This window comes from Typopeltis vanoorti, chromosome 3 (assembly GCF_054136105.1).
Source record: "Typopeltis vanoorti isolate ZY-2024b chromosome 3, IOZ_Tvanoo_1.0, whole genome shotgun sequence".
Classification (NCBI taxonomy): domain Eukaryota; kingdom Metazoa; phylum Arthropoda; class Arachnida; order Uropygi; family Thelyphonidae; genus Typopeltis; species Typopeltis vanoorti.
This window is the reverse complement of record NC_143551.1, coordinates 88,202,303-88,274,391: the sequence shown is the minus strand read 5'-3', so window position 1 is coordinate 88,274,391 and position 72,089 is coordinate 88,202,303. Positions and strand designations below refer to the sequence as shown.

At 35.3% G+C, this 72,089-nt stretch overlaps 1 protein-coding gene across 1 annotated transcript; it reads left to right on the top strand.

Annotated features, from left to right (window-relative positions):
* Nucleotides 1–65,970: 65,970 nt before the first annotated feature.
* Nucleotides 65,971–68,132, top strand: LOC150108360 (uncharacterized). The gene has a single exon (XM_090415761.1). The coding sequence runs from the start codon at nt 66,303–66,305 to the stop codon at nt 67,419–67,421; it is 1,119 nt and encodes a 372-aa protein (XP_090271887.1). The 5' UTR covers nt 65,971–66,302; the 3' UTR covers nt 67,422–68,132.
* The last annotated feature ends 3,957 nt before the right edge of the window (nt 68,133–72,089 follow it).

Sequence of the window (72,089 nt, the reverse complement as noted above, 5' to 3'; positions counted from 1 at the left end):
TTCACTGAAATTCTCTTGAGAATATCACCCAAAGGATTTTAAGAGATTTCTTTTAGTCAGACATGAAATAGCCGTAATTGTGAACATAGCTGACCAAGAAGCCAGACCACCTGAGTCCCACCTTAACATCGTACTATTCGGTTAAGCTTTGTTTTCAGTAAAGGATATATCATCAATATTGTCGCTGCACAATAAGGTAATTTTCTTATTTATTTATTAAATATTATTGAATCTTTTATTAATTATAAAAATTTCCAATATAATAATTTTTTTACTAAATTTCTTAGTAATATTTATTTTTTTATTAAAAGCACCCAGTCAAAAAAAATATGCTTAATCTATATTTATAAAGTAAGATAAAATAAATGAAGATGGGGAAGAATCAATCGACCGTGAGATGCGGTGATTGATTCATTCAATCCAATACCCTTGGAGAGTAATGGATGGCAATGCTGTAGCCAATGAAGTTTTAACTGAGGCTCGGCTATTGCTGTTACCCTCCTGCCATGATCAGAGCTTTAATTGCTCAATAACACCTTATCCCTACACTGTCCTCTACAGATAACGAGGAAGATGAAAAGCATTCTTGCTTCGCCCCTTTAAGCCAGTCCTTATAAGGACTATAAATAAATGAAGAACTGAAACAGTCAGCACAGTCACGATGCTGATGTAGATGCATAATTTTTGAATTTAAATTTCATAATCTTCAACTTAAGTAACTTCCAAAGTTTCTTTTATGGTTTATTCTCATTTAACCAATCAAAGTTATCACATATATATATTTTTTTATTTAGTTGGGATATATTTTGACTCAAGTATTTGGTTTTCATCTTCCATATTGTCTCCTAATCTCATCATTTTTCGGCTCACTTTTAAATTTTGATGTGCATATCACCGACATCTTGATCTTAAACCCATCCAGGTATGTGCGATTTATTATTCGTTCTCACTAAAAATATTCAGTAATCATTTACTCTTACGCCTACAGTTTGTAAAAACGGGTAGCTGTATTAACATAAAGATTGTCATTTTCTGTTTATTATTACGTGTCCACTTATTTTAATACTCTACAAATCAGTTTGATGTTAAAGGTACTTATAAACTGTTATTCGTTATAATATCATAATAAAATTAAATCGATTTCATATTATTACAATAAAAGTATTGTCAACGAAGCTAATAATTCCAATTTTTACTGTTATAATAAAATGGGTATTGTTGTACTTTACTGAGCCATGCGATGGCTCGAGTTGTACACGTTTCTAGACTCGCTCTCAGATACATAAGTCAAAATTGGTTTGAACAGTGTTGTTATACAGCTATTTTGGATATCTTCAAAATATCCAAATTACACTGTTTATTTATCAATCAAAGGTGATTATTTCTAGCTATTAACTAAGTAGTACATCTATGCTTTTTTCTTCTCAAATTTATGACGCTAAAGTAAGTTCAAAGAAAGATGCTACAAGTATAACGATTCCCTGAAGGCCAGATAAGATAAAGTAGTTCTGAATGATGTCCTTGAATGGTGTCTATAACGGTTGCGAATAGACCTCTAACGACGGACGTAAACAAGATGGTGGGCAAGAGTGTCGCTGATAACAAAATACGGAATGGCCGTTTTAGAGAGAAAGCAGAAATAATGCTAACACTTGCTAGTGTCAGAGCCTCCGGAATACTGGAGTTAGCAGCGAGTGACATGCGTACACTACTTAAGAAAATATGTTAGCACGTAAAACCGATATCCTATCGTAGATACATATGAAGAATTTGTGCGTGTGAATAACTTTTTTTTACAACTCTAAAAATGTATTTAAAACGACTTGCTGATCTACACATGCTTTATCAAGTGATTTTTGCAGAAGCATGACTGTTGGTTAATGAACATACAGCACGTAACAATTGACTTGAGTAACGGACTAAGTCCATTGTTGGTAACTGTGTTTAGTCTATGAATTAATAACGATGAGCTTGGTGAAAATTATAAATAACAAGAGAAGCGAAATTGACAATGGACTCACGTGACCTAATCATTTGCGATTATTAATAAAGCTCTAATTTTTTTAGGACTTTATTAATTAAATTGTGTCCCAGTTGTCATGAAAATCAAGTGATATTATGAGATAAGTGGGTTAATAGTTGGATTAATAGTCACAATAAAAAATATTATGACTGAAAAATATAAAATCATCTTTCGCTTATTTAATATTCTTGCACAAAGCTATTTGAACGTAACTAAGTTATGAATTCCAGTGATTGAATTCTCACTGCCACTACAACCCGTAACTGTAAACATCACGCGTTGGGCAATTGTAGATTCGATTTGCGCCGTATCTCGCATCAAAGAAGAATCAAAGCACGCATTAGTGGTGAAGTGCTGGCTTTAGCATACGTGTGGTGTCTGGCGTATCCTTTTCGCCGAGTAGACCTGATTTAGGTGAACAGATGACGACCCTCGCTTGTCAAAGTATAATCGATTCGTCTGTCAGCCACATGATTTATTGGGTCGTGTAAGGACAGCGAATGTATGGTGAGAGATATTTTTGGAGCTCTATCAGCCACAAACATGAATAACTAGCGGCACTCTTGAGTTAAATCGGTGACAACATCGTTGAGGTAATTAATGAAGCGTAACATTGTTGTTCTCACTGTCCCTTTCGCCCATTTACGACACGCTAACTCGCTTTTATTAGTCTTGGGGTGAGCATCGGGTGTAAGTTTAGGAGATTTTTATTCAGTGACTCAATTGGTGGTATATACTTGCATTTCTTATTTTCTACTCCGTTGAAAGAGTCGTAATGGACATTTTACTTATTTCTTACGACCCGAAAGATCTATCAAACCTTAGGGTAAATTCAGAAGTGTTTACTAAGCATCTATCTAATGGTAGTCATGAATCTATTTCGCAAATACCAATACCAGAAGACCTTGTTGATAATGGTTGGAGTAAAACTGTCTCGATAATTTTACCAACCGTTTTAAATGATCAGAAGAGAAAATGACTACGATACTCATAGCAAATAAAACCGAATTTTATTTGCCAAAGATGACTGATAATGGTCGGAGTTATTATTGATGAATAATTTATCTATGTTGTTTGTGGTAAGTGGTTAATAATCAAAGAGTGGATTGTCAGTTGAAAAGGAAAGCAGCAGGTGCGACTTTTATTAAGTGTCTTCCAAGTAGACAGAACGATTTGATAGGAATTAAGACCCATAAGCAACTTAAAGCCAGAAAGCCAGTGTATTATATTTTATGTGTATTCTCATTATTTTGTCTGTTTTTCAGTATATGAAAAAGCCAGAGTGAGTTTACAAAAAAAAAAAAAAAAAAAAATCGCTGTTTAAAAAAAAAAAAAAAAAATTGCTGTTTCTTTCTTGAATGTAATTTTCTGTTCTTTTAATGTAATAGTTTAATGTAATTTTCTCTAATAATGTAATTCTCATTACTATAGTATGATAATACTACGGGTGGACTAGGGTTTTTGTTATCTTGTTTATTTTATTATTTTTATTTATTTTTTATTAAGAGGAAATGGATGACAGTGGAAATACTTCCCCATTGAGAAGAAGGTATAATTATATCGATACCAAAAAAAAAAAAAAAAGGAAACTTAAATAAACCGAAAACTACCTTGGAATAAGTCTATTAACTAAACCTTGAAATTTACAATAAAATGATTCTTAATCGTATAGAGCCTTATATTTCTCCGTTATTAAGGAAAAACCAAGCAGGATTTCTAAAGAACATAAGTACATTAGAACCCATTCACAGTGTAAGAAGATTATTGGAAGATTCTAAAGACAAGACTATTCCTCTCATCCTCAATTTCACAGACTTCACAAAGGTATTTGATGCCATTAGTAGAATTAACATGTTTAGTATGCTTTATTATTATTATCGTATTCCCAACAAAATTATTGAAGCAATTGCAGCACCTTATCGAGATTTTCACACCTGTGTTCTTTTCAATAGAGAATTAACAGAAAAAGTTTCTATAACAACAGGAGTTCTACAAGGAGAACCCCTGGCTCCCTTCCTCTTTATAATAACCCTAGACTAGAATTTCAGGATGGTTGAGGACGGTTTCTGCCCAAAGCTAATGACCAACGATAAACAACTCTTTTCTCAGTGACCTCAGACGATACATTATTAATAGTCTCATCTTTATCCAAAGTATTTAAAGATGTTAACGCAGAGCTTGTAAGCAACTCTTACATACAAAACTAGTAAACAACTTTTCCTACGCTCGTACACATAGCTATATACAAAGTTCCCTGATAGGAAAGCATTGCCTTTGTTTTTGACGTTAAAACAGTAAATACATTCACTTCCCACATGGTTAACTACATCAATATTTTGCAAAATATACATAGAAACAAATAAGGTTATTTACAGTTCTCATGGGACTTGACCTATGTAAAAAATCGATGAAAAGCGCTTTGATATGTTTAGGCTACATTGAGGTTTTACATAACTACAACCTATTGACAAGAAAAACGGAAAAGAAAAAAAAGCAGTAAAACTGAGATTCCAGTAATTAATTATTTTAGAAAATGTGAATATGAAAGAAAAAAAAATTTGTGTGTGTGTGTGTGTGTGTGTGTGTGTGTGTGTGTGTGTGTGTGTGTGTGTGTGTGTGTGTGTGTGTGTGTGTGTGTGTGTGTGTGTGTGTGTTTGATGGGAGGGGTGAGGAGGACACCAATGAGTAATTATTTTAGAAAATGCATATTGGTATATTGTCAAATATTTTCCCATAGTTCCACGAGCCAAAGACCCCAACACTTGACCAAATATCTTCCTTGAATTCCAATCTCTAGTCATTATCCATAATGCCACACATGAACAAAAAGCTCATCTCATGTCAATGACAAACACAACCACGTCCCAGAATTCCACAACCTGACCATTACCCAAAACCTCGGCAAAGAGATTGTGTATTTTAACAACTCACTTTTCGGAAGTCGAGATATGGAATTAACAAATTCTGATGATTCTTTAACTGGATGCACCAAAAGGCCATCGAAGCTCAAACTCCTGATTTTATTATATTCATGTAAACTGCTCTGTAGCTTTTGAGCCTGCTTTCACATATTTCTTACTAAGAGATACATTTCAAATAAAAATTCAAAATCTACTTTTCAAAATCTACTTTTTTATGTCTTTTTCATAGACATACAGAAACTGCTTTTTGCACTCGTAATTTTTTTTGGCATTCCTAACTAAACAAAAATTAAGACTTTAAACTAACAAGTGTCTGAAAGTAGCGTTACCATATTTCTTGAAAATAATATGCGACATCAATTGTTGACAACAAAAAAAATTGTGAAGAAAATTAAAATGTTTAACTTCAAATAAATATTTATGATCATGGCAAACAAGAAATTCATCAGCTTTTCAAAGTTTTGACATTCACACCCATATTGTTTTCATCATTTGGAATAACGCAACCCAAAAATTCACATAACTCAATAAGGGCTTTTGATATCCTTCTATATATATATATATATATATATATATATATTTTTTTTTTTTTTTTCGATTTGATTTGTTGTTTTTCTCTATTTTAATTTAAAAATTCAAAATACCCTTTTCAAAATCTACTTTTTGTCTCCTTTAATTTTACCTTCGATCTTTGTGCTTCAAAGCTACTTCTGCAGCTGAAATTTTATTTATTTTTTCTCTCAAAATGTCATACATTTCTTTAGCATTAATAAGTTTAAAGGAAATTAGACAAACAAGATCTGAACTCTGCATCAGCGTTTTCTTATTAGAAACTTCTTTCGCCAGCACAAATAGTTATTTCTTATTATTTCAAATGAATATTAGTTCTGTAGTATACTTTGTTAATTTCTATGTTACAAAGTTCCAAACATTTAAAACTTTTGACTATAGTGTTATATTTATGTGAGAGTAAAGTTAACGGTGTCTAATCATGACTCATATCCTCCTTTTCCAGCCCTTCTGTGATGCTAATGACAACAACATTCCAATTGATGTTATCAGTTCTGGTTTTCGAGTATAGGGACGAAATGTTTACAGATTTCTCAATGTCAATAGGTAGCATTAGACAATTTTCTAAAATAATTAATTACAGGATATCAGTTTTCCCCACCTTTTTTCCCGTTCTTGGCATTAAATTCACAGCAGTGATATATATATATATATATATATATATATTTTTTTTTTTTTTTTCATTTACGTTTTCTTGTATTATGATGTATTATGACCTGTGTCAATGATTCTGTTTAAAGATTTATTTGTCACCGATTTTTACACATATGGTCTTCGTATAGTTGTAATTTTCTAGATCTTAAAAGTTCGTTACTTTTTCCAGAAGAAATGTTAACTTTTGTTTTACAATAATTAAACAGAATTGCACTAAGGTATAAAGTTATGGGTTTATATATCAACTTCTAAACAGAATAACTGAGTAAGAATTTCACTGTGTAAATATTTACTCTGTTACATTACGTCATTTTGAAAAAAAGTAATAAAATAAAATAAAATTTCAGCTACAGAATTAGCTTTGAAGCACAAGGAGTCGAAGGTAAAATTAATAGCCAGACGGTACAACAACTTCATCCCCACAATTTTGCAAGCAAAAGCATTTTCTGTATGTCAATGAAGTAGATATAAAATTATCCACAAGTCATTATTACTGATCATTACCCACAAGTAAACACTGAAACTAAAGACAACGTGATGTCACTTATCTAATTCTTATCTTATCTACATCTCAATCTTATCAGAATTCCATACTCTAACCATTCCCCGGAATTCCATACTCTGAACATTGCCCAGAATTCCATACACGAACCAAATCACACAACATGATGTCACTGACACATGCGTCCCCTAGGGAGATTCCAAGGATTCCATACTCGATCTTATCTCTATCCGTCACCTACAATTCCATACGCGAACAATTACACAGAATGCCATATGCAAACCAAAAGACACAACATAATGTCACAGACAGATGTGTCTCCTAGCGAAATTCTAAGCATTCGATACTCATGACGTGACTTATCTAATCACACAATAACATCACTGATCATATCAGCACCCAGCATTCCATACTCAAATAATTACCCACAATTCCATACTTGAAAAATTACTCACAATTCCATACGCGAACCAAAAGACACAGCGTGACGTCACACACAGATATGTCTTCATGGATAAATTCCAAACATTCCATATTCATGACGTCACGATTCCTTATTTTATCTTGATCTTGATCTTGTTCAAAGTGCCCCTACTACTACTAGTGGTGTCACACAGGGCGATAAAATTCATTCCCACCTAAAGACAATCTCAAACATCCATGCCATTCCACGTGATAAGATTTGAACCAGTAGCCGGCTGTTTGGAAAGCGGATACACTAAGCACTCGACCAATCATTTCGGTAAAATGGTTATATTAGTTATAATTAGTTATACTAAAACCTCTTCTTACCTTTGGACATAAGTAACATGTTTTTTTTTTCATAAATTTTAGTGCATAACAAATAGTTCAGTGAATAGCTAATTACATTTAGATTTAATTCAAAGCGCGTTCAGCAAGTGATGTCACGTGATAAATGCTTGCCGACTTCCCGGTGATATGACGCCCACGTCAATTTTCGAAAACACGACTTAATACTTTACTAATGTCACTGTGTTGTTACACAGTGATATTATAACATAACATTGCTTTTGGTAATGTCTCGTGCTTCTTTGCTTAGTGTTCGAATATAAGCATGCCGTGTGTCTTTTGATCCATGTACAGTAATCATTCGGGAGTTGAATTCTTGAGAATTTTATGCAGAAAAGTTTATATGAACATTCTTGAATTAAAGTTATGGAAACAGAATAATTGTAAGAAAAATACAGTCTTCATTCACTCAAAATTCTCGGATGCGTTGCACCCAATTGTTAACCTGCTGTGTATACACTGACGATTTCAATGTAGTCTTAGACGCAATGGGATATTTAATTAGTCATGGATAATAACCTTATCGACCAACCTATTCCTCGGATGACACCTTATTTTTTGTTTTTATAAAAGCACAATTAAATTGTTCAACCCAATGAGAAGCTTCAAATATGCTTTAACGAGAACTAGATTGTATAACTAGACCACGATTACATTACTTGCGCAGCGAAAAAGAGTGTCTAGCTAATAAAGAGTGAAATAATTGTGTCTTTTTTGCCTATCTTGAACTGGACTTATGCTTATGTGAATCTTTTTTTTTTTTTGATTCAAAAATCACCCATCGATTTAATCCCTGAAGGGTCCCAGTGTCTTTTTGGTTCATTTTGCACAATTGAGTCATGTTTGTCACACTATAGCAGACCCGTATTCCACAATCGGCTTACTTTATTCGTAATTAATGTTCGCATCTGAATCAACTGACTAAAGATGGAAAACTTGTTTAATTTTTTGCTGAATATGCGGAAAAATGATAAAAACAGAGTTATTAATCAAAACGAAATAGCTCTAATATCCTCCATGCTCCAGTAACATACACATTAAGTGTCTTAACGTAACTTAAAGTTACATTCTGACAGGTTCTCAATCTTTGACTAATTCTGAATGTCTATAGAGAGTAAGTTGTAATTGCACACGTGCAATATATACGCTCTTCTTTTTCGAATGAAATTATCTTTCTTCCTCAAGATCCCAGAACTTCGGTATGCCGAGATTTAGAGTTCGAAGTGACTATCGTGGCTTTACTCCGGATAATTAAACCCCCGAGTACGTTAGCGTTCACAGCGACGTAAGCGGCGTTTTTATTTCAACGGTTTCATGGATAGGATATTCCCAGGAATATTGCTGAATGAAAAAAATAATAATAATAAATAAAAAAATAACGCAACAGTTATTCACTTTATTGCTACATACATTCAGCGATGTACATTGTGGGTATTACACTCGTGTCGATGAAGGTAAACAAAAAATCTCAGAAAATTAATGATAAAGCGAATAGATTCGCTTTTTTTGGCAAGTACTCGGGTAAATCTTTTAGTAGTTTCCCGATGGGACTCCAATTCTTGAGTATAGTTATCAGGTTGCTTACGAATTCAGATGAAATTGGGCATATTCTGAATCCACATCGACTTCTATCTAACCATGGTCTGTTTTTATTTATTTATTTATTATTTGAGTGTATACTACTCAACTCTTCAGCATACATACGATTCCTCCTTTATACTTCAGTAATCTTAGGAATGTATTTAGGCAAGTGTAGTTTTTTTTTTTTTTTTTTGGGAAGGGAATATACAATTCTTTATTTTATGCTAATGACGTCTCTGTGTGTGATTAAGGAAAATAAAATAGAACAATGGGCCAGGTAGTTTACGAGAAATAAAGAATAATAAAAATATAAAGAAAATGGCCTAAAAAATCAATAAAGAAATGCGGGGTTTCTATTAGTGGGTATAACAATGAGATTGTTATACCCACTATTTATTATTAATAATATTATAAAATTATTATTAATGAGATAATATATTCAAATATATTCTAAATTATATATTCAACTATCTATTATAAAGACAATAAAAAACGCGCACTCATCTAGCAGAAAAGGAAAAAAAAACTTGCCAAGACATTAATTCGCTAAGTGTAAACTAGGTCGCGCCACTGAACACATCGATGTATAAAAACGTCATTTGTTTGCTATATTTAGTATGAAGTGGCATTATTGTACGTACTAACAAACTCGGCCAGTTGTTTGCAGGAATGCATCCCACAATGTCACTTCACGGCCTGTTGGGTCAGACCAGGACACGGTTATAGGCCAGCAGCTTCATCGATACAGAACGAGCACGGAAGCGCGCGAAATTAAGACTCATTAGTGATTCGCGCAACTGGCCCTTTTGACATCGCAGATAGAGTTGCACGCGCAGCCCTCTAGCTTGTGTCGCTAGGCAGGAAAGGGGGGGGGGAAAGCCTAGAACGAACCCCGTGATTAGGTAACATGTTGGAGACATTATTAGTCTTACGCATTAAAGCTTTAATCCTATACAAAGTTGAGTCAGCAGTCAGAACGAACCGATAGATGAATTGCTGGATCCGATGGGAATCAACGGATTAAGTTTGATACGCGTCGAAACAGTAGTCGCATATCCTTGACGGTTTTGTCGTGTGGAAAGGTTTAGCGGAACAAACTGCATCTGATGATGATTTTAAAAACTTGATTAAACACGTCGTCTTGACGAAGTTAGAGATCCATTCTGTGCCTCTGTCCTTAAACAGATCTTGTGTGCAAATGTTTCACACACATTCAGTGGAATTAGTTTGCAACAAATGACATGCCTTTTTATACTTTTATTTATCGATCTATATATAAGTTCATGATCTAGGTATAAGTACATCATTACGTAAGAGTTAGATTTACATATAATAATCCCTGATCTAGGTATAAGGTCGTTTAATCTGCATATAACGATATTCTGCATGTGTATGCTTTTAGTTGTAATACTGTTGAAGTTTATATTGTTTAAATTAAAATATAACAGTTTCTTTTAGGAATGTATTCTTCCTTTTACAGTTGTGCTAGTCTCTCAACTGAACAAATAAAAGTCATGCCTCGAATCGCAGTGAAATTTTCGAAATGCTGTGTAGAATTTCTTCTACAAAATAACGTCTGTACATTACTGAAAGTCTTCTCTCTTGGGTGCAAATTTGTGTTCTTCTTTGAACTATCCCCACGTCATCTATGTGGTCATTACCTCTCACGTCTACAGTCAGTTAATCTTCCCGCTTGTATCTGACATTCTCAGACCTCGCTTTCCGGAGAACGCTAGGTGACCGAAAATTTGCTTCGTAACTTGTACGACAGTTTCCTCACGTGCACGGATAGCTGTGGGCAACGAAAATGAAGGTTTACAACACACCAACTGCCAACATGCTTGCATCGATGTGTGAACTTTTCTTTTATCGAAGGATTTATACAGAAAGGAACGGAAAAGAGAAAGAGAAAAACAGGGAAGTCATCTATAAGAAAGAAAGATAGTTTGAAGTGAAAAAAAAATTTTTTTTATTTCATTCATCATGCCTGACAAATATTTTTTCCAACGAATACATATTTCTTTCTTAGATAATGAGTATAAAGTTAACCCTACAGACTCTAAGAGTTCATGGGCTAGACACGTTCCTCGGGTCCTCATAGAGTGTCTGAAAAACGAACCCCAGAATTAGAAACTCAAATTATGAAAGTTTCAGAATATTGGGGATAAAAATAAAAATATCAAAATATTTATTAAAATATAAAAGTAAATATACAATAGTTCCCCCTTATTGTTCCAATAAGGGAGAACTATTTTTAGTTCCAATAGTTCCCTCCGAATTGCCAGCTTCACTACTCATGCACTTCGGAGCCATTATTAAGTAAAATAAGGGTTACTTGAACACAAGCACTGCGATACCGCGACGATCGATCTGACAACAGAGAACTACTTAGAACGGTGCGCTATTCCAGATATTCCTGATTTCCGAAATGCTGCAAGGTGCGTGTAGCTTTCTTCACATTTGCAACGAGTTGCCTTAGTGTTGGAGTACTTCTGGGATCAGTCGAATTGTCTATTACTAAACGAAAGAGCCATCGCCTAATATCCACTTTAAATAATTAAAGTGAATATTAGATCCAACATTATTTCAAAGCCGAATCTTTCTTTGTACGTAGAAACCATGAAAGTTTCTTAAGTTGATCTGAGAGCTTACGAGAATACAATCCTCGGCATCCCTGAGTCGCCTTAGCTACTTAAGTTCAGTAGGTAGTGCAACTCGGGGATGCTCTATAAAACGATGACTGATTACAGATAAGCACCATCGAGCTGCTTAATCTGATTTTTCTGTGGCTATAAAATTTAAAATACAACAAATAAAATTAGTTATAATGATGTTTCCTTGGTGGAGGAGAGTGTCCGTAGTTCGATATAGACGATGCTCTTTGATTGGAAAGAGCTGGGGGGTTAAAATCCTGTCTAGGACGCAAAGAATCCTTATCAGGAATGAGAATTAGAAATAAAATAAAGACGTGAGGATGAAACGGATCTATAAATATCATTTATCTGCCTGAATATGTATTTAGCATTGAATAGTTATTTATCAATATTTCTCTAAGCTCCAGAAAATCGATATATTCGATTGAAGAACAAATCCGAACACCAATAACCAGCAAAATGCGGGTGGATTCTTTGCGTAAACATTCCAGCGTCTATTCGTTGTTTCATGCTTATTATAGTGCTCAGCTGGTTGAACTCCGCAAAGTTGTTTATAATGCTCGCCATCTACGTTCGATGAAATAACTCAGTGTGCAGCGTAGTACCAAGCGATGCAAAACTTCCCTAATCCCGGCAATTAGCTTCATATTTATTGTCCTCTCTTACTGTTCGAAATTTGCCTCGTTTGCTGTGAGAAACTATAGTGTAATGTTTTAATTAAAAGAGGATTACAGATAAGCATCCTTAAGTCTTTTAATAGGAAACAAAATTAAGTCGGGAACTATGACCAAGTAATTACGTTTGACTTAAGGAAAGAATATTTTGAAAAATATTGCACATTTGGTGCTCATCTTGGGATAAGAGAAGTAGGATCGACCAATACGTTCTCTCTCTAAATATGAACTAGGAAAGAATCCGCAGATAAAAATGAAAATAAAGAATAGCTCGCCTAGAGATGAATCTTTTTTTTTGTTCCACTTCAAAGAACAGTTGGCGAAGTATTTATATATTTTAACAGCTGGGATCAGGTAAGGATTAAAAACAAATTAAAATAATTGAAATAAAATAAATAATATTATTAAGTTTAACTAATGTCCTCTTTTTTATCATTTTTATAATATCATGTTCACTCACTTCCGCTTCTGTGAATCTTCTTGACGTCTTTTTGGTCTTCAGGAGGGCAAGCGAATGTCGCCGTGGTGTTTTCTTGATCAGCGCACTTATCAAGTTATCTGAGATAGCGGAGAAGAGCGTGATAACTTCATCTTATTCCTGAAGGACCTTTGATTAGAGGTTCAATGCTACTATCGTATCATTCTTCCGTGTCTCTAGAGCATCGTACTATGCGGTTGTGAGCAAAACTTTGTAACTGACCCTGCTAAGAGGGGGGGGGCGGAATGTAATGAGTTCCGACAACACACACACACACACACACACACACACACACACACACACACACACACACACACACACACACACACACACACACACACACACACACACACCATGATCCATTTTCCTGTTCTCTAACAGATATTTATTCTAAAGTTTCAGGAAGTTGTTGATCTTATTCCTAATATTACCGACATTAACACAAATGAAAGAAGAAAGCATTCTTCTTTCATTCAGGAATTTTATGATATATGAGAATCTTTGTTCTGTTTCCTAAACTAAATATACAAAAAACCTTACCATTTATTGTAGTTTATTCGTAAAAATGTTAACGTGCGCATTAAGTACGAGACAGTAAATACCTCTGAACAATTATGAAATTTGAAATCACACAAGTGTTGCATTTGTAAACATAAAACTACATTCAACCAATCTTTCGTCAAACGTATATTTTCTTTCATTTCTCTGTCACCTTCTTCTTCATGAGTAGCACTTAATTTCATTTGTAAAATTCACAGAGATTTGAAGCATCTGTCACCTTTAAAATTCACAAAGATTTGAAGCAAAGAATATAAAGGGGTTAGTTACGACTGTCTCGAAATTTTAAAGATAGTTCTTGTCCTTTCCATCGAAACCTTGTTTAAATCTTTTACGCAGTTTAATGCACCCAGACTAATGATTATAAGTGAGTTTTGGGGTTATTTTTCCCCCCAACCATATTCCTCAATTCGATTTTAACACGTGAACTGAGCAGTATGATGCTGTCTTATTCAAGTGTAAAACAGCGAAACAGAACAGAATTAATAAAAAAATTAAAAAAAAAACAGAATAATAGAATACAGTTTCTTAGAGAATACAATAGAATTAGAATGTTAAATGTTAATAGTATGAATGTTCTTTTAACCCCTAAAACTTTGCCACAGAACCTTCGCTTGCCAATTAGTTTTCTTCGAATAAGTCAAATGCGATAGAAATGTACTGAACTGCAAGTGTCTGTGTAATCTTTAAGACGATGCACAAAATCCACTTCTCGAATTGTCACACTCTTTCCTCTGTTATCGGTGGCAAAAAACGGGAGATCGCTTTAGACGGATTCTTTGAGGCAAGTTTTTTTAGCTCACAACACAGTTCTCTACAGATGCTGCTCAAGTCATAATTGGACGAACAGGTTCGCCTAAACTCGATTCATTGGTTAAGCCCGATCTAGATATAAGTCCTGTTTAACTGAAGGTTAATTCGCTGGTTTCTTCAGGGATTCACAGGTCTTTTTCCTTCCAGATACTCGTTTTTCATCCCGTAAAACACATTAAAATGGACAAAAGAAAAAAAAAATGTAATTATCAGACATTATACGATGGCATCATAGAATCACTTGCTTCCGCCTTATTCTACGAGTAAAACAACAACGACAGAAGAACCTGAATTTTCCGATGCATGTAGGAATTTTTTATATTTCCGCATCATAAACATTTTGATTTTTTTTTAATTTCTGTATTATTTTATTTCTCGGAGTCGTAAAACCTTTTCTGCCTAATGCCTTCTTCTGAACACGTCCTCATTTTCTTGAAAAGTCTTACAAAAAGCAGGGCATATTTAAGTCTACACACATGACTAGCAATCTTCCATTTAGTGTCTAGAAATACACAAGACGCAAATATTATGACACTACAAAATTTGCGCATGCCTTATTGAATGAACTCGTTAAGTTTTCAACCACTTGTTAAGCATGGAGGCCTTTGGTTCTTCTTATATCATAGCAGAGTCAAAAAAAAAAAAAAAAAAAAATTATTTCAAAACGAGAAGTACGGTTTTCTAAAACTACAATATTTAAGTCAATGCAGATATATCAATACCTTTCGGCACTGCCTGTGCAAAGGGTTTGACATTTTCAGATGGGATTTTGTATGTGGACATGTGAGCCAGGGAACACTACTACAAGTAAACTCTGTAGCAGAGAAACTCCAGGATAAACTATGGCGAAAAGAGAAATACGATGCGACAACAAACTACTTGTCAGAATGTTTTGGTTTCTTAGTGCATATTTATTCTCTGGATTTAAATACGCATTTTGAATTTTACCTATTAACTAAACTTAGTAAAAGTAGATAAATAAAAAAAACCACTGAGAAAAATAACTGGAATCAGTGATTTCTTGATTAACAACCAGCAAAAATCAATACACATACTCGAGTTCTAAATGCCTGAGAACTGTGTCCATAGTTATGTTCGCCACTGATCATTTTTGCGGTTGTTTTGGAATTATTACGGTTGAATCAACTAAGACAATGTTTTGTTTGTTATAGGAGAGTGTGCGCTTCCGACGGTTGGCTTGTTTTGCAAGCTTGATTATTCAAGAAGAAAAACTGTTATTCCCATTCGACACTTTATAGTTTTTCAATATATTTGGATGAAAAAATAATAGGTGTATTCAATATAAAGTATTTTCTTTAAATAATCCTTTAAAGGCTCTTCTTCCCCTATACAGGATTCAAACCCAGATTGTTCCAACCAAAAATACATCTCGTGCACACCGACTGAGGTTGTTGACTAACAGCGGCCAAATTAGGAAAGAGATAATCGAAATTGAAAGGAAAGTGGTTCCTTAATGGCAGTTTACATTCCCATTCTGTAAATTCATGTTGCATGTCTTCTCACAAGATCCTTGTAATTATCATTTTACGAGATCTAAAAACTGGCAGTAACAGCTAAGAAAGTCTTCCATACTGATGCTGCAGTGCTGTTTAAGATGCCTTCCCTGAATCGTGGACGAATTTGGGAGCCAATGAGAATGACGTTTTTCATTTTTGAATACTTGAAACTACTGTTGTTCTTATTTAAAACCATTAATTTTTTTTTTTTCATGAAAATATCAATAGGAAACAAAAACATTCTGTCTTCCCAAAGAAAGGATATGAAGCGCTTTTCTCAATGCCCTAAATTCGTTCGGACTGTCCATTTTTTAATCTATCATGGCTATCCATTATAGTGTGCACTCCTACTCACATAAAGGTAACAGTCTATCGTAAAGCCTAGTATTGGCCTTAAGAAGCATTGTCGCTTTGACGTCCCCATCACCACAATTGTCCCACTTGTATTCATCGTGATCATCGTTTCTAAATCTCTATAATTTCTTTACCATTCCATTAATATTTAACATACGGCGTCCCCACTTGTAGAAAAAAAATCTAAATTTTGCTAATGCTTTCGAAAATAAGGGATCTTTGTGTCCTTTTCGAGAAAGTGTCATCCTTGGACCCACATTACAGACACTATGATTTCATAAGTGATAAGTGTTTTTTCTCAAAAAAGCATTCAATTATGCCCTGTTTGTCAAAACAGGTATTCGCATACCTGGTGGCTGAAGATGACCCATTTCCCCCAAACATGCTGTTACCGATTAAGATCCATCGGGAGGGTTGTCTTCTTCCTAGTCCATAACTCAGGTGGCTTTGGAAGTGTCATACTTCTCGTGAGATGCTGAAAGCTTTGGATATTTTATTACAACAGTTTGACTTTATCAGAAAATCTGAAGATATTTGACGTATAGGATAGTATCGATCATATGCATGCTTTCTAGCCTCCAGGCATTTAACGAGAATAAGTGACACTGACAAACATGCACCCTTTAACTATTCTCTTAAATGCTGTCGACACGTGCTGTAACACACGTGGGAAGCCAAGATTCGATCCTAATATTCAATTTTACGTATAACTTATACGCTTTCAAAGGAAAGAAGACTTTTTATTTGTAAATTTTACTCTCCCTCCCAAACATATAAAAATAAATTTTCACTGTTCGTACACCTTCAATATACATCGTGTAACTAGACCTTCAGAGTGCAGTAAATATTACTGTGAGCTCTGTGCAGCAACAAATATCTCATTGGACAGTGACAATGGCATACCCACGTCAAATGACATAGTATTAATCCTTGCACACCTACATTTCTTGAAGAGCGTTGGTCTTAAACTCCTTAACTCAATGTCAGTGATGTTTGCCAAACCAAATTTTTTCCTTAAGTAAATTGTGGGTGATAGAACAATATGGAGTATTCGATACATGCATTATATAAAAATATTTTGCTTAAAGGAAGATTTCAGTATTTTGCAGTGTACAGTTTACAATACGTCATCAATGAGCTATATAAAAATTCTACTTTCTATTAATCTTTCTACTCATCAACAGTACTATACGCTGAACAACCTCTTGTGGTTAGGATTAACATAAACACAACCCTACGTTGTGTACATTAATGCCTAACAGTCGATCTCAAATACTACTGTAGCCCAAAAGACATCTTTTTTTTTTCAAGTTTGCTCCTATTAAGAGGACTGTGCAAACTCTGGAGCTTATGACTGTTGCAATGTGCTTCCGATGATAAGCACAATTCTATTATTTACACCCTAAAGTTGCTTGTTTATGTCTAACACGTATACCACACATTTGAAGTAAATCTTGTTAAGGCATAAGTTTCTGGTGTGGCCCAAAAATTGTATACTTCGCACATAGGACTTCTGCTTGGATAACAATAATTAAAAAAAAAACAAGAAGATAATGAAGCGGAAAGTCCTTTACACAATTTGGTGATATATTTACTAAAATGTTAATTCGATGGCCTAGTGCAGTGGTGTTCAACCTTTTTTACTACGCGAGCTACTTTTCTGTAAAAAGTTATTTTTATTTGTGTATTTAAAAATTTATTTATCACTTTTAATTATTTTAATACAACAAATATTTTAATACAACAAACAAAAACAAATAAATTGGAATAAAATATTTATTTCTCTATTTTGAAAAAACCAAAGTTAGAAAAAACAGCAGATTGATTACAAACTCACAAGTTACAGGAAATTCTGGTTGATTAAAAAAAAAGTTAATGTGAAATTTGGCACTGTTTGGACCTCGCAATATTTTCATAGTCAAGTTGATATGAAGAAGTGGCCAATCGCAGACAATCATCCAAATGATCATTTGTAAATTGGTTTCTTAATTGATTTTTTATGACGGTCATATTTGAAAAAGCGGATTCTGACAAGTATGTCGATCCGAAACACGACAGAATTTTTCGCGCAATATCAGTTAATATTGGGAATTTTTCATGTGCATACTTCCAAATGACTTCATTGTTTATTGATTTTAAATGTAAACTATTCTGAATGTTTATTATCTCCAGTTCTACTTCAGCTTGGTTTATATCAAACAGCCCACTAATTTTATTTGAAATTTCCGTGATCAAGTTTTCTTGAAATGGATTATTGATAAAACATACAATCATTTCAGTTTTATTAAAATCTTTAAATCTTGAATTGATTTCTTCCTCAACTAATTCTATTTCACGAATAAATTCTTTTAAATCATCATTTCTTGATTTTGTTCAAAAAAATTTAATAAACATGGGAGATGTCTAAATTCGCGGTCATTTATATTTTTCTTTAATAAAAGTAAGTATTGTTGGAACGTTTTTATTGAACTTAACGTGTCAATTAAATTTTTATCTCTACCTTGTAACTCTAAATTTAAACTGCTTAATTTCGTACAGAAATCTACTAAAAATGATAAGTGTAACAACCATCTTTTATCATTCAATTGTGATTAACATTTCTTTTTCATCAAGAAAAAATTTATATCGTTAATTAATACAAGAAATCTTTCTAAAAATTGACTTCTGCTGAGCCAGCGAACATTATTGTACAACAGAAGTTCCCTAATCTGCCTGTAATTTAAATAACCGCCGTTGCAGGGCTTTTCCTCGAACGGAATTTACAATTTTAAATGTAATATCCAAAATAACTTATGTTTTTAATCTTTTACTACACAGTACTTGTTGGTGAATAATACAGTGGTACATTAAAAAATCTGGATATTTGTCATCGTTTTTACATAATGAAATGAAGACTGATTTATTACCTATCATTGCAGGAGCAGCATCAGTAGCATCATAACAGACATAAGTTTAAAAAGCGGAAGTTCGTGTTGTTTCACAAATTCATCAAATGCCGAAAAAATGTCTTCTCCCGTAGTCCTTCAGAATAATGGTATAATTTTCAAAAGTTCTTCTTTACTTGAATAATTTTGAAATACCATGCGAATAAATACCATTAACTGAACAATATCAGTGAAGTCGTTTGATTCATCAAATTATAATGAAAACGCAACACACTGGTGAATGTCTGACATTAACCTGGCCTGGAAACTTTTCTCCGGCAATTGGAACTCTTGCTTTCGGCAATTTGAAAGCAAGGGGCCTACTTCTAGGCCCCTTGCCTGCGGCCTAGAAATAGTCTCTCTAGTGACGTTTCGAACCTAGAAACTCTTTCTGGAAGCGGGAAACTCCTCTCTCTCAAGCAACGTGGATCCGGGCAGTCTCTCTGACGGCGACTCTGGACCGGGCGGCCTCCTCTCTGACAGCAATTCTGTAACCGGGACCCCTTCTGCTGCTTCAGTCCCTTTTTATTAGGCCTCCTCTGAGACCTCGCATGAAGTTTGGCAACCCCCAAAAAATCGGTATGAGTCTTTCATCTTAAGTTTCAAGTTCGGCACGCCTTTTGTTCTCCTCCGCTTTCTTTTGATTGTAGGTTGGCGGCCATCGGAAAGTTGTTTGAACTCTTTCTGACTGACTTCGGAAATGTTTACACTTAGAGCCTGCAAGCCTTTCTCATACATACAAGTTTCAATAACAATCTTTCTAATGCGGCCATGTACAGCTTCGGCGATAAAAACATTGCCTTTGTTTTTAACACTCTAACATATTCTTATTAAAGCAGTCTATACAGTTAGCTTCAAAAGTTATTTACAAAAACATCTAATACAAACTATACTGAGACAAACAAAGTTTATTTTTTTACAATATTCACAGGGGACTTAACCTAAGTAAAAAATCGACGTAATTGCTTTGGAATATTTAATATTTAAGCTACAATCGAGTGTTTACACTTTGCTTATAATCGAATTCACTCGGCTCGCTGTTTGACTTCCACTGATCCAAATTAATTCATTTATAAGAAAATTACTGATTTGATAATTTTAACGAAAAATAAATAAACAATAGCACTAGACTTAAAGCGAATTAAAAATAATACAAAATAATGATAAATAAAATATTATGTTTTGAGTTTTAATTAAATTTGTAAGGAGGAATACACAAGAGATCGACCAAAAATTGCTCCGCGATCGACGGGTTGGACACCCCTGGCCTAGGGGTTAGTGTTTCGGCGCAACAAGCTGTGGATTCAAATCTCACTTTGGCATGAATGACTAACAGGCAGATATGAAATGTCTTGAAAATGTCCATTTTCGGTCTTTAGAGTAGAGTTTCTGGATTATCTTACACTTAATCTATCCACGGTGCTAATATTACAAAACAATTACACAGCGTTTTCTGAGAATGTACATAACATGGAATATTCAAGCACACGTTACATTTTAAAACATTTATGCTGGGAGAGCACTGTTTCTCTTTTGTAATGCCAAAATATATATATATATAATTATATATAATTACAACATATAATTACAATAATACTAAATAAAAACACTAATGATGATGGTGTTGTTACACATCTATACTTTAATTTCATAAAGCATTTTATATAATAATATATTTAAAAATAATAAAGGTTTCTAAAAAAATTACATTTTAATTAATAATATCAAATATATTTAATCATTCTTTAAAAGTATATTAAAAATGAAAATCACTTCACGTTTTTATATATTAATAATTTTCATTTTAATTTAAATAAGAATATAATTTGCAGTGTATAACATAGAAATGCATGAACCAGCGATTGGACAAACATAGTAACTTTTGGTCTAGGGCTAAATTCTTTTGCTTGTTTGCGAAATCATGCAAATAAAATGAATTTCATTATATTTTTGGATTAAAGTGGACTAATACAAACTTTTATAGGGGCACATTTATTGATAAGCTTGCCTCATATCTATCACTTCCAAATGTAGTTGATCTAAAATGCCTTATAGCCAACTATTATACATCAGTTCCTTTCCCTGCATTACTTCACCAACAGACCGATAGTCAATTGTTGGAATTTCCACTTGTTCGCAACATTGGATTTCCAAATACTATTGAAATGGAAAATAAGGACTTTACATTAACATGTGAGTCATCTCTCGCTGGCATACAATAAGCCTTCGAGGCATTCTTTACACAACACCTTTATGTGGCTTGTCCTTTACCCAATTCGTTCGTTTTAGTTTGCGACCAATTAATCAAACAGACAACTAATCCACCGAAGATCGATCTTATTAAATGATTAATGAAATCCATTCAGATATCGATGGTAATTTGAATATTAAGTTACCCATTCGTCTGGTTAATGTGTTGAATACATCATCGGTTAGTTAGGCTATTATAGTCTTGGAGAGACTGGAGATGTCATGTATATGGATGGACATTTGGGAGAAAATAGACCAGCCGATAACAATGCCGACTTCCTTTGTGCCCGTACTTGAATATATCGTATTGTGATGGACACCAGTGTAAAATTAACATAATATATTGAACCCTGTTGAACTGACTTTGCTATTGCACAATCCCTAGATATAGCTTTGTCTTAAAATAGCATCCGCTAAAGAATTCCGATCTTGAATTGCTCTTTGGTTTAGGGACTGTGCTGCATAAACTAGTACTACATTAATCAACCTGGTTGCAGATAAACTATATCACTCTAGAGGGAACAGTTACTCGTGGGACTTCTGTCTGGGTTTATTTAAACCAATCCTTACAGAAATACTGTAAACACAACGAAATTAAGAGTTTTTTTAAGTAAAAAAAAGCTCTATAAAATCTATGATGTTTATAAAAAATATATTAATTTTAATTTAGCCTTTGAAGATGTTTACACATCGTCGATGGTCTACACCAATTATTTAAGTCTATACTTCTAACTTTTCTCTCTCTTTGTGGCAGTTTGACTGTTTTGGATATATCTTATTTGTCCTCAGAGTTTTCATGGGCTTTAATAGCAAAGAAAAACAAAGCCTAATTATTCCTCGTAGTTGGCAGATCAGGTTGAAATTTCTGCAATTGTTTCAAGCGCCCTCTCGTAGCGACTCTCTAAACTAAATAATAAACAAATCTCTGCGACTTCTGCCTCTTTGAGAGTTCTTGTTTTCATTGATATTATTGCATATTATTTTAAATAAAAACAAATATTAATAAAAAAAAAATAAACCTTTCTTATATTAAATGAAAATGGCGACTTTATTGCTCATTTAAAATGTGAAGTCAAATGTTTCAACCTTTTCTTTATCAATGTATGAAAAGTAGCGATATTCAGTTAGTGAAGGTTATAAGAAGATGGAATACCAATAGGTGAGAGACCAAATCCCTGCTAACAGACCAATTTTATATGTTATTGACTTACCAACCGCTATACGCCTTACTGTAACAATGTATGGCTCTAAGGTAAATGAAGATACAGAGGTGGTCGAGTCTTTGAGATTCCTAGCTGCAACTATGTGGTATATCAACTTTGAACGGGTTTTTTCCCTTTAGATGCCATTATATCGATATTATCACAGGAGAACTTCAATTCCCTTCGGTACAAGAACTGTTATTATCCCCTTTGTCATATCGTGGACCTTCAATGCACTTCCAGCAAACTGCTAAGATGGCATATTGAGTCACGTTGGCTGTTCGAATCGCTGTTGGCTGTTATTCGGAGCATAGCAGATGATGAAACCGATGGCCCTTCTCTCAAACTTCCAGTGTATAAAGACTATCGTCCTGAAACCTATTTTTGTACATTGAAAAGTCAGCTTAGAATAGGGAGATGAATAACGATTTCCCTCCCCCCCTCAAGAAACTTTCTATAGGAAATGTTTTAAATTCTTATATACCAAGTGACGTTAATCTTACATTAAACGTAAGTGATATTTAGAGTGGCAAAACGGAAATCAAGTAAAGACCCCATTTGGCTATTTCTGTTCGAGTGTTGTGTAAAGAGTTCATTTACTCGTAAAACCAATTTAGAGGCTAAGAATCTGTTTCTGATATTTTTAAAGAATAGTTAGATGTATTTATTTATGGGATGACTGGTATTCCATAAATGGCAGTGGTCTCTGAAAGGGGTGCTTTTAATAATGATTAGAACGAGAGGATTGTCAGTGTTTCTCGCTTTCAAAGAGGGGGTAGACGAGTTCTGAAAATTCCCGTAATTTTTTGTAGTCGATGAGTTTTTTTTCATTATTCTTTATACAGTTGACCCTTGAACAACGCGGGAGTTAGGGGCGCCGACCCCCCCCGAGTTGTTCGAAAATCTGGGTATAACTTTTGCCTTCCCATAAATTTACTGGTAATTACTAATAGCCTATTGCTGATAACATAAACAGTCGATTAACACATATTCTGCATATGTATGTATTATATACTATATTCTTACAATAAAATAAGCTAGAGTAAAGAAAATCGTAAGGGAAGTGAAAATACATTTACAATACTGTACTGTATTTATCGATACCGTAAGTTTACGTCGTCTGTTTACAAGATGAATCGTATGTCTGCCAGTACCCTCATCAGTATTCTTATATGATACAAAACACTGTAGATGCTTTATGTATTGCTAACACTAGACGTCAAAAATGAAAAGATAACGTGAAAAAGAAATTCATATTTATTTACTCGTATAGCGATTTATGCATTGATAACGAAGCAGCAGCAATATGATTGCTTTATGGTGGCCTATTGCAATCGATACCATTGCTTCGCGGTAGCCTAGCCTATACACTAAGGAATGAATCGTTCTAAAATTTTTCTTTTATTCCAGTTAAATAAATTTAACTAATTAATAACAGTTAATTTTACGCAGTGGTGATTTAATACTGCATCTTTACGTTTGTTTACATTTCTCTCGCCTATATACGGTTTGTTAGTGTTTGTGTGTGTAAGCTTTGATAAATTTTAACTTTTTATAATAGATTCGTGTATATATTATGGTAGTAAATGATTAAATAGACTAGTATCTACATATATTTTACGCATTCATAACATAACCTTTTCTTAATGTTTTCAAATTGTCGGAAATCTCCAAACTATTTTCCGATATATTTGCAATTCAAACCTGTGTTGTTCAAGTCTCAACTGTAATTGGATGTCGTATCGTCTAGTAGAAAGCGTTTCGATATTTTTCCTCTTCGTTCGTAGGATCACTTGGATGTTTTGATTCGTAACTTTCATTTCTTCAACCATTTCTTTTTCTTCTGTGGATTCAAGAAGCGAGCATTGTCTCCGAAGACACAATCGCAAAGAAGAATCTCGATCGGTCTTGTGACTTTATTTCTTCTTTTTGATTATTCCCGGTGAGGCTTTTGTGAAAGAACTCAGCCCGTTTCACTTCCTTAGAAGCAGATGTTATTTTCATGGACGGAAAATCTTGAGCCCAGTTTGTGATGGCAGTCATGTACGTCTTGAGTTGCGTTGAGCAAAAGAGAAAGCAAACTTTTTTTTTTTTTTTTGGATAAGTGATCGATATTTCGTATGTTGACGGCAAGAGAGTTTTGAATAATTCCAAGAAGATATATCGCTAAAAATATAACCATTTTTTTCCAGTAATAATAAAAGACATGGGTTCTTTTGGTGTGGAATAAGACGGAGTTGTCTTTTCCTGGCGTTGAAACTGATATGGGGCGTTCTTCAATGAGAACTTCAATGAGGCGTTCAAACCTGATTGAAGCATTGTTTGAAAATCAAAATGTAATAAAGGTTGATTTCTGGAAGTTGTGATTTGTGCATCGCAAAGGTTGTCAAATGAAAAGAAGTGCAATCTGCTGTCATCAGCAAAACTAGATTAACTGCCAAAGACTACAGTACAGATAATCAGAGTTTGAGGACCTCGACATTTCAATAACGAAGTAAATGATATAATATACTAAGATAACAAAAAACACTTTAAGTTTCATAGCTTATTTTTGATGATATTATATCCATCTTAGGCAAAAAACAATTAAGAAAAACATTAATTTAAACATGGTGCTCGAAATTTTGCGTCTTCTCAACAAATCACTCTGGGTAATTAAATCTTTAATTATTCCTCCTAAATACTCTGATGGATTTTCATTTACCCAATAATATATATCGACCACGTGATTCCACACATCTGTACAAATTTTAAAGGTACTTTCTTCACCTCTTTGTTGTTGGTACTACGAACTCCGCCAACGAACAAAGCAAGCAGACAGACTCAAAGGGATGCATCACGTGATTTTAAGCAACCGAATCACATCATAGAGTGGGAGCTCATCATGGCAGGTTAGCTTGCAAGTTGGCTCACGGTTACACGGATATCTCGACAAACTGTTAGCAAGACGTCTACGACAAGTAGTTCTAAAGGCCCGAAAGTCTGTAGCCCGCATCTCTTTATTCACGGCTCATCGTAGAGCACATTTTCATTGGTGTTGCATCCACAAAAATTGGACAACCCACCAAAACACTTGATATGGGGTGAAAGTGGTACTGCTAACCATCGCGAAAATATCCTTGAAAGGGATAGATACGGCGGTGCTGGGTCATGGTGTGGGGAGGCATTATGCTTGATGGACGTACCGAGCTACAAGTGCTAGAAAGGAACTATGAGTGGTGAACGATATCGTTCGTTCGTCATGTTCGATTGTTCCGAGGTGAAGAATTCATTTTTATGCACGACGAAGCTACAACACATCGTACACGAACAGTGGAGATACTTCTAGAGACTGAGGATATTAATCGAATCGAGTGGCCACCACACTCCAAAGATCTCAATCTCCATAGAACACGTTTAGGAAGCAATGGGGAGACGCATTGCTGCTGGCTCGAAATTCCCCTCCAGAAAACAAACAAGGCTCTGAAGGAGGAGTGGGTCTCAAGAATTCCTGAATCACTTGGTGCTAAGCAGTGGCGAATTCTCCATGCTTGCTATGCTTGCTGCGCAAGCTCATTAATTGAGAAAGAAGTAATATTTATTTGTTAATAAATGCATGCATTTATAAGCATTCCATTTAGCCTTTTATTTTTTGTAGACAGAAGACGCCTTAAGCTTGCGTGGCAATAATTGAGCTTTGCGTTGTGTATATCGAAGGTCGACGCTAGTCAAGCTCCCTTGGCTTGCTCGGTTGTGGGAGCATCCAGGTCCTCGCTTCAGCACTGTGATTTCATGCGCGAGCGCGCACATTTCCGCTCCGTCCACGTCATCTCACCCTGTTGCTTAAACACGGGTCATACGCAGTCAAAGTAGCTCTAGCCAGTGAGCTTCGGTCAGCCTTTACAAGTGTGCGTGTTGCTTGGGAAAATTAAGTTACAACCAACTTTTTATAACGATGTTGTTGATCAGTTCATAAAGAAGAACCGTAGGGTAGAATTTGTATTCCAGTAGCTAAATTGAAAAAGATAGAATATCATTTGAATAAATGTTGTATTTGTATGATTAAATGTACATAAAGTTCTAAATATATAGTTTTAAATGGTCAGTAATTCATTATTCCGCTAATCAGACTTCAATCACACCTCTCACTCCCTGAATGATAACAAGAGCAAGCGTGAATTTCAAGACCAGCATTCGCCCCTGGTGCTAAGCAAGATACAACACTGGGAGAGCTACATTGTAGTTCGGGGTCGAAATGTCTCTCCACATAGTTTTCTGTACATTAATTCCTTAACTACGTCCTTAGGGAATTTGTAGCTTTTGCCAAAAACGTTTTGCAGTTTAAGTTGCACAAAATTTATAACACATTTTGTGTAACATACTTTATTAGTATGCTGGCAATAAATTTATGTCCACATTTGGCTGCAGTCATAAATTGTTTTTCATATACAGGTAAAAATGTAGTTCTTCTTTAGCTTTTGGACACCAGTGTATATTTATTAAAAATGATCTATAAATTATTATAGTTATATATATATAAATAGGAAACATGCAGAGAAAAATAAACATATAATTAACAAATATTTGAAGGTGACATTGTACATAATTTCCATTTATTGTATTGGATTTCAGTGATGCTTGCTTTCCCTGATCGGCTTTTCTTTTCAGTAATGAAACTAAACTTTCGAAACGTTTCCAGTGCAAGGAAAATTTATAAACATCACGAGTCTTGATGAACAGAAGATGCCCTTTTTAATTAATGATATCATGATATGCGAACTTCAAACGTAGAGTTGCAATTTTTGCAATGTTTTATGGTGATTGGCATCCATAAAGGTGTCATGGGAGTCAATTATTCGTAAATAACAGCAGAAAAATAAAAATGAAAGAGATTGAGAGTTGAAATTAATGGTTATATTGTAGACTGCTTATTACAGAATATATCACCAGCCGGTCAAGCTTTCCATCATTAGTTTGTCATTAAATTGCGTTCAATCATTGGACTGATGGATGCTTTTCTCTACTCATAAAACCGAAAATTTCATCTCAATGATCTGTGAGAAGATTCCATTTATTAAATGAATCCCTTTATATGGAAACAAATCCACAAAGTCTGCTATTAGGGAAATTATCAAGCACTAGAAAACTTTGCACTCGGTTACATGAATGACTCGTGGAGTAACGTATAATAACGTGCAAATCGAGAACGTATTTGCATGTTTAACAGAGAAGCACTGATGAATTGTTGACATACCACTCTATGACGCCAAAAAGATAATATACGCGAATACTAACGACCCTCTCTAACAACCCGTCGCTAATAGCACATTTTCAAAATCAATGGCTTTCCAAATACCTGGAAATAAAGTGCGAATGGATTTAGAGGGTCCAATTAAAGTTCAAATGACAGTGGTACACCAAGATAACCGAAAGATTCGTTGAAAGAATATTTTAAAGGAACGTTCATCTTAATGCAAACATTTTGTTTGAATAGTTAAAATCAGGAGACGGGAATGCGAACAAATAGATCATTTATTGGTGTTATCTTCCGTTAGGCATGAAAATGGAAATTGAGTTCACCAGAGATCCGTTTAGTCGATGATGCGCTTCTGAGAAATTTTGTAAACACACCTGGGATGTGTTGGAAGCTAGAAAACACTTTACTTTGTCATGTTTAAAGACAGGCTCTATTTCGGCGTTGTCGGACTTAAATGAATGTCTGTCTGTCTGTCTGTCTCTAGATGTTTTGTCGGATTTATTCCGTCAGCGGTGTGTGTGTGTGTGTGTGTATGCTTGTGTTGCAACATTTCTCCTTCGCTAAGGTGTTTTCTGGTAATGAGATGGTTTTCCGATTTTATTTTTTCACAGAAAAAAAACGAAGAAACAGAGCAGGAGTAGCAATAAAATCTAAGAAAAGACAAGAAAATATACGAAGGGGAAAAAGCGTGGAAGGAATCCAAAGGCATTCATAATTTCATGTGATTAAAAAAACGAATTCTTCAAATGGTTAGATTTTAACAAAGTTTGAAATCGTTCAACAGAGATTTCGTCCGGGTTCGAGCCCGACATATGGCTGGGATGTATTTATGACTAATCCATGTGTGTTCGGGGGGGGCTGTTCTGGGGAACGAAAAATCCAAATTTCCGGGTGAAAAAAACCCCTCTATCTCTGTATGAGAGCGACTAACTCACCTTTAGTCGAAAGAGGTTACTCACGTCACTGAGGAGAATCGAACCCAGGTCTTTCCGACCAAAGAGCTTCGTCTACACTGAGCTAATGAGGCTCTTATAAGTGCAAACGTACTTAAAATGTAAGAACTATGTTGTAATAAACAGACTCATAATGAGAAAATGAAAAAATAAAAAAAGAAGGAATAAAAAAGTAGAGGAAAAAAATCACGTCCGTGTTCATCGCATGTGTATGTTGGCGAGATAATAAATATAAATATCCGCGAAACATTGCCAACTTATAATACATTAGTACCATGGATATGACAGGATGTTTTCTATTTTTATTCATCTTTTGCCTTCTCTGGAAAAAACTCTATTTTAGAGATCAACTAAAGATAATCACAAACATCCATACCCACAGCGGGATTCGAACTTGCAGCCTATTGGTTGGAAAGTGAATACACTCGGCCAATCAGGCCTATTGCTAAATTAGTACAATCTATGCTGAAAATCACTGAAGCAACATATACCTTATGGTAAAATCTTATTCCTTGTATTAAAATATTGAGTACAGTATTAGGAAGAGAATATAGTAGAGAATTGCTAACCGGAATATTGTGTTTTAGAGATAATTTGCACATTTCAATACTAGATGGCAGCACAAGTCAAAATTGAAAGAAGTTTTTGACAGTCCAGCGTTTCTCAACCTTTCTAAGCCCAAGGACCAGTCAAATACCTAAAACAATTCTACGGACCACTAAGTTACAGAGGCGTAACTGGGAGGGGGGGGGACTGCCTCTGGCGGCACTTTTTTGACGTTTAAGAAATCTTGCCATACTGTCCATGGCAATAAAACTATATTACTAATTATAATGATGAAGAGCCAAAGGCTTAAATTCGGCGACATGAACTTATTTAAGTTAAGGGATATTACATCCCATATTGTTTCTTAGCCGAATAAGAAACTCAAAGAGTTTCATGCCGAATATAGAAACTATATAAAGTTTGGCGATTCAAAGGGTAAGCAAATACCCGGATAGAGCAGCAACTGACCCTTGAAGGTAGTGCAAGCTGAAGCAACTCATACAAAGGGTGGAGCAAGCTCCGATCACTATTCTTGATATTTACTCATAATGTGAACTTAGCTCCTAGGAGCTGTATTACTGTTCAGCATTATGAGAGAAGGTCACTACCCAGACCGGTTTCGACCTTTTTTGAGGTCTCATCAGTGAGTAGGTAGACCAGTAGACCAAGTTAATACCAAGTTTGTAGCGAACAGAACTTCTCATAGAAGGGATGTAACTTACATTAGCGGACCACCTGTCCCATCGTCGCGGACCACATGTTGAGAAACACTGTGATAGTCGAATGCCAAACTGGGTAAATAAACCGACATTTTATCGTAGTGTCCATTAAAAATACAATCTAAGTTAAGTTTGGTATATCCACGGTAGGATGATTAATAAATTTTGAACTAAATCAATAGAAGGTCAAATTGATCTGAATGCTTAATTTCATTTGTATACAACAGTTGAACAAAACACATTTTATTATTATTATTTTATTTTTTGCTCAAAGATTTATTAATTTTCAGAGAAAAAGAAAGTTAGGAATATCTGGTATCCCTGAACTCAGAGACATTCGATGATTAAAAAGCACAGATTGATGTGCAATTTTTAATTATATCTACATACATCGTGTATATCGTGAAAGTTTTGCTTCTGTAATCAAAGATCCGTTATAACCGATGCAGATACAGCCCATTACAAAACATTACAAAACATTTAATTACAAAACAATGGGGACATTGTTTTGTAATAAAAAAAATAACACACACACACACACACACACACACACACTTCTCTGTGCTATAATATTACTGCAGTTTGTGCACTATGAAATGAGATTCAAAATATCAGCTACATTTCTCAGTCATTTGAATCCAATGTACGCCAAATACGGTATAATTCGATTTGATTTATTTATTTTGGACATCTCTATTTAAATTCTTGTATTTGAAATAATTTTTCTGAAATTTTTAGAGATAAGACATTTCTTTCAGATTTCTACTCTTATTCTGCTATTTATGAAATATTTTATTATTTAAAAATAGTGGACAAGAAGTCGAAAAAAATTATGCTTAATTCGACTATTTTCGTGAGAAACTTTGTTTTAATTCATCAGGAAATAGCACTAATAAATTAAAAAAAAAAGCAAAATAATAACATTTCTAGTGAAAAATATTTTAAACGTTTAAACAATGGAAATCGTGCACTCGCTGGTTCGTGGGTTGCTGTAACATACTGCTGGAATATATAAGTGTGTCGAGATGGATTAAGGAAAACCAGACTTGATTCAAAATCATCCCTTGTTTTTTTTTTTTTGTTTTGTTACATTGTAGAGGATGTTTTTATCATTTCAAATGATTCTTTGAATCTCTTGAATAAAAGTGGTAACCAGTGTGGAGCATTTCAGTTTGTTACCATTCTACTAAATATTTTGTATCCGTTGTATGTGCTGCCAGCCCTGATTTGTGCTTTCTTTCATTCTCAATTTCTTCGAAGTGTTTATTTATATTCTGATCTGTCTATTTCTCCAGATCCTCCAGTTTGTCCTATATAGTGTAGCTCACAGCTGTAACTGATCATGTATACACCTGATTTTCTAAGTGACTGTTTTGGAGGTTTTCAGGTATTCAGAGATTTTGTTGATTGGGTAAAAGGCTTTGTTTGCGAAGCAATCCTGCTGTTTTATCTGTGATTGATTGTATATATAAGGGAGAATCACTTGCTCCTTTTTATTCTTAGTTGTTTTTGGTTTGTTCTGATTATTTTGGAGGTTGAAATAGAATTATTTTAGTAATGTTCTGATGTAGCCATTTTTAGAATGACAGAATTAATATCCTGTAGCTGTTGGTTTCTTTATCCATGTTGGTGGAAATCCTGTAGGCTCTATCACGTAAGGAACTAATGATTTCATTTTTTGCACTGAGGGGGGGGGGTGATGAGTAGTTGCTTGTAGATAACGTCCTGTGTTAGTTGGTTTCCTGTAGACTGAGAAGTTGAGTGTGTTTTGTTCTGATATCTCAACTAGTGTATCCAAAAATGGTAAATACGCATTTTTTTATAATTCAATCGTCAATTTAATTCCGAGAATGAATATTTTTAGGATGGTAAGTAAATCTTCTCATTGGGTAGCAAACCTGGCCAGATGATAAAAATATCATTGACGTATCTTTGCTGTAGGCTTCACGGTATCTAAATAGGTCCACTGTGTCCAGTGGGAAAATTTCTTGAGTTATTTTTGGAACATTTGTAAAAAAATTACTATGTCGAAGCTTGCAATCACTAGAAGCCACTGCGAAGGCATCATAGTGGCTCCTAGTGATATAATTGCAAGCTTAGACATAGTAATTTTTTTACAAATGTTCCAAGAATAAAAACCCATACAAATGATGTTTTTTTTTTTTTTTTTTTTTTCTGGGATAGGATTACCAGATAGATAATGAAGTTGGAAAGAATCCTACATCAGCAATTGGTCTCAACGACAGGTTTTATTTATGCAGTTGAGGGACTCCATATAGTTAACATTTCACTAGAAATGTTAACTGTCATTACTTGCTTTCTAGTTTTAAGTTTATTCACCTTATTTCCTGATGCAGTGAAACCAAGTTTTTTTCACGAAACTAGTTAAATTAAAACATAGTTTCTTTTTGACTTTTTTGTGAGTTTAATACCAGAAAATAGTGATTCTAATGTTTTTCTCCACAGAAGCTTACACAATGAGATTCTCTATTTGATATCAAAAAAAGTGAAGAAATGAAAAATCAAACTAGAAGCCACTTAAGATAAAAAAAAAATAAAGTACTCGATTACAAAACAAACTTTAGGGGAAAAAAAAGAAAAATAAATAAATAAATGTTTTTTTATTGTTATTATTTTGTTTTCTCTCGTATTTTATTGATTTCCAAATAATATGCGATTTGTAAATTCATTATAGAATAATACAGATTTACAACTTTCAATTATTCGCCTTCTTTATTCTTGTTCAAAGCACCCATCAAACTCATGATATCACTTATCGCATCATGAGCCAAGTGACAATGAGAATTTGATAATGTAATTTAAAATTCTGAGGTCAGATGGCAGCACTTGCTTATTCAAGTAAGTCTTTTTCCATAACCTGCCAAGGGTTGATCATTAAATAGCCGACTTCAATTTGACTAACCTTTGTGTATTTTATTTATAATGCTTTAAATCTAAACTATTTGTAATATCGATCACAAGCACTTTTGCAATTATCAAAACAGGTTTATTTACTTCTTAATCTTAGATTTTTTAAATTAGAAAATAAGAACTGTACAATATTGCTAATAGTCAACAACAGTTTGGATACTGGCATACATACATTATTATTATTATTATTATTATTATTATTATTATTATTATTATTATTATTATTAGTTACCTCCGGTTTTAAAAATTGCACTTTGTACTATTTGTAGCATATCTTGAATATGCGTAATAATATTCGATTTTTATGACCATCGAAGACCGATGCGCCACGCACCTACAGCGGGCAAACCACGAACTACTACATCAAGAATAAAATACTCTATTTTCAAAAATAGTTTGAATGCCGGATTTTAGATCTTAACAATGCAAACGATAATTGCATTGTTAAGGGGAATGATATAGATATGAATTAAAATAAAATCATTAATCAGATGCATTTCACTATGAATATTTGCCTTATTAAACAAGGCAAATACCACGTTGAATTTCGATACATCATATAAATTAAAAACAACGTAATATAAAGCAAAAAATAAAAATAAAATAAAATAAGTTCGAGAACCATTTTTCTAAGATAACTTTATTAATCAGACAAAGAAAAATGCAAACAAAGAAACAGGATCTTCTAACTTCCTGCATTAGCCACTAATACGGTATACATGCAGGGAAATTCGATTATGACATCATTTCTAACAACTTGGAATACTAGACTTTATCATGATCTTCTGTTCCTGTGGCGCTGACTGCTTCAGTTTCCGTTTCCCGTCTAATTACTATGATTTCCTTTTCCTTTACGACTTGAGGTAAACTCCATTTCCATTCACGACTCTCCTCACAGTTAATGTACAAAGAATTTATTTGTCGCGCAGATTTGAAAATTACCTGCACTATTTGTGGGGAAAATGTAAAATGAAATATTTGACAATTTTTTGCTTCGCCAATTATCAGTGTTGAACTTCTAATAGGAAACAGGAATTTTGTAGTAAAGAATTAACAGCATACGAAAATGCTAAACAATGGTAACAATCCAAAAGTAGCGCCCTCTAGTGATGATGGTAGCAATTATCCCAACAATCTTCAAAGAATAAATACTGCAGTTCTCAATGTTACGAATTGTCTGTTATATGCATATTCTGCATTTATCTCTTGTTGCTTTCTCTGCACATTTTATAATCGTATCGTTTTTCTTTCTGTATGTATTATCTTTTGCATTCTCTCTGTTCTATTGTACTTCTTATCTCTTGATTTTGCTTTCTTTTTTTTTTTTTTTTTGAAGATCTACGATGTTTACTAGTTAGAAATGTCCTTCAGTATGCTGTAAGGGATGCATTCTATAGCTGATTGTAGTAGATCAATTGTTCCTGAAACGTAAACCAAAAAAACTTATTTAAAAATGTTATTGTTTCTGATCACGATTAGGATAGACATCAATTGCAAAATGAAAAGAAATAAAAATTACTTAAGTATAAAGAGCTGATAAGCTTCATTTCGGCAATGAAAACATTACTTAAATTAAGGGGATATTAAATCCCACATAGTTTTAAAACCGAATAAGAAACTCAAAGATTGGAATCAGAGAGTTTCTTGCCGAATATAGTAAACTATAAAGTATCGGCGACACTAGCGTTAGCAAATGCAAGTGATCCTAGTACGTAGTACAATACCGGACGACTCGTTGCAAAGGTGGGGGAAGGTCAAATCGCTATTCTTAGGTATTTTCCATAATGTAAAAACACATTTCCTAGGAAATGTATGCTGTTATTACATTATGGAGGGAGGTCACTACCCAGACCGGTTTCAGCCTTTTTTGAGGCTTCATCAGTGAGTAGCTAGACCTAATTTAAGTAATGTTTTCATTGCCGAAATGAAGCTTATCAGCTCTTTATACTTAAGTAACTTAATGGTTGCACCTGTTTGGAAAACTCGTTCGCAGAGTACATAAGTTCTTTTCGCTATACACTTTGGTATATTAGGTCTAGCTACTCACTGATGAAGCCTCAAAAAAGACTGAAACCGGTCTGGATAGTGACCTCCCTCCATAATGTAATAGCAGCATACATTTCCTAGGAAATGTGTTTTTACATTATGGAAAATACCTAAGAATAGCGATCTGACCTTCCCCCACCTTTGCAAACGAGTCGTCCGGTATTGTACTACGTACTAGGATCACTTGCATTTGCTAACGCTAGTGTCGCCGATACTTTATAGTTTACTATACTATATTCGGCAAGAAACTCTCTGATTCCAATCTTTGAGTTTCTTATTCGGTTTTAAAACTATGTGGGATTTAATATCCCCTTAATTTAAGAAATAAAAATATTTATATGGAAATTATGGTGATGGACGATTCAAAAGGAACAAATATTAATTAGCCAAAGAAAATATGTGCACAACATCGTTTTTAGCTAGTTAGTGCCTGAATATTCTGATGTTTTATTATTATTATTATAGTTAATCGTATAAAAGTACCTTAAAATCTTCTATGTGCGCATATCAAAAGCTTTTTGTTTGTTTTTTTATTTTTTTTAATATTGAATTTGTCTTTATGATAATACGATTTTCTATCTGGAAAAGATATATTGTTTACTATATTCTCTTTGGTCTTTTTTCTGTTTTATGGGATCGTTTCGAAATCATCCACACGTGCTTTTCAAGATATTTCCATTTTTTATTTAAATTTTTTTTCAAAAAAATTGTTTTCAAGATGAGCAGACTTATTTTATCGACTGCAGTCATGCTCTTGACCTACTTTAGCAAACATTGAGATAAATCACATAAGTAAATAAATATTTCATGCAAAAATATTCTTGCTATTCAGAAATGTCTGAAAAAGAAAAAAGAAATATTAAAGCTGCTGCTTCCAGATTATAAAAGAGAAAGATCGAAAGTGCATCTGGTTAACGTTCTGAAACCACCCACAACAACAACAACAACAAGAGAGAGAGAGAGAGAGATTGGAACAGAAAGCTTGCTTGCAGAATAAAATTCGGATCTATCCACTTCCGTATACAAAAAAATGGAAAATGAACTTAATATTCAGCTGCAGTGGCAGTTGCACTGCGCATGACTAGATCATAAATCATACGAACTGTACAATCAGTGAATTCGCTGAGCACAATTCCTTATTTTTCATTTTTGTCCATTTTAAATGTTGGCCTGCAAGTTTTACGCATCGAATTTCTTGTCATAGTGGAATACTGGGAGAAAACAAAGATTTTCAGCACCAGAATCACAATATTTTTATACCAATCCTGCACAAGAAAGGTTGTAGAACTTTCAAATCAGAGGTGGAGTAAAAAAGATAAGGAAGAATGCACATGTTAATGTTTTTATTGAACAGCTTCATTTGCAGTCTTTTGGGAACACTAGATTTATTTTATTTTATTTATTTATTTATTTATTTTATTATTTAATATTTATTATTATAGTGTGTGGGAGTATTCAGGATATCAGTATTGCATTTGGATCAGAGACGAGGTATTGGTCCAAAGATATTAGTTTGATGTTAGATAGCTAAATTCTAATGTTTCCTCGAACATATAGCAATCTATTTCTTTCTTTTTTATTTATTTCTGTTTACTTTTTTTTTTGTTAAGATGTTATTGACTGAGTGAAAACCACTTTCAACCCTATAAGATTTTGGAAAACTTAGAAGTACTTTTGCCACTTTAGACCACGTTATTGGATAAAGTAATTTAGTTGTTTTTCATCGCCACACGTGCTGGTTAGCGTGATTGATTCCGATTATTTTTTTCGGCCTAAAAACTAAATTTTGCCTACCGGAGAAACAATTTCCCTCGGTAGGGTGTCGATATCGCTTCCCTTGAGAAAACCCTGGTATTGACGAAGCTCCTCGATTGGAAATGCCTTGGTTCGAATCCCATATAGGGCGCAAAGAATAGAAGGACTGGTCCACTGAAAGTGAGTTAATCGGTCTCATAAGGAGGTGGCATAGTTTTCGCTCCGGAAGCCCAGGTTTTTCACGCCGCTAAACAGACAAACCGATCAGAATAAATCCTTACCAGACAATGCAGATAGGATTAGCTCCCCCCCCCACCCTCCATCATAAAAAATATCAGGATTCTAAAAAACCAAGTAACTTGTGTTACTTGGCCTTGACAGACCCTTCGAACCTAATATGAAAGGGAATATGAGACCATATATGACTACCACAAAACGGACAAACCAGCCTTAGAATACAAGTAGTTAACAGACATAATGTGTTCTCCTAATAACAATAGTTACTTTCCTCGAGAGCCATAATCACTCTATAATTAAGGACTGAAAAACCTGAACCTTGTGAGCCATCTTCAGGGTTCTGAATGACTTTTCTGTTTACTTCATGAAAAAAAAAAATCGACTGAAAATGGATTAGAAAAATCGGATTTCACTGTTAGTTTTGTAGCCCCCTTGGAAAGATTCGGAATCAAATACTGAAAAATTTATATAATCACATAACCTTGTACAAACACAGAGATACAGTCGTCCTTCTGGACTCAAGATATCTCCCTCTAACTAATCGGAAATATGTTTAACAATAGCCCAGCCTTGATAGGTTATCTCCAATGGTCACGTATTAAGTGAATGCGGTGGATAGAAGATTGCTACCAGATTTTATTTCGATCATTTCCCGAGTGATTAATTTGGCTCAGAACAATTTCATAATATCGGTAAAGTTTTGGTTCTTAATAAAGATTTCATATCCATAAACAAAATATTATACATCCCTTCATGCATATACTTCATGTAACTGACCAAGTTTTACATTTCTTAAAAACTATAAATTACAAACAACTTAAATCTTTCTATGAATTCTCTTGGTAACTTTTATTTTGTATGTTTTATTTAATAAACAATTTCTATTATTTAGGCATTTTTTTGTTATTTTAAAGTTTTATAAGACACTCTTTTATTTTGTAAATTCATTGTTTCAAATAGAGAATAAGAAGAGTTATTAAATGACCTCAGAACCAGGAGGCTAATCGATGGCAATGCTGTATCAATGAAGTCCTAACTGAGGCTCGGTTATTGCAGTTACCCTCCTGCCATGATCAGAGCTTTAATAGCTCAATAACACCTTATCCCTACACTGTCCTCTACAGATAACGGGGGAGATGAAAAGCATTCTTGCTTTGCCCCTTTAAGTTACCCTCCTGCCATGATCAGAGCTTTAATAGCTCAATAACACCTTATCCCTACACTGTCCTCTACAGATAACGGGGAAGATGAAAAGCATTCTTGCTTCGCCCCTTTAAGCCAGTCCTTATAAGGACTTTAAATATAATATAATATAATATATATACAGGGTGTTCGGGATAAATTTGACATATTTATAATTAATTATATTTTTCCGTAAGTTACATGTATTAACACACACTTCTCTTCATTTAAAAGTTTGGACCCTTCTTCGTTCATATACAAGATGTCAGAAAGGATGGATAGCTGGAACCCACCTGAATCATGGAAGAGAATAACTTGTATCATGATGATTCAAAATAAGGATATTACGCCATCAAAATAAGGATATTAAGACTGCTGCCCAATCCTCCCTGAATACAGTAAAAACAATCAGGCATGAACTAGAGACTTGCAATGGTGACTACGAGGATGTAGCAAGAAGAAAGATCCCTAGCAGACGATCTGATTGCGTTCGTACAGCAGAATTCCTCTCAAATCTGCAGGAACAGGTGTTGAAGAACCCTGGCATTGGAATTCGGGCTTTGTTCGTGGAGTTGCTAACTGTAGTCAAGCCCTGGATAACAAGGGTAGCCAATGGTAGGCCGTATGTATGGCAGCAGGATTCGGCCCCTTGCCACACCTCTGGGAAAAGTCAAAAATGGTTGTCTGAAAATTTCTACGACTTCACCAGTCCAAATGTTTGGCCTCCAAACTCCCCAGACCTTAACCCCATGGATTATTTTGTATGGGGCGCAGTTGAAAAAGACACCAATCGCACTTCCAGTAATACAAAAGCCCAGTTAATGGATAAAATTAAAACAGTTTTTGCGGCCCTTCCCAGGGAGACTGTAGCATCAGCTTGTTCGAGGTTCCGAAGCAGAATTGAAGCTGTGATCGATGCTAATGGTGGTTATTTTGAGTAAATCTTGTTGATAGTATTGTAATTAACTCTGCCTGTAATGTTTTTTTGTCAATTCATTAAATTTAATAGATACAAAGAAGATTTTCTTTTTCCTTACGAAACTGTCAAATTTATCCCGAACACCCTGTATATACTATATATATATATATATATATATATATATATATATATATATATATATATATATATATATATATATATATATATATATATATCGTATTTTAACAAATTCGAGTATTACTTTTATCTACGTGTCTCTATATACTGTTCCATGGCTTTAGAATTAATCATATCCTCTACGTCTGACGAACTTTTGTCTGTTCGTTGTGAGGATGTCAACTCATACTTAGAGTACATCCTTGAGAAATAGGAAATATCTGAACGAAAATGACAAATGCATCATATATGTGACGAAATGAGAAAAGACGATAGCTGTAGACGATTTTAAAAGTTCATTGTTGTCAGACTGAGAAATTGGTCGCTGCTTTTAATTAAATTGAAATGATTGAATAGTACAGATCTCAACCACAGTGATCCTAATAAGGTTCAAGCTATAGTACACTATTACTGTGAGTAGATCGAAGGATCCGGAAGAAAGTAGAAACTAATGACTTGAATTGGAATTTTTAAATTAAATTTATTTCATTTTTGTAAATACGTAGGCAACGAGCGAAAGAAAAAATGTAAATGGGAAGAAAATGACGAAGAACAAAAAGGATTAATTTGATTAGCTTGAATTGATCATCATTGCTTGAGCAAAGATATCTAATTTTTTTTTATTAAGTTATTTAAATCGAATTTTCTTCTACTTTAAATTATGAACATTTTCATATTCTTATGTTGGTTATTTGTTTGTTATATTTCTTTTTTTTTTTTAAGAAAAACCGTTTTAATTATGCAACCTTAAAGAATAAAGTGAAAGAATATAAAACTGTAATTAACCAGAAAAAGTCCAGAAGGTAAGCTTAAAACTACAGAAGTTTGTAAAACTACTTACTATCTTTATTAAACAAAATGGAAATGCGACTACAGCCTTAATTAACAATATGAGCATAAATTGGACAAATAAGTTAGCGTCTAATATAAAAGGGACGAGCGCATGTGCATTTGGATGCTGTTCAGCCATTTAGATATGAATATTATCCTCAGTAACTTCTCACAAAAGCTTCTAGGCAAAATCTCTAGCTACGCCACTGGGATTACGTTTCTAAATATTTCATATTTACATTAAATAAAACTAAATTTATCACTATAGTTAAATCTAAGTATCAATAATATCCCGTTTTCAGCTGAGGCCCCGATTCTAGCGGTCAGTCTCTTGAGTTAAAACTAAGAAAGATGTTTGAAGTGAGTTAAGTGTTCTATTTATGCTTTTTGACTAAATTTGTGTTTAGGAGCAATAATCGAAAATTATTTCAACAGAAGAACACACACACACACACACACACACACACACACACACACACACACACACACACACACACACACACACACACACACACACACACACACACACACACACACACAGTAAGTAAGTAAATCATTGTCTTTAGTACCAAATGCGAATGATCCACTTAAAGAAACGTAATTAAGGTATCGTAAAAATCTACTTTTAAGTGAGTAGAAAACTTTGCATGCTAAATTCTTTTGAAGCCATTAGAATTAGCCGTGTTGTCATTTTTGGGTTTGACATATCACTACTGAAAATCATTTTCATATGTACTATCTATCAATAATTGTCCGGACACCCCTATTATTTTAAGTTATGGAACATTCTAGGTTTGTTAAAAACCGATGTACAGATAGTAGGAACCAGTATTTCATCGCAGCAGTTGGATACAGTTGGTATGACAACACGACGTGAACTCAGGGATTCGAGAGAAGTGTAATCGTGAGCAGTCGCATTGGTGGCATATTCATTCGTGCCATTACCGCTCAACTGAACCACCCAAAATCAACGGTTGTCGATGTGATCAACAAATGGAGCGTCCTGGCATCGTTAGGGCAGGAAAACACCCAGGGCGGCCGCCGAAAATGACTGCTAGGGAGAGGAGGATGTTAAAACGAAAGGCCATAAAAACTGGATACAATGGTCTGTGCGGAGTGCAACCAGTTTTTGTGTGCCATCCGTTTTTAACACCCACTTGTCCCTATTAGTCATTTTGGCGGCCTCCCTGAGTGTTTTCCTGCACTAGTGATGCCAGAACGTCTCCATTTGTTGATTACATTGCCAACCGTTGATTTGGGATGCTCCAATTGAGCGGAAATGGCATGTATGGTCACGAGTTTCAGGCCAGTAACGCCATGGTGAGCACTAAATACTGTACGAAAAGAACTCCATTTTCTGGGTTTCTACGGAAGAGCAGTGACATACATACAACAACATCACAAAATCTGGCCTGGTGCAAAGACCGTGTGAACTGGACAATTGACCAATGGATCAGTACTTTGGAGTGATGAATCAAAGTTCACCTGTTTCCAGTCTGATGACAGGTTGTGGAGACTTGTTATCCCAGTGCGTTATACCCACAGCAAAGTTTGGTGGTAGTGGAGTAATGGTGTGGGATGCATTCAGCTGGTTTGGAGTGGGCCCACTAGTCGTTGTCCTTGATTCCATGACGGCAGCTCAGTACTTTGATATTCTGGTGCTGCGTACACTGTGGAGTTTTTATGGAACGGACACGAGTCACTATCAAGACGATAATACCCCATGCTACAAAACTGCAGCTGTTATGGAGTGGTTTAAAGAGATGGGTGTTAAACGACTGCCCTGACCTGCGCAGAGTTTTGACCTTAATCCCATCGAACACCTGTGGGACGAATTGGAGCGGCGATTGGGGCTCCAGAGCAGCATCTGTCACTAAACTTAGTGCTGCTTTGATGGAGGCCTTGGGTATAATATATGTTAAAGATACCAAGCTATTTTAAACCTGGTTTTTACTCCATTTCCCAAGTAAGCAAACAGACTAATAAGTCAAGTTTGCTCCTGCATGTAGTGCAGTCTAGTGACCCGCAAAGTAGTGCAAGTCTAGGCAGCTCGTGGTAAAAGTGGAATAAGCTCTGATCACTATTCTTAATATTTACCCTTAATGCAAAGCCCATCTCCTTGAAGAGATGTATGATGCTATGCATTAAAAGCAAGGGGTATTTACTTAACCTTGGTATTCTAAGCCTGGCTCCCACTGATGAGATCTCAATAAAGGTCGAAACCGGTCTGGGTAGTGGTCCCTTGCCTTAAATGCATAGCATCATACATCTCCTCAAGGAGATGGGCTTTGCATTAAGGGTAAATATTAAGAATAGTGATCAGAGCTTATTCCACTTTTACCACGAGCTGCCTAGACTTGCACTACGTGCAGGCGCAAACTTGACTTATTAGTCTGTTTGCTTACTTGGGAAATGGAGTAAAAACCAGGTTTAAAATAGCTTGGTATCTTTAACATATATATATGTCTCCTCCGGCATATTTTCTATCGACTTTCGATATTTTATCAACATTTAAAGCCTTTAGAAATGCTATATAGTTATAGCCTTTAAACCAATCTGAGGTTATGGTTATTACAATACTTCTACTTCTGTTTTTTTTTCGTGTTCAAATTCGTTGTTTACAGAAGCCCTTACACTTCGTGGTCTGTCATAATTATTATTAATATGCTGAAGTTATTTCAGCATAGGAATTTAAAATTGTTCATAAATATGCAGTTAACGGAGTTAAAGGTATTATCTACAGTTGATTAACGATTAACATTTCTGACATAAAGGGTGAAGCAAAATGCTTTTCATACTCCCCGCTATCTGATAGGGAAACGGTGAGGGAAAAAAGTTATGAGCCAGTTGCTCGCCCTGAGCGGGTTTGAAGATTAAACATCAGAGTTGGAGTTTAAGATGGATTTTGGTCTTTTATGTTCGAAGTAATCCGTTGCTTCGTAATTTGCAGCTAGTTGAACCAGTTTGTTGGGGTGTACAGATGCTTTTGAAAAGAACTTTGTTGTTATAGCTTGCAAGAAAGTGTAAATATAGGGGGACATCTATGTCCCGATGGAGTTGCACATTTCTGACGAACCATGAAGCATTTAGGATCATACGTAGACATTTGTTTTGCACACGTTGTAATTTGAACATATTAGTATCAGCGGAATGGCTCCAAGCCGGAGAAGCGTAAGTGAGTATAGGACGAACCATCAGCTTGTAGGTAAGTAGATTGATTCTGGTGTTTAGTTTACTGTTCCTTTTGAATTAGAAGATAGATTTGGGCAATGTATTTTGATGCCTTTGCACAGAGAGAGTCTTGATATGGCAGCTGAAAGTCGGCTTTCTGTCCAGCAGTACACCAAGGTATTTGATCTCTGTTCGCCACGGGATTTTTTTATGTTGGATAGGAAGATGTCTCCTTTAGGAAGCATCTCTCTTCTGGAGAATAGAATGGCTATGCTCTTCTGGAGATTTACTTGCAGTCTCCATTTGGCGAACCATTTTTCAATCAGTAGTAGGTTTTCTTTCAATTTCTTGATGGCAAGATGCGGTTGTAGAGATCTGGCTAATATCGCTGTATCATCCGCGTAAAGGGCTTTGATAGATGACAATGGATTGTTTGGGATATCACACATGGAAAACAGAATAGATGCCAGTAAGGATCCTTGTGGGGGGCTCCAGCCAAGATGCTTTTCTGTGCTGATACCGCAATCTTAACTTGCATACGCCTGTCAAAAAGGTATGATTTAATTAAGTAAACCATTTTCAATGGTATTCCAGTTGTTTATGTAGTAGTCCGTAATGCCAAATTTTATCGAATGCACTGGTTATGTCAATGAAAACAGCCCCAGTGCATTGATGCCAATTGAATCCCGTGGAGATGTATTTGACTAGTCTGTGTATCTGTTGTGTGATACTATGGAATTGACGGAACCCAAACTCTTCATTAGGAAGAATGTTTAACTTGTGTACGGAGGTTTAGAATCTGGTAAGAATAACTTTCTCTGCGATCTTACCCAGATTTGAGATGAGACAGATTGGTCTGTAACTTTGAGGCAGGTGCGGGTATTTTCCGGTCTTATGGATTGGAATTATATCCTCCATCTTCCAGCAGGAAGGGAAATGTTTGAAACGGAAGATGGAATTTATTATGTTGGTCAGATGGACAATAGCTATACGTGGTAGTAGCTTTATCACCTTGTTGGTGATGCCGTCAGGTCCAGGAGCTTTTTTGCTTTTAATTTATTGATTATATCATATATTTCTGCTGGTGATGTGGGTGTAATTTGATTGGAGCAGGTTACAGAAGATTTTAATGAACATCTGACATGTCGATGGATCTTGTAGATGTGATTGAAGTCTAGATGTTCATATGAGAGTTTGCATTGCTCGTCTAAGTTTTATGCTTCGGCTTTATCTGCATCGGTGTGAATGAGGCCTAGATATGTTTGAAGAGGGGAAAGGGATTTGTTTTTGTTTTTGATATTTCTTATTAGATTGAAACGATTGTCAGGAGTTATAGAAGTCAATCTTTCTTCCCAAAGTTGACTTCTATGTGCTTTAAGGGCATCTCTCACTGCAGAGTTGAGTTCGTTTAGGATTCTTTTGTCTTGTGGTGCACGGGTATTGTGAAACCTTTTTCTGACCTTATTTTTCTCCTTGATCAGGTTCATGATATCTTCAGGCAAGTGATTGGGCCTGAGGGTAGTTGTGGAAGTAGTGATTGCTATAAAGGCTGCGTTAATTTTTTGAGTCAGATCTTTAAAAGCTGTTTCAGTTTCTTCTTTGGATTTTATAAGGGGAACGGGACCAATATGTTTCGGGACAAAACATATTGGTCAACCTTTCCCATGATTTGAATGATGGGATGGGGACAGTTTTCCTTGGTTTCCCAACTGTAGCAGTATTGGGTTGTGATCAGATGAAAGATCATTAAGTGTCATTAAACTGTACTGGAGTCTCACATTCTGCAGTATGACTATGTCCACGACATCAACCCTGCCATACGTATTACGATGGGTAGGTTTAGTGGGATCTGGCACAACCGCATTGTTTGGATCCTGTGTAATTAGCAAGTATTTGTCCGTTTTTATTGGTAGTTCGACTGTTCCAGGCAGTATGCGTAGCGTTTAAGTCACCTGCAATGATAACAGGCTCTCTGTTGCCCAAGATGGCCTCCAAATCCGAGGACAGTAATGATTTTAGTAGAGGATTGTATGATGCAAAGATTTTTAGTCTACCAGCCCAGCTCATGAGAACTTCTATACTTGTATCCTCTAGATCAGTAGTAGGTGGGATATTTACAGAGTGATGACTGATGTAATTCTTGATTGGAATGGCAGTGCCTCCGCCGCCTCTGTGGGTTAGCCTGTCAGTTCTGTACAGCTGATTATCCCTGATTTTGGGGTTCTCCGATGGTCTCAGATGATTTTCATTTATCAAAACTACATCGTGCTGATGTAGGTTTGATAAATGATGTGAATGAGTTTTGATGTGAATTCTTGGAGCTCCAAGATCTTATTTCTGAGGCCGTTCGCGTTCCACGCGATAATCTGCAGAGAGTCTGGATTTAGTTTACTCCTGTTCATGAATGAGCGCTGTGAGGATGGTTTGAGCATCCTTTAGGAATCTGTTAGTAGAGAGGATGGTGAGGGGTTGGATCTGCTAAAATCTAGTAGCATATTTGGAGGTGATAATAGCTGTCAAGTTTGTGTGCAGTGCTAGTTGATCCTGTTCATAGGTTATCTGTTTAGAACAGACTACATCCGCATATGCACTTGTCTGTCGTTGCTGAGTTGTTCTTTTGAAGGCCTCTGGCTGTGGCAGATGGGCTTCTGACAATTTTTGCTGGTCTTTGAGAGGCTGTGAAGCTGAGGCCTCTGACGTGGATCTACTGGATGAGGAACAGTGTCTGTCTCTCTCTCTCTCTCTCTCCGATCTTCTGTTTTTTTGGGTTCTGAATGCAACCCCTATAGTTAGCCGTGTGATGGTCACCGCAGATGGCACATTTAGCCGAGATGGTTTTCGGCTTTGTGAAGATATTGGTTGGGTGACTGCTTCCACATTTTAGACATTTAAACTCAGCCTATTATTGAGCACACATTTTCAGGGCGTGGCCAAATTTTTGACATCTGAGGCACTGATCTGTTGAGTCCCTTTTCCTTAAGGGTTCTGGGCTGATTTTCAGTCCACAGATGGACATTAGGTCATATATATGCTTGTAAGTTTGACTGATTTCTACTAATACTAGTGGCATGTGAGTCTTGTATTTTTTGGTCATTCTACTGACCTTAATGGGAAGTAGATCCTGGTGGTGTAGATCAGCAGACACTTCTTCTGTGGACACATCTTCCGATACTCCTCTGAGACCTTCAGATTTTTCTCTGAACCAGGTGAGAAGGTGTGATACTGAATGCCTCTGGCATTCATTTCGCCTGTAATTTTTTGGTAGTCCATCACTGTGGTGGGCTGAATCTTTATGCTGTCAGTGACTTTTCGCATAGATATAAGAGATCTGTAGATTTCACATGGTAGCCTCTTAGAGACATCCATGTTTGTTTTTCGCTCAGAATAATCGGAGGTATCTTTTCTCTAGTGGATGTAGAGGAGTTTGAAACAGGACCGTCTACGTCCATTCCATCCTCTTTTGATGGTTCGGAGACTGTGGTTTTGCGCTTCTTACGCAGGCAGACCTCCTTGAAGTCTGACGGGGCGGAGATCACCAAGTCCCGCCTCTCATCTGCTAAAGCATTGTCGTCGTCATCCTCCGACATAGAGTACAAATTAAGTTCAAATTTTTTGAGAATCTTTTTACTATATTCATGGCTAGTCTTCTGTCCAGTGACTCTACCAGGGCGTCAGTGTCAATCTCATTCATACCGAAAGAAGATCGTTAGTCCTTGAGTCTGCATAGATGTCGCGTAGTCCCAATCAGTGATATACCCGCAAAGACAATCCCGCAGCCGCAAAAGACTGCCAGAAAAACGAAGCATTGGAAAAATGCGCGAAATAACAGCAATTTATAGTACCCTAATAAATAGGAAAAGGAGTGTCAAGAACTCACTTGGCCACAGAGTGAAACCTACCCCTCCCTAAAATACCATACATCCACCACTGGTCCTCGTTTTGGGTGGGATCTACATGGCCATCAGACCTCGTGCATTTTTCATGCAGAGGGGGAGACAGTAGGTTTCAAACTGTGTTAGCCCCAGTGCAATGTGAGTTCTCCGAAAAACCTTGCATGAAATTCAATCAGGTACAGCCTAAAATTACACGCTGGATCACATCAAAAGTCACTAGCGGAATCAAAAACAATGCTAAACAGAAATGGTCAATCCAATCATTATCCACAGTTCCTTATAAGGACTGGCTTAAATGGGCGAAGCAAGAATGCTTTTCATCTTCCCCGTTATCTGTATCTGTAGAGGACAGTGTAGGGATGAGGTGTTATTGAGCTATTAAATTAAAGCTCTGATCATGGCAAGAGGATAACAGCAATAGCCGATAGCCGAGCCTCAGTTAGGACTTCATTGTCTACAGCATTACCATCCATTACCCTCCCAGGGTTTAATCCGTATTCGCTATCTTATCCACAGTTCTCACGGTCGATCTTCCCGACCAGTTGTAAATGAATTTCATTTAAAATAAATCAGAGATGAATTTCAATATCTGGTGTGTGCAACTACCATCCTACTTACTGGAAGCTTAAATCGCTTGATAAAGTTTTATTTTATTTTTAGAAAAGAAATTTTGATTTATACAAAAAAACATAAAAAATGAAAGATTAATAAAAATAGACAAAAATCTTTAGCGCACTCACTGTTGTGATGTACTATAGGTTTACAACTTTTTGTGAGTACGAAGCGTAAAAATACTCATAAAAATACATAAAAATGAAAATTAATATTTGGGGGAAAATTCCTTATATTTTACTTAACAAATATTTCTTCTTCAATCGTGATTCATTAATCTCATCTAATCTAATCTAATTCCCTTTAATTTTATCTCGTTCAACTGATTCAACTTTATTTAGTCAACCTGGCTTAATATTAATTGACGACTGAATATTAATAAACTTGAGGAGTATGATGAGCCAGAGTCAGTGCAACAGTGTCCGGATGAAATTCCAGGTGAACAATCAATGACACCATACCGAGTTGGATGCGTAGGGAGTCAACTGCAAGTAATACCCGCAGTGGGCGACCCACTACACTAGCAGAACAGGGTGATACGAAGGATGATATGTAAAAACCGCCAATCGTCGACCGAAATGTTAAATGCAGAATTGCGGGTCGACTGGAACACGAATTTGAACAGAACCGAGGTGCACCACATGCATTTCCATGATAGACCACAATGTGCAAGTCCAACATTACCCGCACCAACATGCAGCGTCGTCTTCAGTGGTGCAACGAGCACGTGCAGTGGGACGTGGAAGCTTCGAAATCGGTGTTATGAAGCGACGAATCACGCTGCATCCTTTACTGAACAGATGGACAAGTGTGGGTATAGTGAATGTCCGGTAAACGTCTGTAGAGTGCGTAACCCCAAATATGAAATTCGGAGTTGACGGTGTGATGGTGGCTCTGTTTTTCCTGGTCTGTCCTCCAACCCCTTTTTTGTGATATCACGAACATTGAACTCCGAGAGGAATCTGAACATTCTGGACAATGCAATGCTTCCTATTTAGTGGTGTTTCTACGGAACTGTCCATTGCCTCCTTCAGCAAGGCAATGCACCGTGTCATAAGGCTGCTGCGTAATTGCGGGTTTTGTGGACATGAACGCTACCACACGACTGTATTCACAGAGCCCTGATCTCATCCCTTCTGTGAGATGAAATGGTAATTCGGTGAAGTCAAGAGAAGTCCGCCCCACAACTCCAAGTCCTTATTACATTCGTAGGACGCCATGGCTCTTTGTTTCTCACACTAGGGTCTCCGTTGACTTCTTTCCAAGCAATCTCTACTATTAGTCATCAACGATAGCTGAGCCCATTGTTTTCAATGAGTTTGAAGGCATCGGGATGAGAATCCGGCAGACATCTAGTGATCCTGAACCCTAACAGTTATATTGCTGAGCAAAATAATGGGAATGCTACGTTCGATTTTTTCTTAATTTGGGGTTAAAACCTCATTTTTGGGAAGAAGATCGGCTAACTCGAAAACCGACGATAAAAGGCTTAGAAAAACTTCCTATATTCGGCCACTAGAATCAAACCTCTAATGGTCTATCTTCCAGTCTAGAATTATGGAAGCAGAAATGGTGCCACAGGGATATAGAAGTGTACGTAATTTAAATAATAAATTTAAAATCAGCTCTGTCGGTTATATATATGGCAACTCATTAATATGTGATAATGAAATGTCATTTGTAAATAAGCAAATAAAGAAATTCTCTGACACCTTTCCAAAACTTTATTGACGATTAGTGGACAATTAGACTTCATCCTGCAGATGTTCACCGATAGCGAACCCAAGATATTAATGAATCCAGCGTTTCTGTAGACAGAGGCGGGAAGAGAACTGCAGCTGTCTCATATGGCTAAACTCTAACACTAATAGTATTGTGTATAAGAGCGTAAGTTCTACGATAGATTATTGATATACGAAGTTAAAAACCCTAGTTTTCCTTGAAGGAAAAACAAAATACTACATGCCAGTGCAGAGATCGAGTAACTCTTGATATTGGTTGCTCACCTGTTTTCAAAATGTTAGTTAGAGCCGAAAGAGCTCCGCCAAAGACATTAGAGGAATTTGTATTTTGTGTAATTTGTATAATTCCTTAAAGAGGTAGTCTGGAGGTTAAAAATCTGGTAATTAAATATATAATATAAACAAATATTATTATCTGCAAATTAAGTTTGTTATAAACACTCACATACATTCAATATCCGTGTGCTAAAGGAGACGCATTATTTAGAAACCCTGCTCTGGTGCCCAAAAATAGAACCACATGACTTCTATAATAAGTTTATACTGGGCGATCCACTTCATCTCCCATATACATGATTTGAGACATTCACATACATCCAGCCCCCTCAGTGGGATTTGAATAATACACAGTCTATTGATTAAGAGCCGTGATGCTGTCGCTTGAACCAGTTCAGTAGCTTGGCACGGTCAGTTAACTTCACTTGGTAGAAACCTGATCAATACTATCATAAGGTAGTTAATCACATTTGCATTGTGTGTGTGTGTGTGTGTGTGTGTGTGTGTGTGTGTGTGTGTGTGTGTGTGTGTGTGTGTGTGTGTGTGTGTGTGTGTGTGTGTGTGTGTGTGTGTGTGTGTGTGTGTGTGTGTGTGTCAAAAGAAAAAATCCTCTTGCTTTCATAATGAGAACGGCTAACTAACTTTGAAATATTAGATAGTTTCTTTGAAAATCTCTTATGTTATGTTACTAATTGCCGAATCTGTGATCTGTATTCTATTAAGTATTTGTCACTCACCCTGCTCAGTATTATTGCAAGTTTTTTGAATTTTCGAACTAAGAAGTGATCCAGAAAGTCATACCCAATTTACAATAATAAAAAAGTGCATTAATTTATTGATAAAAAATAATCTCCTAAAATATAGCAAATAACTAAATTTATTTTCTATTTAAAAGTAACAGGGAAGAAAAAAGCAAGAAAGGGTGATAGGCAAAACCTAATGTTGATCTTTGATATGGACATTTGGTGCTTTGAAACCAGCACCAAACGTAAACCAGCTGTTAAAAGATAAGATTACATCAGTGTAAAAATTCGACAAGCAGTGAACTGGTACTTCTTGGTACCGCTAGAGGGCGCTCTACATGCATGTTATCGAATATAGAGCGACAATGAGAACAATCCTATCGCGAAGATATTTTTTGAATGCAAGCCACTTGAAAAATTGTGATAATACGTTCGATGTATTACATAGGGCACGAGGAAGAGATTTATTCCAAGATAGATTTTGTCTTTTTATTCGTGTTTCGTCTCACTTATCTAAATGCACTGTGTTTTCTGGCAGACAGCATGATAAGAAAAAATGATTAGGAAATACGCACCATAATTGTATAATTAGATGCATTTTTATCTTAATTAGTAATTATCGCAATATAAATTTTAACATTGACTACCGCTGATAGAAGGAAATATAATAAACAATGAAAAGACGGAAAAATATAAATGGATCTTTCGGGAGTTAATAGTAACATGAAATATGAAATTTAAATGTATAGAAGAAAAATCAAAACTTAAATGTTTTTCATGATTAAAAAAAAAAGAAAAATAACTTGCAATAAACCAAAATTTATCTTATATACATTTCTTATTTTAAATGGAGGTGAAGTTTCCAAAACTCTGCTTAAGTTCTTCTTAAGAAAGAAGTGATTTCGAGCAGAGTTTCGGAAACTTTTTAATAGATGTGAGCGAATGAAGGTAGTAAAAAGCGATGATGTCTGACGTTCGGGATTTTGATACTTGATATTGATATAAAATGTGATTCAAGGAATTTTGACTAGTAAATTTACTAGTAGTAAATAGTTTTACTACTATAATCAATCGGTTTATTTTTCAAAGAGGTCCAAAGAATCAGCTAAGTAGGTAAGTCAACAAATTTCAAAACAAGGGCGATACGCTAGGCCTACTGCCATTAGTATCTCCATTGCTTCATTTATTTCATTAGAAACTGCCTACTTATTATTGTGGAAAGGGAAAGTCATGTCCTGCTCTACAGAACAAGGCTTGGGTCTAACCATGGATGTACCGTACGAAGAACTTAATTTTAAATAGCTTCTGGTAATATTTAAACACTTAGGCAATCTGCTTCACACAAAATAGCCAGGAAAGGTTGTAGTTCATGAAATAAAAGAAGTTGATACAGATGACTCTCAACTCTTAGAACTTCTTCAAGACAGCGCTAGCGAAATAGCAACAAGTGCTGAGGATAATCCCCTTACTGACCACACCGATTATCAGGAGGTTCGCGCTTGCAAAAAACGCATAACTGCAGCCTCTGAACCACCCAGTGCGGATGAAATGGAAGAAGATGGCCCTGTCCCGGACTCTCCTACCTCCTCAAGGGAAAAGATAGCTCCGATTATTCTGCGTCAAAAGAATAAATGGATGTCGCTAAGGATTACGATGTACAACTTACAGATCTCATACAGCCAAGCGAAAAATGTCACAAACGGTATTAAAATCCAACCGAGGACAGTGATGGATTATCGACGGTTAACCTCTGAATGGAATACCAGAGGTATTCAGTACCACATGTTTTTACTAGGATCAGAAAAAACCTTACGGTAGCGATTAGAGGTGTATCTGAAGATGTTTCCACAGAAGAAATCACTGCAGATCTACACCAGTAATTACCACCCGTAAAGGCCAGCAGAATGACCAGGAGAGACAGGACTCCAATGCCACTGGTATCAGTGAAGATCAGTCAAACCTACAAGCACATATATGATCTTACATCCATCTGTGGACTGATAATCACTATAGAATCATTAAGGAAAAGGGCTTCAACAGGGCAATGCCACAGATGTCAGAAGTTTGGTCACACCCAGAAAAGTACAAGGTTGAATTTAAATGCTTAAAATGTGGGGTCAGCCACTCAACAAATACATGCTCTAAGCCAAAATCCACCCCAGCTAAATGTGCCAACTGTAGCGGTCCTCACACTGCCAACTACAGAGGATGCGCGCACAATCCAAGCAATAGAAAACCAGAAGAAGGAACATACTCTTCTTCTCTTAGCACACCTACATCAGAGACTACTTCACAGCCTCCTAAAGATCACCATACAGGGTCAGAAGCCCATCTGCTGAAGTCAGAGGCCCCTAAAAGAACAACTCAGAAACAACAGTCCAGGACATATGCAGATGTAACTCTCCCTAAACAGACATCCCTGGAACAGCCAACATCACATCCAAATCTGACAGCTATCATTACCTCTTCCTTGTCAAATATGCTGTTGGATTTTAGCAGATCCAAACCCTCACCATGTTCTACAAATAGATTTCTGAAGGACACACAACTCGTTATCTCAGCGCTCACTCATGAACAGAAATAAAATAAAACCAGATTCTTTAAAGATCATAGCATGGAATGCGAACTGATTAAGAGGTAGAATCTTGGAGCTCTGGTAGTTCGCTCAAAGGCGTCAGCCAGATATACTCTTGATAAATGAAACCCACCTCCGACCATCAGATAATCCCAAAATAAATGAATACCAGTTGCACAGAACTGACAGATTATCCTGCAGAGGAGGCGGCACTGCTATTTACATTAAAAATTACATCAGTCATCACTCTATAAACATTCCATCCACCATTAATCTTGAGATTATAGGCATAGAAATTCCCACGTGCACGGTGGGAAAACTAAAGATTTTCGCAGCATGTAATCCTCCGCAAAAAAACATTACTGTTTTCAGATCTGAACGCTGTACTGATCAACAGGGAGCCTGTCATCATGGCTGACGACTTAAACGCCAAGCATCCTATCTGGAATAGCCGTTCCACAAATAAAAATGGTCACATTCTCGCTAACTACTCTGGATCCAACAATGTGGTTGTGGCAGGCGCCACAGCGCCTACTCATCACAACACATACGGTCGGGCTGATGTACTAGACATAACGATCCTACAGAATGTAAGACTCCAGTACAGTGTAGTGACTCTAAATGATCTTTCATCTGACTACAATCCCATTCTATTAAAGATGGGAAACCAGGATAACCTGTCTCCCCCCCCCACTCATATATACCTTGGGATGAGCTATCCAAAGTATTCCCAAAATATACTGGTGCTGTACCATTGATTAAATCCACAGAGGAAATTGAAACAGCTATAAAGGATCTAACTAAACAAATCAACACTGACGTTGCAGCAGTAACTATTTCCAGAACTACTCCCAGGTCTAAGCACTTGCCAGAAGACATTATGAACTTGATCAGAGAATAGAACATAGCAAGAAAAAGATAGCACAACACGCGAGCACCTCAAGATAAAAGAATCTTGAACAGATTCAACTCCGCAGTTAGAGATGCCCTCACAGCGCATAGAAATCAAATTTGGGAATGAAAATTGAATTCTATCTCTCCTGACAATCACTCCATATGGAATCTTATCAAAAACATCAAGAATAAAAACAAACCTCTTCCTCCTCTCCAAACAGATACTGGCCTTATCCATACCGATGCAGACAAAGCCGAGGCAATATTAACATCTCTAGAAAAGCAATGCAAACCCTCATATGACCATCTCGACTTCAATCACATATACAAGATTCATCGACATGTCAGATCTTCGCTCAAACTTTCTGTCACATGCTCTAGTCAATTTGCACCCACATCACCTGTAGAATTATACGACATAATCAAGAAGCTTAAAAACAAAAAGGCTCCTAGACCTGATGGAATCACAAACAGGGTGATAAAACTACCACCCTACACAGCTATTGTGCATCTGACTAACATTATAAACTCCATCTTATACTACAAATATTTTCCTTACCACTGGAAACCAGCAGATGTAATTCCAATCCATAAACCTGGAAAAGACCCGCGATCACCTCAAAACTACAGACCAATTAACTTCATCTCCAACCTAGGCAAAATTGCCGAGAAAGTCATTCTCACTAGACTCCAAGAACTAGTGCACAAATTATACATTCTTCCTGAGGAGCAATTTGGATTCCGACAATTTCACAGTACCACACAACAAGTATACAGATTGGTAGAATATGCTACCACGGAATTTAACTGGCGTCAATGTACTGGGGCTGTTTTCCTTGACATAGCCAGTGCATTCGACAAAGTCTGACACTACGACTTGCTATATAAGATGATAACATCTGGAATACCATTGGAAGTGGTTCACATGATCAGATCATACTTCTATGATAGGCACATGCAAGTTAAGTTAAATGGCACACTCCATACAAACAAAAACGTATATTGGCCGGTGTCCCACAAGGATCACTACTGGCACCAATATGTGATATTCCGCACAGCCCACTGTCATCTATCAAAACTTTATATGCTGATGATACAGCGATATTAGCCAGATCTTTAAAACCGCACCTAGAAATCAAACGACTGCAGGAAATTCTACTGATAATTGAACAATATTTCACCAAATGGCGACTCAAAATAAATCCTCAGAAAAGCGTAGCCGTACTGTTCGCCAGAAGATCAATATCAATGCTTCCTATTGGACACATTCTCCTGTTTAACACAGAAATCCCTTGGCAGTCTGAGATCAAATATCTTGGCATACTGTTGGACAGAAAATTGACTTTCAGCTCCCATATCAAGTCTCAATGTTTAAAGACATCAAAAATCATTGCCCAGCTCTATCCTTTAATTAATAGATACAGTAAATTGAGCACCAGAATCAAGTTACTTATAAATTGATGATTCGTCCTATACTCATCTATGCTTCTCCTGCGTGGAGTCATACTGCTAATACTAATATCCTCAAACTACAACGTGTGCAGAATAAATGTCTCAGAATAGTATAGTCTATATTAAGATATAAATATACCTTCATGCAGACTATAGCAACTAAGTTCTTTTCAATAGCATCTGTACATCCTAATAATCTAATTCAATTAGCTGCAAATTACGACACAACAGATTACACCAAGTACAACAGACCAAAAGCTATTTTAAACTGCAACCTCAATGATTAATCCTCAGGCCCACTCAGGGCGAGCAACGGGCTTATTAATATTTTTCCTCTCACTCATCAGACAGCGGGGAATATGAAAAGCATCTGCTTCACCCTTTAAGCCAATAAGATTGAAAGTTGAAAAGAAGAGATTTCGGTTATCAGCTTTAAAAAAGTGATAGTTCATTACCATACTAATTAGCGATAAAAAACAATTCTTAGCCTATATCTCGTAGGGGAGAATGATGCCAAAGAGAAAATCTTCTAATTTCGTTATCCGTTGATGATGTTTCGTATTATGGCTAATAAGAGCCTCAAAAAAGGAAATTACAAACATTTCCAGAGTAGTTCTTCGCATAATTAAAATCAGATTTTTTTCCTTTTATAATTTGCAAAATTATTAAGATCATATACCGTATTAGTATTCATACATTTGACGTATGTGAGACAATGGACGAGATTGCCACAATCAATTAGCAATTTGTAATTTCCAGCGTGGTTGGTCGAGTGGTTAACGTACTCACTCTCTGACCAGCCGGCTGAGAGTTCGAATTTTGTGGTGGACAGAGATGTGTGTGATTGTCGTTAGGTGGGAGATGAATTTCATCGCCGGGTGTGAGATCGCTGCCTGGCTAACTGGAGACCTGAAGTGACTTGAAAAAATTCCAAGTTTGAGCAGGGTTTGCAGACTAGGTAAAAATAATAAAAAACACAAAATAAATTAAAATAAAAAAAAATCTTTAGCCCACCCACGATACTAATGTATTATAGGTCTATAACCTTCATTCATCGAAGTCACATTAAAAAAAATCAGAGTATTCTGGGTCATCAATAATTGAACTTTATACAGTGCATCTCAATAATATGCTGTCTAGAACACTCAGACTAATATCACGTAAATAATATTTTATCACTGAGGGATTGAATTAGAACTATCGCTAATCAATTCATATAGCGTTCGATGTGTCTATTGGTCAAACAAGCATGCTCTATCCACACGTTATATGAAGTAAATCTCAAGCTGGTCCAATCTTAGAATAATATTCTCTAATTATAATAATATTGATACTGTGGAGAAAATGCAGTCTACTTAACAAATACCCCCTCCCCGTTTCGTAAACACCCTCACTCCAAGCAGTTTCTCACAGAAAGATGCAGGATTCCGTTCCAGCCTCGTGCATTTTCTACAGATTCAAATTAACCTATAGAAAACAGCACCCATTACTTGTTCCTAATCTTTTCACGTATGGAATTAATAAATAGACCATTTTATGATGCTTGGTATAATGGTGGGTTTACACTGATAAATATTGATGACTGAATAATGATACGACTTAAGTTAAGAATAAGCAAGTGGTAAATTAAAGAGATGTTGATTCAATAAATAAATAAAAATGAAGTTCAATCAAATTTACTTGATGTATCTCAGGAATCTCTTAATGGATCTCATTCGTAAGACTATTACACTTTTTTATAAAATCTTTATCAAGTAGCTTTATTTTTATCCTCCTACATGTTTCGCCAATCTGTTTCTATTGGCATCCTCAGGGAATACAAATCACCAAGCACAAAATGAAGGTTACAGACTAGATTTAGAACCATCGGTTATAACCTAGTCTGTAACCTTCATTTTGTGCTTACTGATTTGTATTCCCTGAGGATGCCAATAGAAACAGATTGGCGAAACATGTAGGAGGATAAAAATAAAGCTACTTTATAAAGATTTTATAAACAAGTGTAATAGTCTTATGAATAATTGTCAAGAAAAAATTCAACACAACATGATCTCATTCGTGTTAGCAGTGAGAGCCAAAGTAACTAGGCTTACTGCTTATGATATGATTTCTGATCCTATTTGCATTCTGCCTATCTGCAATTGGCTTGCGTTCTTCTAATTCAAAATCTCCTGACAATGGGCCTTCACGTCCTACATAGAATCCAGGTCTTTCCTTCTGAATAGCAGCGTCGATACTGACCGAGGCGTTACGCAATAGAGGAAACAACTTTGGAAAATCTATTTAAAAATTAAAACGTAGGTTAGTAAAATGGTAGAAGCTGATTATAGAAGCAATTAAAATTTTAATCCGTAATTAAATGAACTTAATCGACGTATATTATACAAAATCAAGGGAAGAATACAAAAAAATAAAAAGAGATACGTGATATAATATCACGTATAGTAGTAATAGTTTTAAACTTCACGTACCTACCAGTTCAAACGAAAAATATAGATTTTAATTCATTTGCATTAATATTTAGTCGGTCTTAGGTCACGTAATGTCCCTGTCGAACACCAATTGGGAAATACTTTCTGTTTTCAGATTTTATTTACCCCCCCCGCCGCCATACACACGTTTTCTCATTGATGATCGAATATCTTCGGGTCGGTAATGATCAGCCAACTGGAAATACTTTTTTGTGATGTCGGAACCCAAACGGGCATTCCTAGTGATAATCTGGATTTCCTAAATCTAAGATCTACACTTGAACAGTCTTATTTTATTTCTTATTCGATAATCTTTTTTAAAAAATCCGCGTGAATATATTAAGTGAGCTGTTAATGCAGAAAATAAATTCATCTACATTTAGCGTCACCTTTTTTGGTTTTCCAATTTTTTACTGGAAATTTAGAAAAGTTTGTAGATAAACATTATTATATGAAGAACTCTAGTTCTGTACATTATATTTTTGTAACAGGTATGACAACAGTAGTGTCATTTTAGAAAGGAAGCAACATTGAAAATTAAAGTCAGAAATCAATGACATGTATAGTGGAGCTGTGCCGAAATATCATTACAGACGAACAAGAATTGCCTCAGGAATTATTGCAGTCTGTCGCTCCAAGTTGGCGGTTTCGAAAGGTGCTGAAAAGAAAATGTCTGCCAAGGCTACTGAGTCCAAGATATATAATAAAATATACCAGATATACCTAAAATATTGATGGGTAGTGGATGACGCTACTGCCCGATAGGGATTAGCTCATCTCACCGATTGACCCCCCTCGATGATCTGTGTTTGGAGATGAGAGTAGCCATAAGCAATTCTATCAATGTTTCCACGACACACTGACACACCTTCGTGCCATGAAATTTCACGGAAGAGATGCATCTACAAAGTTCTTTTTTTTTTAATAACAACTAATATTACGTTGTCGATTAAAATGGAAAAATCACACTGAACCTTGACCGTGAAGCAATGGAATTGGTTTCCATTGCTTCACGGTTCAAGAGCTGCTTGTTGTTTCTCATAGAGTATGGATGAAACCCACTGGCCATGGTGCATGGAATCATGACTATTCAATCTTAGCTGATAGCATAGACAATTGTTGTTCTTAATCCTACATTATGGAAATTTTATTAGAATCACCGTGTCACAAACCTGTGACTCTTAACACATACTTTGAAGCAGTGGCCAGCTAGAGTCCTCTCTGACAAGGAGTACTTCTGTGGAATGAAATAAAACGAAGAATTAGGACACAACAAAGATGAAGATGGCTCCTTTCTACCAGAATTCGATAAAAAAGTATTCGGTGCATGTGTCCTATTATTTTTGGTAGGACAATGCATTTCTGCTGGTGAGTATGAAAGAAATATGTGAGTTAGTGTTGCCCAGAAAAGTTGACGAATCTCGTGAAAAGGGAAAAGATTTACATGTAGAAAGAGTTAATTCTATAATGTGAAGAAAATGAGCATGATTTACCTTTTAAAGCAATGTTACATTTATACATGTGGCGTATTTCTGCCTGCGTTTTCATAATACTTCATAACTTCGGTATAAAGCTGAATAATGAACCATTATTATACCAGGTGTCAGTACATTAGAGATGGCATAAATATTGTACATCATTGATATAAAACACTTATGTATTATGTATAAAACAGATATGATGTAAAATACTGTGCATAATTTATTGTTCTTTACATTATTATAACTTCAAATTATATTCTTGATAATGTAGTGCAATACAGTATTTGAAAACATTACTCCAGGAAACCACTGAAGCTCGTGTGAGAAAAATTGCACGATGTTGCAGCTTGATCATTGAGTTGGAGGAGATCATTTCTTCTCGTCTTTATGGTAACAGACATTTTCATTGCCAATAATGAGATCAGAGGGACCTAGAGTGGGCTGGATTCAAATGCAATTTGCAGATATAATACACTGACCTCATAGCGTTAGATGCTTCAATCATAAATACAAAACAGCCAACAAACCAATCTGAAATTGATTCATATATAAACGTTAATTAATAGAGATTAAGTTTATAAAAACAACAACAAAGGTGGGGTTAATAACAATAGAAATCCAAAGGACTAACATGAGTTGAGTTGATGATGAGTTGTTATCAACTTGCAAGTTGTGAGTGCTGAGCGACCACTCACTACTGTCCATTTTGGGAAAGTTTGTTATGCTAAAAGCTAAAATCTTGAAAGACACTGGTGGTGTGGGTAAGTTAATAGAGAATAAGAGCTTGATTCTCCACCTCGGAATTTAGATAGCACAAGATATTTTTGAGGGACTCTTATGGTTCTGCACATGTGTGGGATTTTTTGTTTTGTTTTTCAAAACGTTACGCAGAATATCGTGGGAATCTCATTTCAGAAATATGAAAAGGCGATGTTTTTATAAGTGCTGTCACAAAACTACAGAAATTAAAGAATGAAGAAAAAATATTATACACGTAGGTTTTGCAAAACTCCCTAAAATGGAGAACGAAAAGAACTTAAGAGGTCGTACTGTCTTTTGAAGTGCATGTCTTCTTCTAAGAAAATTAATGGGCTAAGCGGACCTAACAATTCTAGAGAGAGAAAAAAATGAACGAATTAGAGCAGTAATTTTTGTTTATTTGTTCCGCTAAAAGGGTTCCGAAACCACACAGACAGTCACGTGTGACGACAACAACATAATAGACATTATAATAGGATTTGGTTTCATAATAAAGTGAAGAAGAATGGCTGGGAAACTAATTTCATAGTTCACGCTATATTCGGAGCGCTGTAATGAAGTTATATTGCACTTGTATTAGCTACAAGTAGCATCGAGTATACATGTTTAGTAACATGTACTAATATGCTCGATTTTATACCACAAATATGAAATATTTATCACGTGACTTATATATCCTTTTTTGTGTAATATTTTTAATAAAAAATAACATACATTTTATGCTTGCATAATAGGTAACATTTAGAAACAATTCTTAATATCTGGAAAACATATAAGTTACTTTGCATTGACACCTTTATTTTTTTCATGTTTCTATAAATTATTAATGATCAAAGTCAACTCAAATATTGTACACAATTTGATCGTAGTGTTGCCATAATTCCAAACGCGGTGACGACAGTATCTGTTCTTAACATATTAAAAAGCAGCTTTTTAATTCTCAGCATCTTCTTCGGTATACTCACTATCGTTTTCGAATCCTTTCAGCTTTATTATTTCTTCCATTCAATGAACTGAATTTATAATTATGCCGTGCTGAAACGTGTTTAATCGTTATTGATTCGAATACGTTTCACGATTCCCGATATTATAATCATTCTCTATAGTGGTGTGTATTTAGAAATTTGTTGCAGTGCTATGGATGAGAATGAGTAAACAGGACAAGTATTTTTAAGGTTATCTTGTTCACAACAAACATTTTGTACGAGGAGAGTATACAAAACGATATTTAAATTCTGATAAATAAAAGCTTGCTAATTATAATCAGTTATTAGAATATGTAATTCTACAGGTATGTCTGGTTTATAAACTGCGTTCGAGATTATCGGCCAATGCACTGAACAATCACATGACATCTCTATATATTAAATGAAGCATCTTATATTTTAGCAGGATGTGTTATGCGTTAATAATGACGTCATGTTGCGGGAAGCTAAGAGTGTGGAATTACAGAATATGTTTTTTTTTTTTTTTTTTTTTTGCTTGCTTTCATGATAAATTATAAAGAAAGGATATGGATATTCAAAATTTGTGTTCTGAAAGAAGAACATGATTTTGGATACGATTTTTCCGGTACTTCCCAGAGAAGATGCTCATGTTTCAAGGAAGAATGTCAATTTAGGGAAATGTAGAATTTTGTAGAAGTGTAAACGTGATTGAAAATATATTAGAAGACCTTCTGCTATATTTTCAATCACTTTTAGACAAAAAGGGATTCAATTTCATGGATCTATTTATCTTATGTCAAATGAAACTGATGTCTTAAAATCCAATAAATTCGTGTTGTTTGTTTCATAGTCAATTCTAGATGATAATATATGCAGCAGAAAAAAATAGTTTTAATTAAACAAATCCTATTTATACCAATAAGAAATTTAATTTGCGACAAATAGTAATTATCGTTGTGTATATGGTACGTGTGCTAGACATTGGATGTAGAATGCGTCGCATAGAGATGAAGTTTGTATTAAGTTTCTTTGACAATTCAACGCTACTTTCTGATTAGTAAATTTAAAACAATTTCTCAAGAAAAAAAAATTCGAAAGGAAGAACTAGCCAGCATTAATCTCAGAGTTCAAGCTTGCTTACACAAAACCAGATGAATTAATCCAAAACAATGAAACCCACTCTTTTCTTAATAATTGTCCCGACATGCAATTTTTAATGCACTTCTCAAACTTGTGCGCAGATCCAGTCCTTCATATCCTACCTTATAAAGCAACTTTGCGATGGTCACTATCAATTAGTTATTCCTGTTTTTTCCATAATTAACCGACTGGACTGACAATTGACTGAAAATAACACACACAATTGACAGATATAATACTATAATATAACACTAAATTGAGGACCTTAGATTTAAAAAATAAAAAAATAATAAAAACTGCAGCGCTAATTGAGGCTGTATGTGCGTAGCCCACGTGTCTCAGTTGGTATAGACGAAACCCTTTGAGCGGAAAGACCTGTGTTCAATTCCAGCCTAAGATTATCGTTATTTTACCATAATTCAATCTGTCGATTAATTGCTCAATATATAACACATTTTAGTGCAGTTGTTCTAATCCTATTACCTGTTCCAGACACCAAATATTTTTACTTTTTATCAATCCACCTCAGGCCTCCAGTAGACGAGACGTGAGGAACCTTTATCTGGTCTTTTTCGACTAAAGGTGAGTTAGCCTGTCTCATAAGAAGGAAGGGGATATTTTCAGACGGAAACTCAGGTTTTTCATTCCCCCAAAACAGGCAAAATGGCCAGAAGAACACACGCAATGTACAGGCATAGCACTATGGGAAATAAGGATTGAAACGTCTGCATAGTACGGTGCTGGTCTACATATCAGCGTAAAACAGGAAGGAATATATTATTATTGTTATAGTAAGTCCATAGGATTTCAAATATATTTTTATTATTTTTTACCATAAGTCAATCTCTCGATTAATTGCTCATTATATAAAACATTTTAGTGCAGTTGTTCTATAATCTTTTCACCTGCTTTAGACACCAAATATTTTTGCTTTTTATCAATCCACCTCAGACTTCAATAGACAATGGACTCACATCGGAAGTAAAAATCATCGCCATCTGACATATTATAGTGTTAAGATCATTGTAGAACATAGAAATGAAAGATGAATCATTAAACTATCTTTCCACATAATCTTCAAATTTATTGTGATGATTATCTTTGCACATTTGAAGATTATTACTGTGTTATAATAGCGTTACCCGTAGCCCTTGAAGACATCGGCATCTAGCGTGCTGTTGCCTTGTTATAGTACAGCTATTAGAGAATGATACTGTAAAGGATTCCGTAGGCATGCAAAAATCATTAACATCCGTTTATTTTCCGACAAACATATCCTCCATTTTATAGCGACCAATAAATATCAATTAATGGGATATTTTGAAACTGCAAAAATCGCACAGCACATCATTATTCTTTTGGATGGACACAGATAGGAATGACGCCATGTTTAAAATGCCGAAACAGTCAGCTCACCATCGCCATCTGCTGGAACAACAGAACACATTATGGATTCCTCTTTTGTTTGTAATATTTCAAATGTTTATAATACTAAAATATGTCAAATAAAAACGTTAACGAAGATTTTTGATTTACCGTCGTAACTTTTTGGAGTTCTTAATAATGTAGCATGCACATGCAGTGGTTTGACAGTGACTGTACTTAGGACTGAAAAACTATCTTACTGATATTTGTCAATAGCACTACATGGAATAAAGAAGCTGTGCAACATGGGTGCAATTACAACTTCGGACTCTTATCACCTCATTCTATTCTTTTCTTCTCTTTCTGCTGCTTAATCTTGTGTTATCGGCAGTTACGGGCTACTACGAAGAAACTCTCTTTCAAATTGCTCTATTCTCGCTTGATGTTGTCACGATATTTCGTTAGATGCCATTTGGTTGGCAAAGTGAACTGTTAAACTCTCCTCTATGATTGGTGGAGTTTTTCGAGAGTATCTTAGACGGGAAAAGATGGATTTTTATTCCGATATTACTTTAAAAAGCTGATTATCTGTCATTCACAACAACCTTTAAGATCCACACTGGAAAAACTAGAAGAAAAACATTTGCTCTTTCGTCTTGATTAAAAACATAGAACAAGGACATCCTCCCCCACACACCAGTTCTACACAATCTTCTTGCTAAGAACTAAACGAATTTCTGTAGCGACTAATATATCATATACTGAGCTAGCTCCACCTTTACCACGATATGCCTTGGTATTCTGACACAACGTTCCCATCCTATTCTGTCTTCTTTTATGCATTAGGCCACAACTTGCCTTTTTATAATCCAATCCTAATTTTGATAATGATAGAATGGTTAATTCCGTTAATCTTATATCCTATTATGACTGCCAATAAGCATTTTCTGGCTTTTCTGGCTATTTTGCCTGTTTTACAGCCGGGAAAGACCCGAACTGGTAGGAAATATCTTACCAGTTGAATTTCTCAACTGGTAGGAAATATCCTACTAGTTGAGAAGCTTATATAAATGGCCCTTGTTGACAGGTGTGATCAGAACAAAGGTAGTGACTAAATTATGACGTCACTACCGACTGAGCTATGAAGATCCTACAAAGAGTGAACCTAAACCACCTCATTTTTACATTTTAATTTTTGTGATTTTGAAGAATTAAAAATAAAAAAAAAAACACTCAAAGGCAAAATTAGAGTGCTTCGGGATTATTTTGCAATTCTGAAGGCTCGGAGTCAAAATGTAATATCTAGGCAACGCATAACAATGAAAAGACAAGCACTTTTGTTTTCTTAGTACAAACTAAGTTTGCATACTAAATGGGGAAACGCACATTTTATTGTTATTTATTCTAAATTATTGTTTTTCAAATATTTATTACTTTTTAAGCAGAATTAATTCCTATTTCCCAATAGAATTTTGTTTGCTTTTCAATTTTTAAGAAAACAATTGTTTAATTGCCATTGAACATGATATGTCTATGAATTTTTCAGTATCCAACATAATAAGTTCATGAAAATTCAATGGTGATCCAACAGGAATTGTTAGTTCTTAACAATAAACATTTCATACGATGATAGGTAAATCGTATATTTTGGAATAAAAATAAAAATCAGGAATTACAAAAATAAATAAATAAACAAATAATGAAAATAAATAATGAAACAAATCAATAAATAAATAATACACCAAAATAAAAAATAAATAATGAAACAAATCAATAAATAAATAATACACCAAAATAAAAAATAAATAACGAAATTAAAAAAATTAACTGACCATGCATAGTATAATGCATGATATATAATAAATCATGTAAAAAAAAATAAAAGCAGAATAGCAAATGAAAAAGTCAAAACGTTGTTAATTGTTAATATATGTAAAGAACCGGAAGAAACAACCAATGAAACGAAACAGCCAAAAAAAAAGGTTGTTTTCTCAGCTAATGTATATATACATAATCAAAAAATGTTCTTATATCCTTCTTCATATTCTTCTTGCATCATTACTCGTCGAGCTTTGAGCAAATCTTATAGAAGGATACCGCTATGGCTTCTCAAAACTTGACTATTAATGATGCAAGAAGGATCTGCATGAGTAAATATTCTTATCATAACAGAATCTTTTTAAAATGCAATCTAAGAACGGACTTGTAGGCTACCTTAAGACAAAAATCTGACAATGAATTATCTGCTTGTATCGTTGATATAAATTAGACTACACAACTATCGACAAATGATTGCATTAGTCGTACTTTAGACATGCAGCTGATTGGCTTACGTCCGTTCGCGTCAACAGGAGGAAATTTGATAACTTAGGCAATATAAAGCATGTCGGTTAGTGCCAGGCGCGCGCTTGCTTTTTCCCCCCTTTATGCTAACTCTGTAGACGAATGTGTCTAGCAGTTTTCGACGGACGCCGGTCAGTTTTGGTGTCCGGTCTCTTGTTTTTGGACTCTATAATAGCACAGGAAGTTAAACGGGGGGTTGTAAGCCTAAATGGCTTACCGGAATTCGCTAATTAACTGGGAACAAGAGCGTTCACCACGCACGTGTTACAATACTGTAGATGAAACGGCGACTTGTAATAGCTCCCCGTGTGAAAAGATCGTGCGGTTTGGATGAGGTGAGTTTATGTGCACGTTTTTTTATTTCCTCAGTGATGTCATATAGAAAGTTGCAGTAGTTCCTTAACCTCCCATACACGTCACCATGATGGAAGATTTCCTGCCTCTGTGTTCCAGTCTGGAACGGGAAAGCTGGACATTGCAGAAGTTGAACTCCTCGGACGACGATAGCGATATTAGTATTGGAAGTCTTCCCTTTTGGGAAGATTGGAGTCCGGACTCGCTTCAAGTAGATGATTATTTAGAATGTTTACTTTCGTCCATTCCGGGAGACATTTCGGTCAAAGCAGCTTTTTCAAGCTCAGACGATCAAATATTTGGTTCCCAGGATCCTCTGTTAGGATCTTCAAGTGTTGAGTATTCTAGTAGCTGGGAAGTTCCATCTTCTTCTTCTCCTCCCTCTTTTATCCTTCCGGACTCTGGTTTACAGAGACCCACGAGTGATTTTAACTTTATTCGGAATAGAGAAGAACCATCGGGAAATTGGAACCCAGAGACATCTGCTCCACAATCGGCTACTTCTACTAATTGCACTGCCATGAACACGGTAGATCAGGACTTAGTTGTTCTAGGAGTGGACCTAAAAGCTCTGAATGCTACTTTCAAAGAAGAAAATAATTCTAATTTGAATCCTAATGCCATAAAGAATAATTTAGGATATCCCCCTAGAAGCTATAACTTACCTGTTAATACTCCTATGACAGCTCCTTCTCTAAACAGGAGAAATCCGATGGCGACTGTTTCTCTTTTGCCTCCTGCGCCAATTCTTAAGTCCAACAGTGTACCCTGTGCGATGCCCACAGTAACTGTTCGGAGGGGAGGCGGACGGCAGTCCTCCAAGGACGAAGAAAAAGTCTTCTGCTGTACCTATCAAGGATGCAATAAAGTATATTCCAAGAGTTCTCATCTGAAAGCTCATCTTAGGCGTCACACCGGAGAAAAGCCATTTGCCTGTCAGTGGCCTGGATGTGGATGGAGGTTTTCTCGTTCTGACGAGCTCGCCCGACACAAACGCTCCCATTCTGGCATCAAACCGTATCGTTGTGAGATTTGCGAAAAGAGATTTTCAAGGTCAGATCATTTAGCGAAACATCTGAAAGTTCATCGACGAGATAAGGTGGTCAACATGGCTCCCGGAAATCCTTCTAATTACAGGGGCAACGCAGTCCCTCAGGTAACCATAGCTACACCTAAGGGCTACTGAGAGAACCTCTTCCGTCCACTCAAGTTATTTCAAAGATCACTGAAGACGCTACTGATTACACAGGAAAGTCTTCATTTATCTTATTTAAGACTTGGTCGTACAAAGTACACCGCCGTCTTTCCTTTCTTTTACTAACTTAAAAACAATGACGTGATAAAGCAATCAGAAAGTGTATGTATAGCATTATCTAATGTCATCGCTATCATAACTCGTACTTATTGAACTCCACCTTTCTTGGTTTTCTCAGATCACAAATAACATTTTATCTGTGGCAAGTGAAGTGTTGATTGGACCTAAAAGAGACTTGAACATTTCCTGTAAGCGTAAGCTTAGCAATGACTGACAGATGTCCTTGTTTGGTTAGAGCAATAGAAGATAGCAGTCTACAAATTGGTTTTTATTAGCAGATAAATGTAATCTGTTTATGGGAACTGTGTTTACCTGATTAAAATAAAAGTTTTCTGGAGTTCAGTAAGTACCTTTTTTTTGTGCTTTCGCAGTAGTCATATGAATGACAGGCAATGTTTATTTTCTTCTGTTTTTTTTTTTGTTTTTATTTAAAAAGCTGTTCAATTTACGATGGCAATAAATAATTACGTTATTGTAATTAAATCTATTTTTTATCAATTAGTTGGTGGAAATTATAATAATCAACCAAGTTATTAATTTGCAACACCTGTTTTGAAAGCAACGAAATACAATTATATTAAAATTAAAAATGACTACGGCTTATTTTCTTTCTCCTCGGAAACTGCCACGAATAAATTAAAAAGAAAATTTTGTTTTTTGTTCATTTCAATATCAAGTTTCTTATGTAAATACAGTTCGAACAATCGTTACTGTTTATTGTATTTTGCAATAAAACTTATTATTATAAACGATTCCTTTTAACAAATTCTCTAAAAGATAAAAGAGGTATGTGCATTCGCTTGTTAAACTGATAACATTGGATAAAATGTTTTACCGTGGCTTAGTCTCGAATCCGTGGTTCGGTTAAGAAGTGTTGCACATCGTTTTATTTTTCATACACACAAAATCATTACTTAAAATTAAAAAAGGAAAATTACAATATACTATATGTTTTTGCATAACAAATACAAAATGAAAATATTTCACTTTTCTTTAAGATTTCCTTATGTAATTGTAAATAATTATTAAATATAAATATAAATATTAATTGATTAAAATATAATTGATGCTTAATTAAATTCTAATTAAAATAGTGCGAAAATTTAAAACTGTTAATTAATTAATGTAAATATTAAGTAAATGAAAATAACTAAAATAAAGCTAAATTAGTAATTTATGAAATTATTACAATAAAATATGTATTTAACTTATAAAAAAGATAAAATGGTGTTTCGTATATACAATTCCGAAATTAAGAAGAAAAATATGCAAAATGTTTTATTTATTAGATAAATTATTATAGAATAGAATAAAATGTATTCTATTTACTTTCTTTTATATCACCCAGTCGAAATAAGCATCGAAGTCGTTGGAGATTGGAAAAATAATTCACTTAAATCGCAAAGATTGTCTTTTGAACTAGAAAAATGGACATTTTCATATGTGCATTTTAAACAATTTAAAGAACGTCAATTTTAAGACAATTCCATATATTGCTAGTTTTTTAATATTAGTTGATAAATAAGTTCTTGTTATCCTACTATCCCATCCCACCCCACTGCTGTAATAATCTGCTTTTGCAATTGCACTGATGTGTCTGAAGGGAAAAAAAAATGTTTTTCTTTAATGATGCTGGCCGTTGCCCAACTGGTTAAGCGAAAAGCTTTTTTTTTTTTTTAATCATACGCGTTAGATTCGTTTTGTCACGTAAATTAGTGTATACAAACGATCCGTGTGCTCTACGTAGCAGATAACACCGGTGATAGCACTAATGAATGAATCCTGCTGTGTTTTAAAACTTCAGCTTCAATCCTAATAAATACGATCTTTATTTTCGTCTAATAAAAAATGCACACATCTCACTAGCTATTTAAATGCTCATTAATCATTAAAAATATCCACAAAATAGCTAAAAAAGGACTTTAAACTATGTGTAAAAACAACGTGCATGAATTAACTTTTAGCGATTCCAATATATTTTAACTGAAAACATATTGGAATTTTCTAGTATTTAATAGAAAATTCCTACGCAAATCGAAAGCTTTTTCTTTTGTATGTAGACGTCCAGTTGTAATCAGAACCGTATTAAAGCCTAACACGAAACTCTTGCTTTTTAAACGTAGTAACTAATTTTTATAAAATGTTTTATTCAACCTTCTTGCAGAGATGCTACGGAAGCACATATACAGTGAATGAGTGAAGGAGGAAGTGATGATGATGTGGGAATGATCTGAGACAATCATAAAAAGGTATGTTTCGCAATAGCATTGGTGATGTCACTTAAATATGACATCGATTGAAATCACCGAAAAGATTTTTAATAAAGATCCTAAGTATAATTTCATCCCATTCTATTCAGCTAAAGATTAGATTCACCTTTTCGAAACCATGCATAATTTTGTCCGAAAAAATGGTTGATTTAAACAAAAAAACTAAAATACATGAAAAGGTTTTTCTAGTGCTTTCAAATATCAAATTATTAAAATTCGTTCGCTCAGAGTATAGTTGTTATGTAACGTGCACGAGGCAGACAGATCACGGGGTGCGTGACCTTAGTCTTATGCCTGTTTTGTTCACGAGTTGAAACCAAAGCTTCCATTTCCACTATCATACGCTAAGGGAAGGATAATTCCCTTCCATTACCGTGATACTGACTGATCCCCCTTAGGGTGAAAAGTCTTTATAAATCTTACCCCCCCCCCCGCCTCATTACTGTTACTAGGAAGGAAACAGAAGCTTGGTTCTTCTAACCAGAAGTGTGTTTGGATGAAATAGATAATGATGTGTAAAATAAAAATAAAATAAAACAGTAATCTGCCAGGACGTTGTTATTATACCATTTAATTCATATCAATAGAGAAAAACAGTATAAAATATGGTTCTTTTAAAGCGAGTTTCCTGATTTGGGGTAATATTTATTATCGGAATACTACATTTGCTGTCTGGATACAATTAAAAGCTGAAACCAAAAAATAAATAAGAATTTTATTTACAGTTGCAATTTCAATACATGAATAGAGAGATTGTTTGCAATTTTGAATTTCTATTGGCAAAAGAAATTCTGTGTTATCGTATCGCGCAGTTTTGGTAATAATCTATGATAGTAGTAATTAAAACCCAATATTAAGTTCGTTCAATTACCAGCCGTTAGTAATGATACAATCTATGCTTGTTTATGCAGATCAGAATAAAAAAATAAGAGGAAACCCTAACGAAGTCGTATTTGTTCATACCGTTATACATTTGCTGTAAACACCGAGTTTAGGACCATAGTTAGCCTTCAGAACAGCCTCATCGACTACACAAACTTCGGGATACACTCCACAAGTTATCTGATACTAAGTGAACCTGAAATGGGGGGGGGGGGGTTCTTAATTTCTTTCTGCTACGAAACTTATTTGCAATAATATGCAACTCATGGTGTTTTCAGATATACTCCTACCATTGATTTGATCAATTGTGACACGTTTATCGTACTTTGTGATCTTATTAATCTTCCTTCGTCTTTCTCTCATATCAATCATTCAATCGGGTAGATCCTCGAATATGACAATTTTTCTGCTTTATTCTCGCCATTCTCAAGGTGCAGTCATACGCTCTCCTATGACGACAACTGTTTGTAACCCATTTGACTCCGACACTCGTTTCTTCATTCGAAATCATTTGGCACACACGACCTTTTCCTGTTTATCCCCACACACGCTTGAATGCATCTAATTTTCGCAAGAATTTTACATCCTATCTATTGGCAGCTTTTGCCATTTCTACCACGCGTGTTTAGCATGATTATGTATGTTTGTTTTTGGTCTTTTGCACCTTAAAGACTTGTTTTTCTATGTGTTTTTACATCATAAAATTTAATCAGAAAATCAAATCGAGTATTACTATAAACTACTTTGAAAAATACAAATATATAAATAAATTGTAATATAACCTTTTTATAAGAAACGAAACGACAACAAAAAACATCTTAAATATATATAAATGAATATATTTATGGTATCGTTAACATAAAAAAATGAATAACAATAATTTTTAATTATAATCTAATTTAAAAAATCTTTTTCAAAAATATTTCATTCTTAATAATTACATTTTAACGCATAATTTGATAAGAAAATAAACTTGAAACTTTAACATTGCTGACTTAAAGGGTGAAGCAAATGCTTTTCATATTCCCCACTATCTGATGAGGAAAACTGTGAGTTGGAAAAGATTTGCGAGCCTGTTGCTCGCCCTGAGTGGGTCTGAGGATTATTCATTGGGGTTGCAGTTTAAGATAGCTTTTGGTCTTTTATGCTTAAAGTAATCTTCTGCGTCGTAATTTGACGCTAGTTGAATTAGTTTATTAGGGTGCACAGATGCTTTTGAGAAGAACTTAGCTGCTGTAGTCTGCATGTGTGTTCCGATGAAGTTGCACAGTACGTAATGGTGCATTGAGGATCATTCTCAGACATTTATTTTGCACACGTTGTAGTTTGAGTATATTGATATTGACAGTATGGCTCCAGGCCGGAGACGTATAGGTGAGTATAGGAC

Bases quoted from the DNA above. Each gene is read 5' to 3' on its own strand.
- LOC150108360 (XM_090415761.1), top strand. From the start codon at position 66,303: ATGATGGAAGATTTCCTGCCTCTGTGTTCCAGTCTGGAACGGGAAAGC.